This window comes from Camelus dromedarius, chromosome 5, assembly GCF_036321535.1.
Source record: "Camelus dromedarius isolate mCamDro1 chromosome 5, mCamDro1.pat, whole genome shotgun sequence".
In the NCBI taxonomy this organism is placed as follows: Eukaryota; Metazoa; Chordata; class Mammalia; order Artiodactyla; family Camelidae; genus Camelus; species Camelus dromedarius.
Window position 1 is genome coordinate 93595258 of NC_087440.1, and position 56665 is coordinate 93651922.

The 56665-nt window shown below is 59.0% G+C and overlaps 1 protein-coding gene across 2 annotated transcripts; it reads right to left on the minus strand.

Moving 5' to 3' along the window:
• Positions 1-29431: 29431 nt before the first annotated feature.
• JAG2 (jagged canonical Notch ligand 2) lies at positions 29432-53101 on the minus strand. 2 transcript variants are annotated; one of them, XM_064486342.1, is made up of 26 exons: positions 53030-53101; positions 52498-52848; positions 44810-44867; positions 42842-43093; positions 42528-42588; positions 39492-39622; positions 39277-39396; positions 38984-39097; positions 38631-38744; positions 38336-38449; positions 38206-38252; positions 37933-38103; positions 36887-37037; positions 36564-36713; positions 36373-36486; positions 35988-36101; positions 35785-35898; positions 35498-35614; positions 34993-35020; positions 34820-34905; positions 34226-34339; positions 34031-34146; positions 33300-33548; positions 32563-32694; positions 31073-31229; positions 29432-30778 (listed from the first exon to the last, which is right to left on the minus strand). In XM_064486342.1, the coding sequence occupies exons 1-26, from the start codon at positions 53093-53095 to the stop codon at positions 30300-30302; spliced, it is 3720 nt and encodes a 1239-aa protein (XP_064342412.1). In that variant the 5' UTR covers positions 53096-53101; the 3' UTR covers positions 29432-30299. The 2 variants fall into 2 exon arrangements, with proteins under 2 accessions (XP_064342412.1, XP_064342413.1); XM_064486343.1 differs by lacking the exon at positions 38336-38449.
• Positions 53102-56665: the final 3564 nt, after the last annotated feature.

A 56665-nucleotide genomic window follows, 5' to 3' on the forward strand; every position in this document is an offset into this window, starting at 1 on the left:
AGTTGGCGGTAGGACCTGCTGGCCCCAGGAGGATCCCTTGGGTTGGGGGATGGTCCGTAGCGGGGTGGGGTGCGCGGGGCCAGGTGGCAGCCGGCGGGGGCGGGAGCGGCTGAGCCCGGAGAGCCTGTCTCGGCGCTTCCCAGCCGGCGGGGCTCGGGCAGGATGCAAAGCGAGAGCGAAGAGGCGGAGGCGCGGGCAGCCTGTGTGGTCGGCGAAGCCGAGAGATTCGCGCAGGGAGTGTTAGGACTTGGGTGGGAGGTCTGAGCAGGAGCTGAGGCTGAGAAGGCCTGGGAAGCTTGAGGCAGCTGGTGTTGGGGCTGCACAGGTGTCCAGCCCTTCAGCCCTGCCTCCACGCCTCCATTTACTCAGTCAACACGCGCCTACTGCGTGCCGGCATCCTGCTGTGAGCTGGGCCAAAGCGTCCAACACAGCCAAGGAAGAGGCGCGCCCTCTCTGCCTTCAAGGGGCATGGAACCTCTCGAGGTCTGCAGGCGCCAGCGGGCGCAGGGCAAAGTGCGGCAGAGCATCCTAGGGTCCTGGTGGAAAGGGGGAGCCCACCATGGAGGGCTGGGCCCTGGGCATCAGCTGGAGGGCTGGCTGGGCTGCAAGGCTGCCTCCTCCCAGGGCTCAGGTCCCCCTCACTCCCGCGTGTCCACGCACCTACACTGACCACTCCCCCGCCCAGGCCCAGGTTGAGCACTGGGCACACCCACACCCCCTAGGGGGAAGGAGGTGTCGGGATGAGGGCAGGAGAATGGTAGGGACAGAGGAGAGAGAGGTCCCACTACTCAGAGTGCACAGGGAGTCCAGGTGAGGCTTGAGAGGTGCAGGCAAGGGCCCCAAGGACGGAAGGTGGACAGGTGAGAAGTCCTTTGTGTGCATCAGCTGGGAAGTGGGGGCTGATGGAGCAGCCTGGCTGCAGCTCCATCACGAGGCCAGTGGGGGCCATGGAAGTGTTTCAGTAGCAGAGTCACACGGTCAGATGCGAGTTTTGGAAAGATCACCCCAAGAGACACCGTGGAAGCATGATATACGGGGTTGTAGAGAAATCCATCCATCAGGTTGGACCAATACTTCCTTAATAAATCTAGTGCTGGACATTAAGATGGTGTACAGATTCCTGATAGGAGATAATTCTGCATTGAGCATCTCTGTCCTCTCATCACTGTTTGCATTTCGAGTCATCACAACATTTCTAGAAGCAAGTGAGGACTCTTGATGGTCATCACCTGCTGGCCAGTGAACTTCGGCTAGCTTAACGCCTCCCGCGGCAGCATGTTACTGGCACACGGGCTTCCCTGCCCCTCTGCCCACCGCGCCTCTGCCCTCCCCCCAGGCCTCTCTCTGTTGCTGACCTGACCATCCCCTTTCAGGTGACCTTGAGGCATCCCCAGCTCTGATCTCCTTTATGTGCCAGGGACCTTGCCCTCTGTCCCCAGCCCCAACTCCCTCTGAGCACTGATGGGGGTGCCAGCTGGCCTCTGGACCCCCCCAATCCACCCCACTCTCCTTCTTCAGAGGTCCCCCTCCCGTGGCTGCTCAGGCCAGAAGCTGGTGGAGGTCATTCCTTCCTTTCCCTGCACCATCGGTCCAACCTCCTAAACCCCCATCCATTCCAGCAGTCCCCCCTCACCTGCCTCCTCCCACTCTGTTCCAGCTCCCCACACTCACCTCTGTCCCAGCTGCCAACAGGTATCTCAAACATACATGTGACAGGAGACCTCCCCTGCTTTAAAGCCCACAGTGGCTCTCTAGTGCCCACAGGCACAAACTCATGCTCCCGCCCCACCTCTGCCCCCCCAACCCCTGCTCAGCTGTTTGAACCCCCCTCCCACATTCATCACCCATGCTGGGGGACACCAGGGCTGACCCACACCTGGGGATGGGATGGAAGATGCTGTGGGCCTTGGGGTGGAGTTGGGGAGGGACAGAGAGGCGAGGGCACTGGTGTGGTCACCTCTGCAGACCCTGCCCTGCAGGCTCTGCCCACAGCCCCACATCTCCCCTCTGGTCCCAGCCCAGGTTGTGCCTGAATCACTTCCGAGGCCCTGAAACATCTTCACCTCCCAACCCTGAGCCCAGGTCTGATTCTGTGTCCGCAGCTGTGGTAGGGAAAGCCCTTACCAAGTGTCCGCAGAATGAGACCCTCAGTCAAGCCCAGAGTCCCTGGCTGAGAATACCATCCCAGAGAGATTAAGTGACTGGCATGGTGTCATGTAGTCAGCCCAGGGTCTGGGGACTGGGCAGAAGGAAGCATCTCCTGGCCTTCCCCCTTCAAGTCCCCCTGGAAGCTCCAGGCTCAGGGAGGAGCTGACTGCAGATCTCCTGCAGTGTCCAGACCCCCACCACACACACACACACACACACACACACACACACACACACACACACACACACACACACACACACACACGAAGCAGGTCGGCTGAGCCAGGCAGCAGGCAGGCATGCTCCAGCACGCCTTGGCATTCCTTGCCCAATGGTGTGGGAAGAACCCAGGCAGGCCTAGTCACCACTCTGATGTCTCTCTCAGGAGCTCAGGCCATGGAGGCCTGAACAGAGAACACCAACACGGCCCACTGACCTGTGACCAACTGTGTGGGGCAGAGGGGCCAGGGCGTCCTGTCCTGGGAGCCACAAAGCCCAGCATGGGAGGGGCAGCCTTGGGGAAGGCCAGATCCCAGCACCACGCATTAGGAGATGAGCTCAGCCCATGGATACAGACGCGGGGGGCCAGGGCAGCTCCATCCAGCCATGGGTTAGCTGGGATCAAAGGGAGACCTAGATGGGCCACGGTGCCTGCAGAACAGAGGCCTGCCCTTCTGCTCAGAGCCTCTTACAGGCCTCCAAATCCACAGAAACGTGGCCACCAGAGCCGGCAAGTGTGGCCAAGGCAGCAGCGGGCCCGAGCACACCAGCAGTGCTCTCGCAGCCTGGCCCCAAACCATGCGACTGGCGGAAAGATGTCATCTACTGTCATCCGGTTTTCTGTTAAAGCTTGGGAAGATATTTCAGGGTTTTTTCCCCCATAAAGGACTTGTGAATTCCAAGATTAATGCCTGAATGTTTTATGTCTGTTCTTTTTTAAAATAGCATCTTTCTGTTATATATGTATCTTTTGGTGACTTAAATGAATACTATTGACTCTTGTATTGGGCAACCCTGTTGAACTCTGATTAGTATGAATAGTTAACCTGTTGATTATTTTAGCATTTCAGTGTAAGTTAACATGTTATTTGAAAAGACATGGTAACACAATTTTGCCTCCTTTTATCTAGTTCCTAAACTACTGATTTTTTTCCCTTGTCTTATTGCATTGGGCAGGACTTCCAGAATAGTGTTGAATAGCAGCTGTGAGAATGAGCATCCTTGTGTTGTTCACAACCTCAAAGGGGATGCAGTGAGAAAGTGTCTCTGTTACGCTTGCCCCCGATTTGAGGGCGACAGTTCTTTATTCTGCATCAGCGTAATAATTGGGTTTCTTTTCTTCTTTCACCTGGTGAATTACTGTGTTAAATTTTCTGACTTGAACTATCCTTATATTCCTGATAGAAACTTTATGTGACCTTAATAGACAGTTGGATTTTAGTTAGCTAATACTTTAAAGTTTTAAACACTCACACTCATAAATCAAACTGGTTTAGAATTTACTTACCATGTGCTTCTTTTTTTATTTCTATACTAGCTTCATAAAGTGAGTTGGACCACTTTCCTTCTATTTCTCTTTTTCTGAACACCTTATCATGTAGGTCATCTGCTCCCTGAGGACTTGGTAGCTCTACCCTGTGATACCTGCTGGGTTAGGGGCTTTGGGAAGTGTGTGTGTGTGTGTGTGTGTGCGCGCGCGCGCTGGGAGAGAGGCTTGGTTACTATTTTAATTCTTAAGTCATTATTAAAATCATAGTTTTCTCTTCCTTCTTGTTCAGATTTCAGTATTTCCCATTTTCCCTGCCTCTGCATTTTGCCTAGGTGTTCAGACTTACTGGTATATACTTCTAAAAACAACTGGGGGGTATTTAGGTTTATTTACTTTTAGAGGAGATACTGGGGATTGAACCCAGGACCTCGTGCATGCTAAGCATGCGCTCTACCACTTGAGCTATACCCTGCCCCCTTATTGGTGTATACTTTTTTAGAAAGTCTCCTATATTTAAAATAATGCTCTTATGGCTAGAGTTATTTCCCCCTCTTTGTGCTATATTTTATTTTTCCTTTTTCTCTTAATCACTCTTGAAGTAATCTATTTGGAGAGCCAGCTTTGATTTTGTCATTGCTATTTTTTGTTTTTGTTCCCTCTTAATTTATGGTTTTATTATTTCCTTCCTTCTACTTTATTTCTTTGGATTTATTCTTGGCTAGATTTTCAGATCCTTGACTTAGTCAATCTTTTTTTTCAGTCTCTCTTATTTTCAGGTCAGCATATTCAAAGCTATATAATTGTCTCTAATATTATTTTAAATGTGTTTCACAGAACTTTGTAGAGATTGTATTATTGTTAAGTTCTAAGTATATTGTAATTTACCTTATGAATTCCTCCTCAATCCAAACATTATTTTAAAACGTTTTTTTTAAAGTTTCACTAAGCATTTGGAAGTGTGGCCTTCACGCTTTGTCTGACCAAGTTGATACCAGTGTGGCTTCCAGTTCACAACCGATCGCTCCTCTCGCATTTTTCTTTCTCTGCGACATTGTATCTGCTTTAGGTAAACAAGAAGCAGAAAGGAAGGGCTACATCCCCTGTCACACCCTCCATCATTCACAGCTGTCAGAGCAAACGCCCATCTAGCCTCTCAGTACAGTGTGTGGAAAATCTCTTATTTGATGAACTTCAGAAGCAATTTAATGGATTAAGTTTTCCTGTTCTTCAACATCCAGAGCTTCAGGACGTCTTACTTATTCCTGCCATTGGACCTAGTTTTAAACCAGTTAGTTACGAGAACACTTCCCAGTGGACATCTCCCGCGGAGGTGCGCTCGGCGACTCTTCTTCCCGGCGGAAGCACGCCAAACCCGCCCGCCACACGCCACAGCTCAGAAAGGGGCCTAGAAGCCTCTATTCCAGCAGCAAGGAGGCAGACCTGGCCCCTGTCAGGGCTGTGAGAACCACAGAACAGAAAAGGAGGCCCCGCTGCACAACAATCAGGGCAGGCTCTGATCACAACACCAGCCACACCCCCAGTCAAAGAGATAACAGCCGACACACACGGAGAAAGACGAGGCAGCCGTCCCCACTAAGAGCAGCCCTTGCAGCAAACCTATTAGATGAACGGCCTACACAGGAAAGCTCCCACCTTAAATAAAAACAAACAAACAAAAAACAGCCCTTCAAGACCACAGCAGATAACTGATACTCCTAAATCATAGAGCCAGAGAGATAACTAAAATGAAGATGCAGAGCAGCTGCTCCCAATTAAAGGAACAAGAGCAATCCCCTGGAAGAACGAACAATGAGATACACCTTGACAATCTATTAGATCATGACTTCAAAAAAGAGGTAATAAGACCACTGAGGGAAATGACAGAGGCTGTAAATAGCAGCAGAGAATACTATAAAAAGGAAATGGAACCTGTAAAGAGGAGCCAATTAAAAATGGAGAACTCAATGGCTGAGGTGATAGCCGCACTAAGGGCAGCCAAAAGGAGACCAGATAGTGCAGAGGAACGACTAAGTGATTTAGAAGGCAGGGTAGCAGAAGTCGCCCCATCACAACAGCAGGCAGAAGAGCAAGGGAAAACCAACGAAAGCAACATGAGGGACCTATGGGGTAACGTAAAGCAGGCCAACCTCCGCATAACAGGGGTCCCGGAAGGAGAAGAAAGGGGAAAGGGAACTGAAAAGGTACTTGAAGAAATCAAGACTGAAACTTTCCAAACTTCAAGGAGGAAACAGATATCCAGGTACAGGAAGCAGAGAGGGCCCCAAACAAGATGAACCCAAACAGATCTACACCAAGACGTATGATCGTTAAATGGCCAAAGTTAAAGATGAAGAAAAGATTCTAAAGGCAGCAAGAGAAAAGCAAAGGGTGAGTTACCGGGGACCCCCCGTAAGGCTCTCAGCTGACTCCTCTGCACAAACACCGCAGGCCAGGAGGGAGGGGCAGCATTCGTGCACCGTCCTGAGTGAGAAGAAACTGCAGCCTAGGATACTCTACCCAGCAAGGCTACCCTTTAGGATAGGAGGAGAGATAAAGAACTTCACAGGCAAGCACAAACTAGAAGAGTTCAGCAACGCTAAACCCACGCTAAAGGAAATGGTGGAAGGTCTGCTGTAAATAGAGGAGAAGCAGGAAGCCATAGACATGAGAAAACCATAATTGGAAAGGTGGTAACTACAATGAGCTGCAAGAGAATAAACATGAAGATGTAAAAAAAAAAGGACATCAAAATCCTAAAAGGTGGGAAAGGGGAGCAAGAAAATATAGGGGTTTTTTCTCTCACTTTTTTTTTTCTTTTTTTTTCTTCATTCTTTTTAGGATGTGTTTGAGCCTGAATGGCCACCAGTCTAAAGCAAACAGCTATAGTAAGGGGTTAACATACTTGAAAAACAGGGAAACCACAAATCAAAAGCATACAAAAGAGTCACAAAAACCAAAAAGAAACCAAGCTAATACAAAAGAACATTATCAAACCAGTAAAACACCACACGATATCACTTCTATGTGGAATCTTTAAAAAAAAAAAAAAAAGATGAACTTATTTACAAAAGAGAAACAGACTCACAGAAAACAAACTTACGGTTACTGGGGGGAGGGGCGGGAACGGGGTGGGAAGGGATAAACTGGGAGTTTGAGATTTGTAGATACTGACTGCTACATATAAAATAGAGATGAACAACAAATTCATACTGTACAGCACAGGGAACTATATTCAATATCTTGTAGTAACTTGCTGTGAAAAAGAACATGAAGACAAATCTATATACGTTCATGTACGACCGAAGCATCTTGCTGTGCACCAGAAACTGACACAACATTGTAAACAGACTGTACTTCGATAAAAATAAAAATGATAAATAAGTTTCACCAGAAGGAGGCGCAGCTCAGTGGTGGGGTGCTTGCCCAGCATGTGCGAGGTCCTGGGTTCAGCCCCCTGCACCTTCGCTAAATAAATAAATAAATGGATAAATAAATAAACTTAATTACCTCCCGCCCCACCAAAAAGTTTCTGAACATGGTATTTTTAAAGGCGTACTTTCTTTTAAGCCGTACTTTTCCCATATTTTTAATTGAAGTAGAGTTGATACATATCATAGAAGTTACAAGTGTACAACACAGAGGTTCATAATTTTAAAGGGTATATTCCATTTGCAGTTATCATAAAACATTTGCTCTATTCCCTGTGTGCCTCCTAACCCCCCACGGCAATATTGCCCCCCTCTTCCCTCTCCCCACTGGTAACCACGGGTCTGTTCTCTGCAGGTCTGCTTCCTTCTGTGTGTTTGTATTTTTAAGATTCCACGTATAAGTGATATCGTACAGTATTAGTCTTTCTCTGTCTGACTTACTTCACTAAACTCAGCGCCCTCCAAGTCCATCTATCCAGGTTATTGCAAATGGCAAGCTTTTATTCTTTTTTATGTGAAGCCAGACTTGTGTTACTGGTTTCCATTATGAAGACTGTATTTCATTTACTTCTTGTGTAGGTAATGCATGCACGGAGTATTAAATTCACAGAATAGGACGCACACACTCCCCAGACACTTTGTTTTCCTTCCAGAGTCAGCTAGAGCCACCAATTTATTTTGTGTCCTTTTCTTGGGTGGGTGAGGGAGGTAATTAGGTTTATTTATTTATTTATTTATTTTGATGGAGGTACTGGGGCTTGAACCCAGGACCTTGTGCATGCTAGGCACACGTTCTGCCACTGAGCTACTCCCTCTCCCCATTTCTCGTCCTTTGAAGACATTCTCAGCATGGCCAACATAGTAAATGACTCAGGCCACCCCCATTCTCAGCCTTTTCTTCTTCTTTCTCTGCTACAGCGTCCTCACAGTCGGTTAAATACTTGATTTCCCCACCTCCCTTGCAGCCAGGAGCAGCCACGAACTCAATTCTGGTCCATGAGATACAAGCAATGCCTGCTGAGAGAAAACATTGGCTTTTCCAATAGAATGCGGGACCGAGGGCCGGAGCCAAGGCAGCCACCCTGCAACTAGAAGGCAAAGAGGCTGAGGGGAAAGGCCAACCTGCTACGAAGAGCAGAATGGAAAGAGGCTTGTGTTGGGCAGTGAGACAGGGCTGCGACCGCTTCCTCTGGGCCTTGTGAGAAAATAAATCCCTACTTGTTGACCTCATGCTGTTAGGTTTTCTTTTCCTTAGAGCCAAGCTGTTTCTAACGTACAAAACAACACACACACACACACACACACACACACACACGTACGTACGTATGTACGTTTCACGATGACCGAACATTATACTCTCAGCACCTTGATGTTTTCCTGCAGTCATCAGTCTTGAGACCATCTTCCCTCCATGCCTGGAGAGTGAGTGACGGCACCCACCGCACATGTGTCACAGCTATCTGACCAGCCCTCCGTGCCTTTGAAAAGCTTCCAGTCTGCTGCTGCCGCAGGCGACGCTATAATGCACGTCCCTGCACAGGCTGCTTCTCACACGCGTGAGATCACACTCGTAGGACAAATTCCTAGAAGCAGAGATTGGCGTCTTTACGACGCTGGATCTGCTGATCCTAGCACGTGGCCTGCTCTTCATTCATTCACGTCTGTGTGTGTGTCCCTCAGCGGAATTTCAGTTTCTCCCCTGGAGCTCACGAGCGTCTCAGTGAGCTTATTCCGGGGGATTTTAGCTTCTCCGTGCCATGGCTAATGGGCTCTTCTCTCATCGCCCCTCCTGCCAACAGGCTTCTGTGCAGATCAAGGCTCACGACTGTATTGTTTCTGTCCCACACACAGTACAGAAATACTGCTCGGAATAGAATTGAAATGGATCCCCTTGGATTTTCCAGGGATTTAATCACATCGTCTGCAAAGCTATTCATTCTGTTCCCTCCCTTGTTCTTTTTTATAGCTCATTTTTCTCATCTCCAGTTGCAAAAATATTGAGTAACAGTGACAATAGGAGAAAGCCTTCCTGAGTTTTTGCTTTAATGGGCGTGACCCTAGCAGCTCCCCATGTGACACGGGGACAGCTTGGGGACTTACACAGACATGTGGCATCATATCAAGAAAATCTGATCAGGCCTGAACATCGACTGCAGCTGTGGCACTATACCTGGCGTTGACCCTACCCTCCTGCCATAAACGGCTGTGGCACTGGGCAAACAGATGAGGCAGTTATTCATGGGCACTGAGCACCAGGTGGAATGGGACTGAGACCCTTGAGAGAAGGAAGATGGTATGAAGTGAGACCCATGTCTGCCTTGGGTTTCCCTTCCAAGGTCCAGAGAGCTGAAGCCAAAACAGAGGTCAACAGCCTTACTGGCTGAGGAGGCAGAGATGAGAGCTGGGAGCTGCTGGGGGGCTGGGAGGCTGCAGCTGGCTGAGCTGGACAGAGACAGGGCATGAAGGAGCTGTGTGCAGTGAGGGCACAGAATTTTGAGTCTGACACCCATTCTCACTGGGGGCTTCCCCACACCAGCTGGGTGTCCTACAATCCAACTCGATTCTGACACTGTGTACTTGGACACAGCATTAGATGCCTCAGGTTAAGGGCTCAGCCCCACAGACTGTCCCCACTTCAGACACCAGTGGCAAGTCCAGGTTGTCACCTGGGCTTCTGACTGCCTATAGATGGGAGGTTCTCAGGACCCCCTCTTTGAGTTTGTTTAATTTGCAAGAAGAGCTCACAGAACCCAAAAACCCAGTGTACTCACTAGATTACCAGTTTGTTACAAAGGATATTAGAGAATATGAACCAACAGCCAGACGAAGAGTTATGTAGGGCCAGGTCTGTACACAGTAGCTTTTGTCCCAGTGGCGTTTGGGGCAAGTATATGCATTCTGTTTCACCAACTGGGAACCTGTGTGAACCTGCCCACTGGGGTTTTGTGGAGGTTTCCTTACATAGGTGTGATTGATTAAACCATTGACCTTTGGTCACAGATTCGACCTCCAGCCTCTCTCCCCTCCATGGAGGTCAAGGTGGTAGGACTGAAAGTTCCAACCCTCTGATCACCTGGCTTCCCTGGCAGCCAGATGCCATCCTTAAGTGGTCCCAGAGTCATCCATTAACATAGCAGAAGTCACCTTTACTGCTGTCATCTCAGGGAATTCTCTAAGTTTTAGGAGCTCTATGGCAGGATCAGGGACAAAGACCAAATATAGATTTCTTACTATAAGCCACACAATCACAATAAACCTGCATGGGGGCTCCCCTCAGATCCTGGCGAAGGGCCAGGCTGTATATGAGCTGGGAAGTCTTCCATAAAGCCCAGCAGACGGGGCTGTTGTGAGGCTGAGATGGAGAAGCCAGCCATGGTGCCAAGCTGGTGACACAGTTCTTGCCCAGCCTGAGTGGAGAAAGCTCCCAGGGCACCTTGGGCACCGAGCAAAACCCCAGAAAGGCCAGGGTTTAGGAATAAGAATCACACGCTCGAATACAGGCCAAAACCTAAGACTAAGAGCAAACCTGAACCAGACTCACGCCCAGGGCATGTGACCGAGCCTCGCATGGCCACACCGGGATTTTAACTGGCATCCAGAATAAAACAACGTCTTTTAAAAGAAGACAACATGTTCTACACCCCTTTTAGTGAATGAGTGACAATGTCTAGCACATAACAAACAATTACTAGTTATCAGAGAAGCTTGAAAAAGAGATTCATAATTAAGAGAGGCAGGGAATTCCCTAAAAACAGATCCTCAGGTGACCATATTTTGCAGACCAGAACTTTAACAAGACAGCCACTGTAAGTATGTCCAAGAATTTAAAGGAGCAAATTTACACATGGGGTAACAAACAAGAAGTCTCAACAGAGAAATGGAAACCATAAAGCAAGACCGAATAGAATTTCTAACCATAAGAAAATATCTGAATTAAAAAAAAAAAATCTCTGGAGAGGCTGACAGGCAGGTTGGATGCTGCAGAAGAAAGGATCAGTGAGCATGAAGGAGAGAACGACTGAAGAACAGAAAGAAAAAAATACTGAAGGAAAGGCCATCAGCGACGAGGCGATCGCTGAGACAACAGCAAGAGGTCTGAAACCTGCGCCCTGAGGGGCTTCCTTGGGGAGGAGAGACAGATGAGGCAGAAAAATTTTCTGAAGGCATAACGGCTGAACAGTCCCCAAATTTGGTGCAAAACATAAACTTACAGCTACAACAAGGTCAGGGTACCCCAAAGCAAGGAGAACCACGTGTAGGCACTTTACAAAGTCATGGAAGCCAGAGGCAACTTAAACCACGATGAAACGCCACTCGTACGTCCACTTAATCAAAATGGACAAGAGCGCCAGCACCAAGTGCTGGTGAAACCACGGAGCAAACCCCTCCACTGCCGCCGCGGGTGCGGAGTGGTGCCGCCCTGCAGACCTCCTCTGCGGCTATGTACCTGCTCCGGGGCCCAGTAACTCCACTCGTAGTCGCTTTTCCAGGAGAAAGGAAGACACAAGCACACGCAGATTGCACGAGAAGGGTTACAGCAGCCCTGTTCCTCGCAGCCCAGACCTGGGGGGCGTCTACACGCTCCTCAGCAGGAGACCGAGAGGGGAGTTGCTGCTCGGTCGTCACAGAAACGAGAGTGAGTTGCTGATACATCCCCCAACGTGGGTGGATCTCACAGGCGTCAGACTGGAGGGAAAGAACCGCCAGACACAAGGTCACGTGTGCCCTGCGGTTCTGCTCCGAAAAGCAGGCAGAATGAGTCTGTGGTGGCGGAAGTCAGGAGAGCGGGTGCCCGAGGGCATAGGAACAATCTTCCGGGGGGCAAAGTAACCTTACAGGGGGCGGACACACCTTACACCCTGACTGGAGGGACTGGTGACTGGGTGTATACGTTTGTCGAATCTCACTGAATTGCACGGTTCAGATCTGTATGCTGAAATACTGCTCCCCACTCAAATCCTTGGAGATCCCTGGAGAGATGGCTGATCACTGGGGAAGTGTCACTGGGCCTGGAACACCTTCTTTGCCAGAGAACAGGGAAGTGCGCAAAGAAGGAAGCACTGGGGCTCAGGGTCAGATGGCAGGAACACATCAGCGTGAATTTCCTGGTTTTAGTGGTTGTATCCTAGGGGCGAGGGAACAGCTCAATGGCAGAGCACATGCTTAGCAGGCATGAGGTCCTGGGTTCAATTCCCAGTCCCTCCATTAAAAAAAAATTAAATAGATAAAAAAACAAATTTCTTCAGTACAGCACAAGGAACTATGTTCAGTATCTTACAATTACTTTTAATAAAAAAGAATATGAAAATGAATGTGAGTATGTATATGTACGACTGGGACATTGTGCTGTATACCAGAGAGTGACACATTATAACTGACTATATTTCAATTTAAAAAAAAAGATAAAAATAAATTTTAAAAATGTTTAAATAGTTGTGTTCTGGTTGTGTTTAAATAGAATGTCCTTTCTTGTGTTAAATACAGAGTAAAGCATTTGGGGGTGATGGGGCATCAGGTCAGCAGGCAAAAAGCTGAAACTCTTAAGATAAGGTTTAAGATTGTTTAAACATTTTGAAAGACCTGTCCATTTGACTGCATACAAATAATACCTCAACAAAAGAACACATATGATCAAGTCTACCGCACACCTCTCAATGCCTCCCCAAACATCTGAGGGAAACTCACATGACTTCTGTCTTCTAACATGAATTGTATTAAAATATTTTCTATTAAACTATCCTTGCCTTCCGTGAGGAAACCCCACTTAGTTTTAGAGGCTAAGCCCTTGAGTGTGCTTTTGACTCGTTTGCCAGTATCTTAGCACTGACATCAGTGAGCTTAGTCTGTGATTTGACATTATTGGGCTATGTTTTTGGAGTTTGGCTATGCAGATTATTCAAGAAACATTTTAAAATGGGGCATTTCCCTTAGTTTTCTATAATCTGGAACAATTGTATAGTAATGGAGTTGTCCCTTTCTTGAAATGTACAGCACTCTTATGAAATTGTCTTGGCCTGATGACTTCTGCAGGGGTGGCTTTGCAAATGGTCTGCATTCTAATGTAAACTATGGACTTTGGTTGATAATAATGTGTCCGTGTGTGCTCACCGATTGTACTAAATACGCCACACTGATGAGGGATGTTGAGGGTAGGGGAGGATATATGTGTGGGTGGGGAGGGCTGTGTGCAAACTCTCTGTATTTTCTGCTCACTTCTGCTGTGAACCTGAAACTACTCTAAAAAAATAAAGTCTATTAAAAACAAACAAACTAACACAAAAAATGGTCTGCATTCCTTGGTGTGCTTAGATTTTTAAATCTCTTCAGGGACCAGTTATAACACCATTGTCATTATTAATTGTAATACTTTCCTAGAAAAGCCATCTGTTTAGCCCGGCTTTATGCATTTGCTCAGTGCTCGCCAGAGCAGCCCTCACAGGTAGGTCCTTCCCACGGCTGTGATGAGTCCCCTCGTGTTTCTCCTGTTTGTTAACGTTCCCTCTCTTGAAGAGGTTTTCTAATTGTTTCTCTATTTTATTGTGACTTTGTCCCCAGAGAATTAGCTCTTGGAATTATTTATTAGTTCCGCCTTTTGGTTTTCAAATCCATTCATTGTTTTCTTTTATCTTTTCTATCTGACCCTTTAAAAAAATCTGCCCTCATCCTCACCGCAACCAGGGCACATGCATTGGTGTCAGTGTCCCAGAATCTCACTCCACCTGAAGGGGCAGCCCCAAGGGATCCCAGGACGCCAGCGCTTTCCTGCCCTGTGTGCTCAGGGCCTGGGCGGTAGGAGCGTCCTTGGGTCTTCCAGGGACCAGAATTGGGAGACGAGTGACTCCTCTTCCTGATTTTGCATTCCTCCCTCTCATCACACCACGGCTTTCTCAACCTCAACCAGTGGGCGATTACTGAGCCCCGGTTTCAATCAACCAACCAAGGAAAAAGTGAGGGACCCTTCCAGCCTCTTGAGCTGAAAATATTGAATTCCAAATCCCTTGTAACTGCACAGGTCTCGGAAGATTTAACCCAATCCACAAGTATGACTTTCCTCCTGGCCGAGGACACGCAGACACCGTCCCACACACCCCCAGTCTCCTGACGACATAAAGGACAAGTCTTGCAAGCCTTTTGATGTGTAAACCCTCTTTTCCCAAATTAGGTCTGTGCTTACCGGCCTCGGCGTGCTGGGATCTGACTCTAATTGCAGGCTTGGAGGCAGTGAGGGGCGGGGGAGGTGGAGCTGGGTGAAAATGCGCACCTGCTTGCAAAGTCACCGCATCAGGAGAGGTCACTGTGGGGTTCAGAGGAGGCAGGGCCAGGCCCATTGCGGCGAGGGGCTGTTCTGCTCGGCACGGTTATCGTGGCATTCGCACGGTCTGCATGGTCCTCCACGCCTCTGCCCCACTTCTGGGGTCTGATTCTGACCGTGCCCTAGCCTTCCCAGGGACCGGGGAGAGGAGGTCAGCTCAGTCCGTCCGGATAAGGCTCTGTGTCTGTCTGGAGCACATCCCTGCACAGCCGTAGGAGAGCAGAGACCCCTTTAGTGATGGCAGGACACGCTTGCTCTTTGGTCGAGCCTTGAGCTCAGGAGCCAAACACGCTGCATAGGTCGCTTTATTTCCTTAGACTCCGGAGCAGAGTAGGGCGCCAACCTTCCCTGCACGTGCACCTCATCCCAGCTGAGCACAGGCGGCTGTGCGGGTGACTGTCTCACCACTGGGTGCCACGGTCTCCCACAGTCCCGCCAGCCGGTGTACTGGGTCCTCACAGCCTCCAAGACTCCCCTTTGAAGGCCTGCTGGCTGCTGGTGCCAACACTGCAGGGGACAAGATTCAGTCTGTGGCCACTGCAGGCAGTAAGGGAGGGAATGGGGAGCCACAGGGGAGCCGGAGACCGGGAGCCCAGCTGAGCCTCAGAGGCCCCATCACACACCCACCCCCTGCTGCGGGAAGGGCCCCATGACCACAGGTCCTTTGAGGCTCCTCCAGGCAGGAGGGGAGTTGACTTCAGCTCTTCGGACAGAGACCAGCCTTGTGACCAGCTCTGACCAGAGAAGGCAGCCTCTGCCCTCGCTTTCCGGAACTGGCCCCACAGGGAGCAGCCCTGGCTGGTCTGAGAGCCTAGAGAGGACTTGGGCGCCGGCCGCCAGGCCTGTGCCATCAAGAGCCACCAGACCCCAGGGGACCCGCCAGCGACACTGAAGCCCCCCGGGGAACTGACCAGCAGAAGAGCTCAGCCAGGCCCGGCCACACAGTCAGTCCGCGGGGTGTGAGCCGTTCCTGCCACAGGTGAAGGGGTGTGGAAACCAGAAGACATGGCCCAGACACGCAGCTCCCAGACCTTGCCAGGGACGGCTGCCCCGTGACATGCATTCCCAGCTGAGACTCTGAGGCCCCGTTACTGCTGCTCAGAAGAGCTGGCCATCCTGGCCAGACATAGGAGCACAGACCTGCCTCAGTCTCCATCCCGGCCCTCACCCCAGGGGGTCGACCTCAGGACGAATCCAGGGAGCCCACTGGGGGGCCTCTTATCTGATCCACAGCCTCACTCCAGCACCTCAGTGTGTTACCTGCAGGTGAGAATGGTAACCGAACCCCCAGTGGCCCTCGTGGGCGCCGGGGTGGGGGTGATCCCGTGAGTACTTTGTAAAGTGTCTGGAAGGAGGCCTGGCGTGTGGAGAACACTGTGCGCTCCGAGTCAGACCTCACTCAAGGGCAGAGAGCTGAGGTTCCCCGACGGGGACCTATGAGGGGCCGAGTCAGGAGGCACCGCGCGGGATGATCACGCCAGCCCTGCGCCCCAGCCCACCATTCTCTCTCGGCCGCCCTGAGATGTGCTGGCACCCGACCTCGGCGGTGCAGGCCACTGGGCTCAGGCTTCTGCCGTCTCGCCACGCAGCCCCCAGGACCCTGCCAGCCGCAGGTGGCCCCTCGGGCGGGAAGTCTCCGCAGGGAAGCTGGCACTGACTGGCGTGACCGGACACGCGCACGCTCTCCCTGGCTGACCACGGACAGCCGTCCCCACAGCCCTGCACCCACATCAGCTTTAGGGACACTGCGGGGTCAGACTCTAGCTCTGGGCCTAGGGAAGGGGAGCCGGGGGCCGAGAGGAGACCTAGGACGGGTCACCAAGGGTGGCTGTGACGGTACAGTTGCGAGCCTGGCTCCCCAAGGCCGCCTCGGTCTGAGAACTCTCTGGGAGGATGCTCAGAACTCACAGAGTGCAGCCGCACGCTTCATCACCGGGAAGGACCCAGACTAACGTCCTGGGGTGGGGGAGGCTGGGGGGGCCCAGGAGGGCCGTGTGAGGGCCTCCGGGCTTCCTCTCCCTGGGGTTACGATATGTGACAGTCCCCACCAAGTTGTGGCCAACCACATGTCCGGGGTCTTCACTGGGACTCCACAGCCGACTGCCCCTCGGGAGGTCAAGCTGATCTGAGGCCCCACCCTAAGTCTCATTGAGAAAACAGGCCCCCAGACAAAGACCCTCTTACCAGGCAGGACATTCCAGGGGCCTAGAGATCACCTCTCAGGAGCTGAGGGCCCCGTGGGACCCTTAAGTACACGCCTGTGGAGCAAAGGGAGGCCAGTCTGTGCAGCTGGGGGTGGGGCCCTTCCGCTGACCGGGAGGCCGGAGGCGCTGGAGTGCAGGGTCTCAGATGCACTCAAGCCCACCTCACACTCCCATCTGCTCTTCCCAGCGATGATGACGTTCCCGTGAGCTGCCTGCTGAGGCTCTAAATGCAACCACCCTGGTACTTCTGCACCTGCGAGGTCAGGTTTGGGTCTGACTTTCAACCACGTCTGTGCTGAGGCTCCAAGAGACGTTTCTAAGGCCCTTGTAGAAGCTGACATTGTAAGAGAAAAAATAAAGCCCCAGGCTCTCGCTGATCTTCACTAAACCCCCTGCCAGGGCACACGCAGCGGCCAGTCCTGGGTCCCCATAGTCTCTGCTCCCACCTGCACTAAAGCCATCGCAGGAACAGCTGCCAGCCTTCAGCCCTGCCCACGCCCACACCCCTGACAGTGCAGTGTGCGAGTCCTCCCTGGCACAGGGCCGCCTATCCCCCACTCCCTGAATCCGGGGGTGGGCCTCAGGGCTCCCTGTGTCCACAAAATGGGCTGGAAAGGCCATGTACCAATTCCAGACCTGGGCCTCAAGACATCTTGGGAAAGATGCAAAGCCTGTACACCGAAACTGAAGAAAGACTGAAGATCTAAATGCAGGGAGAGCGTCTTCTGGGTTGGACAACTCAGTACTGTTAAGATGGCAATGCTCCTCGTCCTCATCTATAGACCACTGCAATCCCAACAAAATCCCAGCTGGCTTTTTATTTTTTGCAGAAATTGGTAAGCTGATCTTAAAATTCACATGGAAATGCGAAGTCCCCAGAGGAGCCAAAATAATCTCAAAAGAGAACAAAGCGGGAGGACTCGCCCTTCCTGATTTCGGAACTTCCTACGAAGCTCCTGTAATGAAGATAATGCGGTACTAGACGGAGGACAGGCGTCCAGATCAACGACTAGGACCGAGAGTCCGGAAATGTTCCTGACATTTAAATTCAGTTGACTTGCAACAAGCATGCCAACCCCCAGAACGGGAGGAGATATTCAAGACACGTATTTGACCGAGGACTTGTATCCAGAATGTGTGTGTCTTACAGCTCAATAGGAAGAAGACAAATAATCCAACTTAAAAAAAAAATGGCCAGAAGTTTAGATATTTCACCAAAGGACATATACAGATGGCCAATAAGCACTTGAAACGGGGCTCAGCAAAGTAGAGAAACGCAAAATAAAACCTCAGTGAGGCGCAGCGCACACACCAGGACGGCTGTCACAAAGCAAGGCAGCTACCAGCCAGGGAGAGGGGTTTGGAGAAACTGGAACCTCGTACGTTGCCAGTCAGAATGTGAAATGGTGCCATAGTTCAGAAGACAGCCCAGCTGTTTCTTAAAATGGTAAACAAAAATGTACCATATTGTCCAGCAATTTCACTCCTAGGTATCCACCCAAGAGAAATGAAAACATACGCCCACCCAAAAACTTGTGGCTGGAAATAACTCAAATGTCTATCAGCTGGTGAGTGGATACGCAAGGTGGGATATATCCCCACAACGGGATTTGACTTGGCAACAAAAAAGAACAAAGTTCTGATTCATGGTATAAGATGACATTATGCTAAGCAAAAGAGATGAGACCAAAAAAAAAAAACAATCACAGATGGTATGATTCTATTAATATGAAATGTCCAGAAAAGGCAAATCTATAGACACAGATCAGTGGCTTCCAGGAGTGGGATGGGGACAAGGAGTGGGCTCAAGGCCTCTTTCTAGGGTAATGGAGATGTTCTAAAATGAGCTTGTGGTGATCACTGCATAATTTAAAACTTATACAAAATAATTGAATTGTACGCATAAAACAAGTGAATTTTAGAGTTTATAAAATATACCTCAATAAAGCTGTTAAAAAAGAAAGAACCAAAAAGAAACCTTGAGTACTTTCTCTTGTCCTGCTCAGCTGCCAAGAGAACAGGCCCAGGTGGTCAGCTGGTGCCAAGATGCATGGCTCAGACACGCCACTGCCCCAGCCAGCAGGCCGCAGCTCCGAGGTATGTGACGAGACCATCCTAACTAGTCAACCTCAGGGGAACTGCCAGGTGACTACAGGCCGTGGTGAACTCAGCCTAGATTAGCAGAACCCCCCCACTGAGTCATAACCTCATGACCAAGAACACTTCATGTTTTACACTGAGCTGGGGAAGTTTGTTACACAGCACCAGCTGACTGTAGCACTTTATTCCAGATGACCATGGGGGAATCACTGGTCACTGCAAATACGGGCTCTCACATCCCACTTTCCACTGCAATGGGATCATTACCACATCCTATGCCAGTCAGGTGGGAGAACCAACCCCAGATTATGATAAGGAGTCTGACTGGGACTGTGGCTGCTGCAGAGAGAAATGGGGGACAGAGGAAAATGGGGTGGACCCAATCAGATAGGATCCTTTAAGGACGTGAGCTTTTTCCTCTGGCTAGGACTGAAAGCCATTGGAAACTGCACATTTTTATCCACCAACGCACAGATATTCTGTTCCTTAGGAGAACTCATGGTTCTTACAGCAGAAATGTGCAGGCAGAAAGCACTGAGGCCACTCTGCCTGAAACCTAGGGCTACCACCTTCCAGTTTACAACACAGCTGCGCTCTGTTCACATCCTCATGTGGGGAGCCTGGGAAGAAAGCAGAATTTTCTGCGTCCAGCAAGATCTGGTGAGCACTAGGCATCATCCTACGTTCTGCAGAGACGCGGGGCTAAGGGGGACGTCCGGCCTCGCCCGTGGCTCAGAGCCCACAGACCCAGCTGGACACACCCCGGTTCCATGCAGCGCCCCACTCCCCAGGCCTCATAGCTGCTCCCGGCCACTTCACCACCACACGGGGGCCTGGTCTAGCAATGAACACAGTTGTTTACCTCTTTCCAAAAGTTCACGCGAAAGATAGATCAAAAAGGACCTACTGTATAAAACAGGGAACTATATTCAGTTTCTTATAATAACCCACAATGGAAAAGAATCTGAAAAGGAAAAAATACATATCTGTATGTATATATCTATGTGTGTATAACTGAACCACTTTGCTGCAACCTGAAACTAACATTGTAAATCAACAACACTTCAACAAAAATACTTTTTTTAATCAATAAAAGAGAAAAACCTGAAAGACGGTGTTTCAATGCCTTTTGGGGGGCAGATTAGTTAAGGTCTTACACAAGTTTGTAACCAGAAACTGAAGGAGCAAACGCATTGGGAGTTTGAGGAAGGAAGCTGATGAGAATGTGGACGTCAGTGTTTCAGCTTCATCTTTGTATAAAACTTGCAGAGGTCAACTCACCATCTAACCTCAAAAGGGAAGCTATGCTGTGAGTGTTCAGGTGTAATGTACAGTTCACCCATTTGAAAGGCACACTTGGTTGGACTTCAGGATAGCCAGAGTAACTCCGCCTTTACCTGTTTAAGAAACAGCCAGACTGGTTTCCAAAGCGGCCGCGCTGCGTTACATTCCTACCAACCATGTATGCGGGTCCAATTTCTCCACTTCCTCACTGACATTTACTATTACCTGTCTTTTGAATTGTAGCCACCCTGGTGAGTGTGAAGTCCTGTCTCCTGGTGGTTTTGATTTGAGATGCCCTGGAGGGTCGCGATGTTGAGCGTCTTTCCCAGCGTGCGTCTCCTGTGGGGACATGTCTGTTCAGGTCCTTTGCCCGTTTTCCTGTTGCACTGTTTACCTTTTTATTACTGAATTGTGGATGTTCTTTATTCATTCTAGATCAAGTCCCTTACCAAACACATGATTTGCAAACATTTTCTCCCATTCTATGGTTTGTCTTCTTGCTTCCTTGGTGGTGTCCTTTGCAACACAGACGTTTTTAATATTGGTGAAGTCCCATTTACCTCTCCTTTTCTTCTGTTGTTTGTGCTTGTGATGTCATATTTATGAAACTGTTGTCTAATCCAAGAGCACAAAGATTTACTCCAGTGTTTTCTTCCAATGGTCTATAGTTTCTGCTCTTATATATATGTCTATGACCCATTTTGAGTTAATTTTTGTACATGGTGTGAGGTAAGGATCCAACTTCATTCTTTTGCAGTATGGACGTCCAACTGCCCCAGCACTATGTGTTGAAAAGACTATTTCCCACTCCCCGCCCAACAGCTAAATTGACCTGGCAACTATCTAGAAAATCAAGTGACTGTAAGTGTACAAGTTAATTTTGGATTCTTGGTTCTATTCCATTGATCTGTATGTCTATCCTTGCACCATTACCACGTTGTCTTGATCACTGTTGCTCTGTAGTAAGTTTTTTTGTTTTGTTTTGTTTTTTGCTTGGGGGGGGTAATTAGGTATTTATTTATTTTGATGGAGGTGCTGGGGATTGAACCCAGGACCTTGTGCATGCTGGGCATGCACTCCACCATTCAGCTATACCCTCCCCTGTAGTAAGTTTTGAAATGGGGAAGTGTAAGTCTTCCTATTTTATTCTTCTTTTTCAGGAGTGTTTTGACTAGCCAGGGTCCCAGGTAATTCCACATAAATTTTAGACTCAGCTTGTCAATTTCTGAAGGAAAAAAAAAAAGCCACCTGGGACTTTGCTAGAGATCATGTTGAGTCCATAGGTCAGTCTGGGGAGAATTATCTCCTTTATGTCATGAAGTCTTTCCCCTCCTGAACATGGGATGTCTACCACCTCCTTAGGTCTCCTTTAATGTCTTTCAAGGAACACCCATTACGCTTAAATTGTTACTGCTCTCCCACTTCTCCAAGTCACCTTTAAATATTACGTGTTTTCTTCCGACAGTCCTTCTGGCCCCAGTTTTGTGGTTCTGCAGTTGTAGACAATGCTTTGCTGCTGTGTGCTAAGCCCTAATTTTATTTGCTTTTCAGTGTCGCACCTGACTTCACACAAATACATGAACGTCATCGGACTGTGCGTGTTTGTTTTAAAGTTGCTCTCTCCCCCTTTTCTTTGTTGGTCCACCTTCCCTTCCAACCTCATCCTCCTTACCTCTCCCCTGACCCCAGCCGCACCTTCACCAGGTCACCCACCTGGTGTGTATGTACAATTTCTCTATTCTCTCTTCAAGCCTGTGAGGTCATATATGCACATAATACATGTAGATGTGTTTGTGTGTATGACACAGAAAGTCATGACTTTTTTAAAAGAACACAGATCATCACAGCATCACTAATCATTAAAGAAATGCAAATCATAAGCCACGATGGGATACCACATCATACCAATTAGGTTGGGTACTATAATTTTTTTAAAATATTGAGCATCAGCAAGGATGTGGAGCAAATGGAACCCTTGTTCGCTGTTGGTAGGAATGTAAAATGGTGCAGTTGCTATGGAAAACAGGATGGTGGTTCCTCCAAAAATCAAAAATAAAACTACCATATGATCCAGCAATCCCACTTCTGCGTATTTATCCAAAAGAATTGAAAGCAGGGTCTCAGAGCTCTTTGCGCTCCCATGTTCATAGCAGGACTAGTCACAATAGCCAAGAGGTGGGAGCAGTCTGAATGTCTACGGACAGATGACTGGACCAACAAGATGTGGTCCATCCATTCAATGGCCCGTCACTCAGCCTTACCAGGGAAGGACCTGCTGACGCTTGGCTACGACAGGCGTGGCCCTTGAGGACGGCATGCCAAGCGAAACAAACCAGTCACAAAAAGATCAGTACTGTATAATTCCACTTGTATGATCTATCTAAAATAGTTAGATTCGTAGAAACAAAGTGTAGGATGGTGGTTGCCAGGGCTGGGGGAGCTGTTGTTTAACAGGACAGAGTCTCAGATTTGCAAGATGAGAAATTCTGGAGATCTGTTTCACCACAACACAAACACGCTCAACACTACCGAACCACACACTTCAAAATGGTTAAGGCGGTAAATTATTTTATGTAGATTTTACCACGATTTTGAGAAATGGAATTAAAAGAAGATGCAGACGATCTCATCACCCCCTTTCCTGGATCTTTCCTTCCCAACTCCGGCATCCACCGGGGAACTGTCCCCAAGCCCGCTGGCAGCGCGTCCCCGCCGCTGACGGGGCTGGGTTCTGATGGGTTCAAGGGGTTATTTCACTGTTACCTTAACTGGCATTTCTCAGGCCGTTACGGAGTTGGAGTGGCTTTTTCTCTCTCTGCGAGTTTCCTATTGCTGACACATCACCACAAACTTAGTGGCTTTAAACAGCACAAATTTACTATGTCATGGTTCCCAAGGTCAGAATTCCAACTTGGGTCTCGCTGGGCTAAGATCCAGGCGTCGGCAGGGCTTTGATCCTTCCGGAGCGTTTAGGAAAGAATCCGTTTCCTCACTTTTTCCAGCTTCTCGTTTCCAGCCCGCGTTTTCCTGGCTCACGGCCACCCTCCTCCATCTTCAGTGTCTCCCAGTGTCGCATTTCTGGGACCTTTCCTCCAGAGCAGCGTCTCCCCAGCCAGGGCAGGCTTTCTAAGGGCTCGTGTGAAGACTTTGCCTGTCCAGGTGACCCAGGACCCTCTCCCCACCCCAGATTCCCACTTGGTCACATCTGCAAAGTCCTTTGACCGGGTACCGTCCCATCTTCCCAGGTTCCAGGGATTAGGAACGGAACCGCCCACCACACTTTCTTTTCCCTTCGTGCTGTTTGGATTGGCTTTTGTTAGAACTCTTTCTTCCTACTCGTTGCCCGATTTTCTGCTAGACATGTTTGCCTTCGTGTTAATTTGTAGAAGCTCTTTGAATGGCACAGGTGTCGACTCTCCCACGTTACACCTGGATTCCGATGAACTGCGCTGTAGAGAAGACGGAGCCTTGTGTGCCAACACCGTCTGGCCGATGCCGCCTTGTCACATGGGTCTCATGGACACTGGCATCCAGTTTTAGACTCTGTTCTATTCAGGGGTCAGTGTGTATGAGCCTGTGTAAGCGTGTGTGTGCACGCCTGTGTGCACGCCTGTGTGCGTGCCGAGTGGCACACAGCGTGGTTATTAACCCTGCTAACACCATCCTCTCCCCGGGGAGAGCGGTGGCACGAGCTGGGCCGTGGGGACCGAACGGCAGAACACACCCCGTCATCCTTCTCCTGGTCTGCGCGCGGCTAGGTCGTCCTGCTCTGAATCCGGCTGGTTTGAGGCAGCGCGTGCTGGTCACTCTTCATCTCCCTGTTCATCTGAAGGTCCGCCCTCGTCTTCCCGGGCCTCCCGTGTGTGGGGACTTGCTTGCTGTCCGTTGAGACACAAGGAGTCCCCGGCTGTGGCAGCCAGGCAGCCCAGCGCCCGGCCCACACCCCACCCCCTGTGGAGGAGGCCGTGGTGGGCCGCCCTCCCCGCCAGCCCCTCAGAGGATGAGAAGTGGACACGCTCACTGCCCTCTCCTTTCCTGGAGGCTTCCGGTCTTGGCTCAGTTTTCTTCCAATGATCTCTTCTGCCTCCACGCTCTCTTCCACCTCGTTTTCCACATTCTTCTTGCACCTGGGCTTGGTGGTGAGTTTGGGACCTTGTGCTGGTCTGTACCTTGTGAGGTACAGCAGCCAGCCCACCCTCCTCTGCCCGCTCCCTCGGGCCAGGGCCTCTGGGGAGGGCGAGGCCCCTGCTTGGTTCTCTGCCCTAAGCCGGCCACCGTCCCTGCATGATGACAGGGGGCACATTTTGAGTTCATTGGAGCCCCCACCCCAGGGACCACCCATGGGGGTTCTCCACTCTCCCAGTATGTCCCGCACAGTCCTCCCACGAGGTCCTCACCCTGTGGATTCCGGCTGCGCAGGCCACTCCTGCCTGACCCTTGTCCCCTCTCCAGCTGCCCCAGCTGCTCCCACCAGCGGCCCCACCTCCCAAGGCAGCACCCAGGCTGCAGGGTCCCCTGTGCACCCCACGGTCCCCTGTGCAAGCCTTTGCACCCCCCACCCCGGGGTCCACGCTTGGCATCGTGGATTTCTGCAGCCAGGGTGAGGGGTGGGCTCCCTCCTCTGGGCGCCCTCATCTGCCCGTGGCGCCCTGGCGCTCCCCTGGCAGGGCCCACGGGACCACCCCACCCCTCTCCCCCAGGATGGGGAGGAGAAGCCTCCTGTTCCCTCGGGCTCCCTGCAAGGAACCAGCGTGTCTCTGCAGCCCCTCCATCATGCCTCCAGTAAGTGGGCACTAGAATTACGTCTGAAAAAGCAAAGTACAGACCTTCACTCATAACTAGTGCTGTTGGGAAAATGCACTGAAAGCCTTGCTCGACACAGGGTTGCCACCAAACTTCCGTTTGTGAAAAACGCAGCCGTTTTGAGCGCAGTGTTGCGAGGTGTGTCTGCACTAGCGGGAGTCCCACCCCACGTGCTTACGTCAGGCTAGGGAAGATGCGCCGCAGGAACGAGCACCCCCCACGTCTCGGTGGTTTCACACACACAGGTGGACTCCCTGCCCCCACGGGAGCCCACTGGGTTGGGGCGGCTCTCCATGGGGGTCCCGGTGCCCCAGGCCTCATCTGGTGGCGGGTCCCTCTCACTCCGTGGCTCAGCAGGGCCAGAGGCTGGAGAACCACACGCCGCTCCCAAGGCTCCGCCCAGGGGGACAGGTTACCCAGCACAGTCACCTGCCGGGCACCGGCCTGGAGAGAAAGTACCAGAAGTGCGGGGGGGCATCCGGGACCTGCCATCCAGTCTGCTTCGCTCTCCTCCTTCACGGTTTTGGCTCATCTCTCTGCAAGTCTCCCACTCCTCCGAGAGTTCCAGAGCGTCTGCAGTCCCCATCCATGTGCCAGCTTCTCCTGCGCTCAGCCGGGACCCAGGGGCCCTTCTGTAGGCTGGCTGGGCCTGCATTTAGCTCAGAAATGTTTCTTTCACTTTAAGTCCCTGCTTCTCCCACCTGCTCCTCCTCTCCTTCTGGACAGAGCTCCTGTTACTCATGTTAGCATCCCTGAGTTCTCTACCCCAAGGATTTCATCTTTTCCCTTGTGATCTGCAGGGCCCTGGCTTGGGTCTCCACGCTGACCACCTGTTCCTTCCATTTCGCTGCTGACTTGCTTGCTGGGATGTCCTGTTCCAGCTCCAGAGCCGTTTCGGGCTGCCCTCTGGTCTCCTGTGACGCGTGCTCTCTCTCTCTCTCTGACAGTTGGCTCTGTGGCCCGTGTCTCCATCAGCCCTTGTCTCACGGGACAGGTGCTGGGGGTTCTGACTGGGCCTCTGTCTGGACACCGAGCCCCCTGAGGGTGATTTTTGGGTCTGCCTCGTTCTGGGGATCCTGGGGCTGGGGAGCTGTGGGAACGGAAGGCACAGCAGCCCTACCCAGGGATGGGGCTGAGGGGGCCGCAGCCCCCAGCCCTGCAGGAGCCCAGCGGAAGGGAGGCAGGGATCGCTGGGCTGGGGGTGTGGCTGTCCCTGGGCCTCGTGCTGTTTTTCTCCCATAAGCAGGTACAGAGGGTTGGGGGGCAGAGGGGGAAATTTAGGCGCCCGGGGGCCAGGGGCTCCCAGCACACCCCAACCCCGGCCCGAGGGGCGGGACATCCCCACACACCCACCCCTGCTCAGAGCCCCCTTCCAGCCCATCCTTGGCAGTGTTTGTGTTCAGGCACCCTCCAGCTGCCTCCTGGCCTCGAGGCTGGCCCTGGGCCTGGAGGAGTGTCATCTGGGCCCTGGCGAACCCTCCGTGGCTCTGTGGTGGGCTTCCAGAATCGGCCAGGGCCGGGGAGGGCACAGTCCGTAGCAGGCCAGACCCCTCCCTCATGGGCTTCGCTTTCCCTTCTGCAGGGTGGTCGCCCAGCCCCTGGCACCCTGATGCTCTCACTTGGAGACCCTCCCAGGTCCCCGCCAAAACAGCTTCCTGGGCCTGGGGGTCTGATGAGGGAGGGGCAAGCCAGGCTGTGTCCTTTTCCGGGATGGCTGGAGCCAGGCCACCATGCAGCCCACACGCCCCTCCACAGCTTGGCCTGCAGGGGTTAACAGCCCGGCCACCCTGGGGACACGTGTGGAATCTCCTCCCTGCTCCCCGGGGCACGGTTTCTTCGGAGACTCGGCAGTCGCCAAGCAGAGCCAGCTGGTGCAGTCCCGGGGGCCCAGCAGCGAGGGAGCAGCGGGTGGTGAGTGTGGATAGCATTGCTCCTGCCCGTCAGGACACTGGGCCAGGACACGCCCCTCGGTCCTGACTGGGCCGGGACCAGCCCCGCTCCTTGCTCTGGCCATGAAGGAATAAGAGGAGGTGGGGGGCCATCTGACCCCAGCCCGAAGCCTGGAGTCCCCCGCGGTGGAGAGAGTGCCCACTGCCCGGAGCTGCCCCTGTCTCCCTGCCCCCAGCACAGCCTGGCCAGGCGGCCGCCCAGGGCCTCAGATCTCCACCCAGTCTCACCTCGCCCCCGGCCGCGCCCTCAGGTCGCCATCTGCTGAGCCGCCTTGCCCCCCACCCGACTCTGTGCTGGACCCCCGCGTGCACCCCCCACTCCCTGCGCACCTGAAGCCCGCCTCCCTCTTGATGGCTGCTCTGATTCCAACACCGTCTCTCAACTGCCCAGCGCCAGGGTCATAGATGCAAATGAGGGGGACACGGAGCTCCTGCTGGGCCCACTCAGCACCCCCAGACCCCAGCTGGGAGCAAGTCCAAAGGCCCTGGCCCGACTGCCCTCTCAGGAACCCCAGCCCCCAAGCCCCACCGCGGAGTCTCGTGCCTCCCCCAGAGCCCACTGCCCACCAGGCTCCAGGGTGACTCAGGCACCCCAGGGACAGTGAAGGGGCACCCCCAGCCCCCTGCAGGCTGAGCCCCAGCCTCTCCCATCCGGCTCCCGCATGGCCTTCATCCGGGATACGGAAGAGCCGGGGGCAGCAGGAGAGGAGGCCCCCAGCTGTGCAGAGTGAGGTGGGCTTGTGGGAAGGAGGCTGCAGAGGGGACCAGGGAGCCTTCACAGTGCCTGGACTTCATGTCCACTCCCATCTGGCCACAGTGCAATGCTGCCTCGTCACGCAGGCAAACGGAAAAGCCTCGATTTAGGGTCACGGACAGTTCCCAGGGAGACTCGGGAACCCAGCACCAGCCTTGGGGTGACGGGGTAGCCACAGCAAGAGCACCTTGTGTCATCCTTTGTCTGAAACCCCTAACGGAGCAGCTGCCCCTCTGGGGGCTCACTGCCCACCCAGGAGAGGACAAGGTGCTGGTGGGGGACAGAGGGGCCTAACCCTTGCTGTGGGGGTTGGCCCTCAGGATGGGGAGACGAAGTGGAGCCAGGGGCCCATGGGACAAGTGGTGCTCTGGGGACAGAGGTGGCCCTGGGGGCCACGGGCACACGGTCCCAGCCACTCTTCATGGCCTCCCAGGAGCAGGGGGCAGCGCTGGAAGAAGGGGCCCCACCAGTCAGCAGTGATGCATGCGCTGGGCTGGAGCGCAGGACATGCCAGTCCCCGGAGAGGCACATGGACAGCCCTGTCCCCACCCCTGCCAGGCACCGGGTTACCCAGGCTGGGCCGGAGTCGGGGAAGGAAGGCCAGAAACTGAGTGGGCTCAGGACGCCGGGGGGCAGCCTTGGGGGGATGGCCAGGCTGCACGTGCATGTGCACAGGGGGTGTGGTGGGCATAGATGGCCTAGGGGTGCCACCCGCTCCCGCCTGTGACAGCAGGCCCTTCCCCGAGGAGACAAGGTACCATTAGCCCCCCAGACCCCAGCCGGGACCCGCCCCCTTGAGGTAACAGGGGGCTCGCCTAGAAGGTGGGGGACCCACTGGCATCACCCGCAGCACGAGTCCCGAGGACAGGACTCACGCAGCCCCACCTTCGCCTGCCCCGCCTCTGCCCACTCCACACCTGACGGCCCCTCGCCTGGGGATGGCTCGCTGGGCTGCGCCCCAACGAGCCGCACGGGCCGCTCACTCGGCCCGCCCTCTTGTCGCTGGGCTGCACCTGGTTCATTTTCTTCCAGCCTCTTCTTCACTAACTCCTTCTCCGGACGTGACTTGGAGTGGCTGTCTGGATTTTAGTTTGGGGGTGGCACTTTGTCATTTCTAGAAGTTCCACTTGCTTCTTTTTCAAGCCTGCTAGGTTATCTTCCGGCTCCCGTCCAGCCCGTTGGGACTGCCCACCCTGCTGGTTTGAGCATGGCCAGCAAGCACGCCTCGTCCTCTGGGTCCAGGTGTCCGACAGGCACACAAAGCCTGGCAAGTGTCGCTTGCTTCAGGTGCCGGCTTCCCCGTGCGCCAGGGTCTGGACTGTGGTCTGCTCACTGACGTTGGAAAACCACTTACAGAGCACAGAAAGCTCACGGACAAAGGCCATTGGGGTTTGTTTCTCACGGGCACCTAGAGGCCCAAGTCAGGTCAACACGGCTTGAAAGGAAGATTAAAGCTTTGGACTGGTCTGGCTGGCTACCCAGGGGTGGCAGCGTGAGGCTGGGCCAAACAGCACTGAGCGACCATCTGCCCCTCTGGGTGACCTGTGCCCAAATGGACAGACGTCAGAGCCAGCCTTCAATGGCTGCCCCCAACAGCCAAGCTGAGCCCAGTTTGCCCAACCAGCCAGATGCAAGAGACACTCTTGGCCTAGGGTTTCCGTTCTCTCGAGTTGTGACCTGCTGATTCCTTCAAACCTGGACAGCTCCCCACAGCTAAGCAACTTGACTTTTGGAAGCTCTCTGAAGTTGTTTTCACTGGGGTGGGTGGAAAGCCCCTCCCCTCGCCTCATTTCCAGGAAAGCTTCTGTCACAGACACCAACGTGTTCGTGGCCCAAGGGGGGCCCCAGGTCGCAGGACCATCCCACCGCACACATGCAATCCACCCTCCAGCCTCCCTGCGCCTGGCCCAGCTCTAAGTAACAAAGCGACAGCACCCAAAGGACAAGGGAGGCCAAAACGTTTAAGTTATTAAATCCAATATACAGAGTGATTCATTTAATATGTACATATTTACAAAAATGCACTTTCACGAGGAGGGGTGGCCGGGGCTGGCAGGTGGGCAGTGGCCTGGTGCCCACGGCAAACGTTGACAGTTGCGAGGGGAGAGTCTGTGTGAAGGCACTTGTCGCGAGCTTCAATACTGCCACCGTCCCAGGGAGAACAGAGCAGTCGGGAAGGGCACTTCTGAAAGCACAGTTGAGAGATCTCTGGAGCGAGTGTTCCGGGCAGGAGCAAGCGAGGACGGCAGACTGGAGGGGACGGACCAGGGAGCCAGCGAGGGTCTGCCCACGGGCCTCAGGCCACGCCGACCACCACGGGCCCCACCGATGACCTCAAGCCCCACTGCAACCACAGGTGCCACTGACAGCCACAGGCCACGCCAAACATCCTAGGTCCCACCGAGAGCCATGGGTCCACTGACAGCCTCGGCCACACTGTCAGCCACGGGTGGTCCCACCGATGGCCACGGGTCCCACGGGCTCTTTGGCCTGGAGCCACTGAGAACCCCAAGTGAGGAATAAAGGAAGATTCTGTAAACAGCACACCACCTCTGGTAACAAACGCTATACGCTTTGCTGAGGACACAGACACCCTTGCTCTCTCTGGCCACACAGCAGGTGCGACACACAGCAACGTTACAAAAATAGCAACTATCCAAGAGTACTCCGCTGTCTTCCGCCTGACAGTTGTCGAATAATTTATACAAGGGTAAAGAAACATAGAAAATAAACATTTGTTTTTTGTTTTTGGTGAGTTTTTTTTACACAAAATAAAGAAACTATGCACACAGCCTCGGCCTCCTGTGGTCCAGCGGGCGGCCGCGCTCCTACTCCTTGCCCGCCCGCTGCGCGGCGCCGGCGCTCCTGACGGCGCGGTTGTCCACTTTGGGGCCCGAAGCCCAGCAGGCCGGCCTCCCGGGCGAGCAACTGGGATCTTTGGTGAATTTGTGCGAGAGGAACTTCTCGGCCTCCAGGGAGTCGTCCTCGCCGCGGCCGGGCTCCTCGTCCTCCTCGTCCTCCCCGCCGCCCGCCGGCCCGGGCAGCGCCTCGCCCACCCTGCGCGGCGGTGGCGTGAAGTTCTTGCACTGGTACAGCACGTCCTTGGGGCCGCCGCCCGCACCGCCCGGCCGCTCGATGGGGTTGCGGATGGGGTTCAGCGGGGCCCACTGGTTGTTGGTGCTCTCCTCCCGTGGCAGCCGGCTCCTCTCCCGCTCTTTCCTGCGCTTGCGGGTCCACCACACGCAGATGACCACACACGCCAGACACAGCACGCTGAACACGCCGCACAGCACGGACACCAGCAGACCTGGGGCAGGGGTGCCATGAGGGGAGGCCCCGGCCCTGGGATGCCCAGCCCTCTGGCTCCTGGTTGTGGGGAGGGTCCCAGGATCGGGGCTGGGGAGGGGTGCTCGGGAGGCTGGGGGCCCTCGACTGGCAGGCGCAGAGGGGTTTCAGGGTTTCATGGGTGGGATGGCCACCTGGCAGGGCTTGTGGACTTCAAGCCGAGGTGTGGCCTAGTCCCACCCCTCTGAGCACCAGGCATCTGAAAGATTCCCACTGGCCCAGGAGGCCAAGGTGCAGCCCCCACCGGCCTGCTGACCTGTGGAGGAGCTGCCCATGACGACCGTCTCCACCTTGACCTCGGTGACAGCCAGCAGCAGCGAGCTGTTCCCCCGCCGGGTGATGGCCGTCACGATGGCGTGAGCCGCACTCTGGATCAGGCTGCTGTCGGGCAGGTCCTGCGCCGGGCTGAAGGACTGCACAGAAGACGGCGCTGAGAAGCCACCCGCCCATGGCCGGGGCCTGTGACCCCACCCCCACCAGCAAGAGCCTGGACAGCAGGCCTGGCCCTGAGCACAGTTCCAGGGTACGCCCAGGCGCCCACCCAGGCCAGCAGCCCCCACTCAGCTACAAAGAGGGACACAGGCAGCTGAACATGAGCAGGGCAGCGCTGGAGCAGGGCCCAGGGCTCGGGATCCTGGGGGTCCCCAGGGCTTCTCAGGGGAAGGCTCCCTGAAGAAGAGATCTGCGGTGGAGACACAGTTCACAGGGAGGTGGCTGTGGCCTGGCCCACACTTTCCACAGACACCCCCTTCACCCAGGCAGGGACGACTGTCCCTTCCAGGTAGGCTGCTAGGCCGAGCGTTCACATCTGAAGTCCTGAGGGCACTGCAAACCCAGCACTGCTCCCAGCGCTGGGGTTCCCCCCAGACTCTGCCTCCGCCTTGTGGCCCCTTCCGCCCCAACGCCAGCACCCAGCCAGCACCCTGAGAAACTGCCCTGCCCTTTCCCCTCCTCTCTCCCTGCACAGCCCAGAGCCACAGCCTCCCTGATCCCCGCGATCCCTTGTTTACATCTGATATCCACCTGGGGCCCAGAGCAGGGCCCACTCAGCCGAGGGCCCAGGCAGGTGCCCGGGGCCCGGACCATACATCCCAGGGCAGCCTGAGCCCATGGAAACCCTTCCTGCATGGACACCAGGAGCAAGACACAGGCAGCTGGGGGTCCAGGTGTGGATAAGCCTGCAGGGGAAGGAGACTTCGCACCTACTAACCTGCCCACGTCGTCTGCATAGGCATCCAGACCACAACTTGGCCCGTGGATTCAGCTTGCCCCACGGCCTTCCTTACTCCCCCAGCCCTGCCCTCGAGGGGTCCTCTGATTGTATCCCACCACTGTCCACCCTGGGCCCTGGCCGCTCTCCTCCCCACTCTTGGTGCTGCCTCTGCACCCCAACTCCTACTGTCACTAGGGCCCCTCACAGCTCCAGGAACCCCTGCCCAGAGTCCCAGTTGCATGCACCAGACCCACGCACCTTCTCCTCCCACCCTTGCCACGCCAGCACCTTCTCTCCTCCAGGTCTGACACAGCTCCACTGGCCTCCAGCAAGGGCATGGGAATTGCCACAACCCTACCCTTCACAACTGTACCAGAGTGGGTTCCTGGTCTGTGGTTGCCCCATGTCCCCATATATCTGGGGACCAGCCTGGCCAGGCTCTCTGCCCCAGCACCTCTTAGGAGCATGTACAGAGTGGGACCCAGGAGAGGATGGTCTGAACAAGGGTGGCCACCCCATCTGCCAGTACTTACCACGGCCACCTCCACTGCACTGGCCCCCGAGGATGGCCGGTCACAAAGCAGCACCAGCAGGCGGTCCCGGGCCACTGCCCTTGTGGCTGGTAGAGCACGGATGCCTGAGCAGATGGCGCCCACGGTGGTGCCCTGGGCAGAGACAGGCTGCACGTGAGTGGCCCAGGGGCTGAGGGGCTGCGAGCATTCAGTCCTCAGCTGGCACCTGGGGCATGCAGTGGGACACGCCTTCAAGCCCACCTCCAGGGACAGAGCAGGGAGGCAGGGGCCTGGGGGCGAGTGGCTTCCCACAGCAGTCCCATGTCCTCCCACCAAGGACGCAGACTGCCAGTCAGGGCTGGGTGGGGCCTGGGGGGCCAGGCCCCCACACACGGGAGCAGCTGCACCTGGGGACTGAGGGCGCAGGGGGGCCTGACCCAGGTCAGAGGCCCTCCCTCCTAGGTTCCAAGTACTCAGGCCACAGGGCCCAGAGGACAGCCCACGGTCACCTTCAACTCAGGGCCCTGGGACGACTGGCCCGGGGCCTGCCACTCCCGGCTGCCCCTGGGCTCAACGTTCCATCTCATCTGATCGCATGAGGCCAGGCTCCCCTAGTGGCCACACAGCCAGCCCCGTCTCCCTGACCCCCTGGGGCCGAGCTGCAGCCAGGCAGCTGGGCAGCCAGGAGGGGTCTTGGGCTATCCGAGTGGCCACTTGAGAAAGGACAGGGGCATCTTGGGGCACTCAGCACCGCTCACCTGGGGCACCTGGTCGCGGTTGAAGCGCAGGGTGAGCCGAGCGCAGTTGTTGTCCAGGTGGCCGGAGCGGGGCTGGCAAGGGGTGCTGGGCAGCAGGGGCTCCTCGGTGCCACACTCCCCCCAGGCTGCGCAGGGTGGCTGCAGGCACTGGCCTGGGGACTTCTCCTGGCAGCGCTGCCCCGGCGGGCACTGGGCGCTCAGGGCGTCGGGCCGGCCAGCCAGCAGGCAAGGCTTCCGCCCACACCACACCTAGGCCGGGCACGCGCACAGAGGGCAGCACCGCACATGAGACACACGGCACCACGTGGGGGAGAGAGACACGGTCAGGGTCAGCGAGTCCCAGGGCTCCCAGGACGAACTCAGCACCAGGAAGGACCCCCCACCCAGAGCAGAGGTGGCCCCAAGGAAGGGTGGGGCCAAGTGGGGTCTAGCTTGGGAGTTTCTGGAGCCTGAGCAAGGTCGAGCCTCAATTTCCCCAAGTACCCCAATGGAGAGGCCTGGCGTGACCAAGGGCCCTCCTCCCAGGATGCCTGGCAGAGGTGGCGGACTCAGCTCACCCGTCCTCCACCCCAAGTGCCCTCCCAGAGTGAGTGACATGGTTATGGACGAATGGCAGGACACCCTAGGCCAGAGGCACTGGGACACCAGACCCGGGCAGGGGAGTCGGGGGAAGATAAGGCTTGGCTGGGCAGGACCGGTTGGAGAGCCTCTTGGGCAGGAGCCCTCTGCACCTTGCTGCAGTCCCGGCGGCCATCCAGGCAGCGGCAGCTATTGCAGTCCTCCACCCAGGAGCCCCCATGAGGGAAGGGCACACCCTGCGACCAGCAGGGCCTCCCCAACACGACCACTGTGCGGACAAGAGGAGGGGTCAGTGTGGGGGCCAGGCCCCGAAAGCTATGCCTGGCCCCTGGTGCGCCCCCACCTACCCTCCTGGCACCGTGGGCCAGCCCGGCCGGGCGGACAGCTGCAGCGGTAGCCGTTGATCTCGTCCACGCACGTGGCCCCATAGGCACAGGGGGAGGACTGGCACTCGTCAATGTCTGCAGGGAAAGCGGCCGGCTCAGCAGGCAGAGGGAGGCCAGCGCCCACACGTGGGGCCCAGGAGGCGGCTTGCGGTAGCAGGGGAGGCCCACGCCAGTGGGAGGAGCAGCCCCCGGCCAGCTCGGGCCGCGGCTCACCCCACAGGGCCTCTGCAGTTGGCCTGGCACTGTCACTGTCACCAGGCCGAGGCTTCAACGAGCACCCCTCACCCTCCACCCTCTGTGCGCCTCTCCGAACAGGATGGGCAGGGGCTTCTGGGAACAAACGTCCTAGCCCAAACTCAGCTCTGCCCCCTTACAGGGTGGCCCCCAGCTGCAGGAGCACTGCTGGCAAGGGACAGACTGGAAACTGTGGCTTAGAGTGAGGCAGGAAGTGTCCGTGGCCACGCCACCCGTCCTCAAGGTGTGTGGACATCAGCGACCTCCGGCTCTGGGCCCCCAGGCGCACAGCCCCGCCCGCCCGGCGCCACAAGCCCTCACTGATGCGGCAGTCGGGGCCCGCAAAGCCCGGCGCACACTCGCAGCGGAACCAGTTGATGCCGTCCACGCAGACGCCGCCGTTGTAGCTGTGGAGGAGAGGACGGGAGTCAGCGGGCCCCACAGCAGGCAGGCCGCGCCCCCCGGGTCAGCCCGCCTCCGGGACTGCCGCTCACCAAGGCAGCGGATTGCAGTCGTTGGTATCTGCGTCGGAGGAGAGAGAGAAGGTGGGCACGGCGTCCACCCGCCCTGGGCCTCTCTGTGCCAGGTCTGGGTGCCCCAGACGTGCGGGGCGGGCGGACATTGCACCGTCCACGCCAGCCCACCCTGACTAGGCTGAGGGGGCAGGGGCAGCTCTTGGGCGAGGTGGCCCTGGGCAGGGTCACAGAGCACCCATCCCAGAGAAGGCCTGTAGTAGGAGGGTGGGGTGCATGAGCAGGAACCCAGGCTGCAGAGCAAGTGGTTGCAGGAGACCGATGGGGAGGTAGGGGGACAAGGCTGCAGAATTTGGGGGAAGTCAGACGTGTCTTGGGGTTCAGCAGGGCTTTGGTGGATGAGTGCAAGGGCAGAAGCAAGAGGGGCAGGACTGGGGAGCTGGTGGAGAGAAATGGGCCCCCAGCCCACCCCCTACGGCCTCCCATCCTCACAGAGACCCCCCAGGCGCCCACCCCAGAGGCTCACTGTGCGTGCAGGTGCGGCCCTCCCAGCCATCACGGCAGATGCAGGAGAAGGAGTCCCCACTGCCTACGCAGGTGCCCCCGTTCACGCAGGGGTTGGGCAGGCAGCTGCTGTTCTTGGCTGCAAGGGAGGAGAAGGAAGCAGAGGAAGAGGGCCTCTTCACCTGGCCCTGGGAGACCCAGGGTCCCCGCACCACACCCCAACCCAGATGGGGGCGGACAGAGCCAGGAGCGGGGGTCAGGCCCGGCCACAGGCCGAGGGCGCGGGCCCCGGACCCGCAGGCTCCTCACCGATGTTGCAGGTGCTGCCCTTCCAGCCCAGCGGGCAGGCGCAGCGGAAGGTGTCCCCGCTGTCATAGCAGGTGCCGCCGTTGCTGCAGGTGTAGGCGTCACACTGGAACTCACCTGCAGGCACACGGCCGCTCAGTGGGCTGCCTGGGAGCAGTGGCCGCGGCCTGGCGGCAGCCCCGCAACAGGACCCAGCAGGCACTCACGCGAGTGGCAGGTCTTGCCCTTCCAGCCGTCATCACACGCGCAGTAGAAGTCATTGACCAGGTCGTAGCAGCGGCCGCGGCTGTGGCAGGGATCAGGAAGGCAGTCGTTGGGATCTGGGGGCGAGGACGCCGGTCAGCGGGGGGTCACCGGCGCTCAGGGAGGGTTTCCCAGGGGAAGAGGCACCAGAGCTGGGCCAGGGGAGCCAGAGGGGGGCGGGGAGGGGGAGCCAGGCCGCAGGCACTGGAGGGGTCTCCACTTCCGGTCACCTACTGGCCAGGAGGAGCCATGACTATCTGGGGCCGCTGAGGGGTGAGGGGGGCAGTGGCTCAGCTCAGGGAGGCACAGGCCACATGGGGCCCGGAGGGAGCAAGGCAGCCCACTCACTGGTGTCACAGAGCTCGCCCTCCCAGCCACTGGGGCAGAAGCAGCGGAAGGCGTCCACCTCGTCGATGCATGTGCCCCCGTTGCGGCATGGCTGGCCCAGGCAGTCATCGATGTCTGCAGAAGGCAGGGGTGAGCGGGGGTCCCTAGGCCAGCCCGGCCCCTCTCCACCATCCACGCCCATGCCCACTCACTCTCATGGCAGTAGGTGCCCGTGAAGCCACTGTCGCAGACACAGGAGAAGTTGCCCCCGGGCTGGCTGACACAGTGTCCATGGGGGCCACACACGCCGGGGGCAGTGCCGGCCATCCTGGTCCCAGCCTCGAACCCGCAGCCATCCACCACTGCCACAGATAGACAAGGAAGGGTCAGCCCCCTCAGCCAGACTCTGTCTGTCCCACTCACCCCTCCCCCGCCCACCCCTGCAGCCCGCCCACACATCACCCCACCCACTCCCACAGGCCCCCACCCCATGTTCCCACCCCTGCAGGCCATGCCCACAAATTGCCCCACCCACCCCTGCAGGCCCCCCCAGGGCACGGATCTCTGGGCTCTGAGCAGTTCTTGCCATCCACGTGGTCAGGACATGCACAGTAATAGTCGCCCTCCAGGTTGTAGCAGTGGGCCCCGTTCCGGCAGGGGCTCGGCTCACAGAAGTCAATGTCCACCTACCAGGCAGAGGGGCATCTGTGAGGGCCCAGACCCCCATCATTGGTACTGGACAAGGAGCCAGGCCTTGTGTCCATACGAGGAACCCGGAGGTTCAGGCCCCAGCCAGCCTGGACATTCAGGCCTCTGTAGCCAGAGACTGAAAGACTGCCCACCCAAGACTGTCCAGGCTCATCAGCTGGAAGGAAACACCTGCAGTGGTCAGGCCCCTCCCGCCACCCCTGCCTCCAGGGCAGCCCTCTTCCTCTGCCTCCCCAGGCAGCATCCGGCCTTCACTCCGCCTGCCTCTGCTGGTGGGAAGGCCAGCTCCTGGACCCCCTCCCCAGCCACCAGGGCTGCCCTGAGCCCGGTCTGTGGGTCCTTCCCAGAAGCACCATCGTGTGGCTCCACCGCCCTCCACAGGACCTCTACCCTGGACCCCAGAAAGCCAGCTGGCCAGGAGACACACCCCTCGTACCCCTGCAGGCCCACCGCTGCCCCCTGCAAAGGCCAGGGCAGGTCAGAGGGAGGTGAGGGCGTGAGCTCTGCCCCCCAACTCAGTGCCCCTTTCAGGCTGCCCAAGTGCCTCTCCCCACCCAGGCCACTTACCCTCTAGCCTCTGTGGGGATGAGACAGGCAGGGCATGGGGGCAGCCAGCTGACTCATTCCACAAGGAAGGCCTTGTCATGATAAGCAGTGACCCTGCAGGCCTCCCCCTGCCCCTGCCTGGCCAGGCAGCCGGGACTCTGGGGCCGAGGTCTCGGCCTCGCATTGAGCCCAGGACAGTCTGCAGGACCAGCCTCCACTGTGGCCCCTCCTGGCCACACGGGTGGCCTGGGGATGACAGGCTGCCCCTGTGGCTTTGGGGCGTTGGCTAAGGCCAAGAAGGGCGAGCAGCATGCCCACAGGCCTCACCTCACAGAGCGGCCCAGAGAAGCCCTTGGGGCAGTGGCAGCGGAAACCATCCACCAGGTCCTCACAGAGGCCGCCGTGGCAGGGGCTGCTGGCACACTCATCCAGCTCGAGCTCACAGTGCCGGCCCCCAAAGCCCCGTGGGCACACACACTGGTAGCCATTCACCAGGTCCTAGGGTGGATGCAAGGGGGGTGGTGAGCGCCCTGAAGCCACCCTCAGCCCCAAAACTCCCCCTACACGGGTGCAAGTGCCCAGTGGCCGGCCACACCTCACCTTGCAGGTGCCACCGTGCTGACACTGCCCCCGACAGTCGTCGATGTCTGTGGGACAGAGGGATGGGGTCACAGTGGGGTCCTCGACCTCCCCCAGCCCCGCCCATGGCTGCCCACCCACCCATACTGACTGATGTGGCAGTCGGCGCCCTTCCAGCCTGGCAGGCAATCACAGTAATAGCCACCAATCAGGTTTTTGCAAGAAAAAGCATTAAGACACGGCTTCCCTTCACACTCATTGGCGTCTGTGAATGAGACAAGGGGAGCGGTGGGGCCCGGGCCCACCTGCCCCACCTGCCCCGGCGCCAGCGGCCCCAGTGGCCCCAGCAGCACCGGCAGCACCAGCAGCACCAGCAGCACCAGCGGCACCAGCAGCCGTAGCCGCATGCACAGTCCATGCACACACGTACCCCAGGGGGCCCTTACCCAGCTGGCAGGTGGCCCCCACCCACTGCTCGGGACAGATGCACTCGAAGCCATCCACCTGGTCCACGCAGGTGCCTCCCGCTGCGCACGGGTTGGAAGCGCACTCGTCGATGTCTGCAAGGGACAGGAGGGCGAAGGGAGGGGAGGGGGTTGCACGAGGAGGGGGAGGGGAGTCCCGGGGGCAAGGGGCACATGAGGAAGAGAGACTGCAGGAGGGGCACATGACTGGGTCTTCCTGTCACTCCTCCCCTGACCACTAGGACCACAGCCACGTGTGTGGGCTCGGCCACTCCATGCCCAGTCCTCAGAGCGCTGTCCCACCCCCAACCCTCTGGACTCCCTCAAACACTCACCAAGTGCACAGGTGGGCCCGCTCCAGCCCGACGGGCAGTGGCACTCAAAGCCTGAGGGCACCTCGTGGCACGAGCCCCCATTGGCACACGGGTTGGAGGTGCAGGCATGCTCAGCTGCGTTGGGAACAAGAGGGGGGTGGGCGTGGTGGCCCAGACACCCCTCCTTCCACGAGGGCTCCTCCCCAAGGCCCCAAGGTGGTGGTAACTGGGTGCCTGCAGCACAAAGGCCAGAGAGGTGGCCCTAGCCAGCCCCTGGGAACCCACATCCTGCCAGGCGCTGTGCCCCGACATACCCCGCTCACAGTTCTTGCCCGAGTAGCCGTCGGGGCAGACACAGTGGTACTGGTCAGGCTCCGCGTTGATGCAGGTGCCCCCATTGGTACAAGGGTGGTGGCTACCGCAGTAGTTCAGGTCTGGGGACAGGGGTGGGGTGCTCAGAGGGGCAGGCCACACACCTCACTCCCTGCCTTCCCCCAGCCAGCACCCACCCACCTGCCGCCCGCCACACCTTTGTTGCAGAGCAGGCCGCCCCAGTTGGTCTGACAGTTGCATTGCCAGGGCTCCACGCAGCTGCCGTGCACACAGCCGGGGTACGGGACACACTCGTCACAGAACCGCCCCTGCCAGCCATAGCTGCACCTAGGGAAAGCCGATGGGCGTAAGAGCCAGCACGTGAGCGCGTACCCCAGGACCTGGGGCCACTCCCGGGGGTGCTCAGGGACATCAGCGCAGTGTCACGTGGGCCACCCCCAGGATGGTCCGCCTCGGCCTTTGAACTGGAGCAGGCCCCGCGCCAGGGTGGGGGGGTTATGGCCCTGCTGGCTGGTCCACGCGGTCACGGGCCGCTGGCCTCGCATGGTTGGCCACAGCTGTCCAGTCACTCCTCCTGGAGCTATTTTGGGATTCACCCCCAGCCGGGCCCCAAAGCAGGCGCCAGGGAAGGAAGGCCCTGCCGGGACCCCAGGAACATGCACCATTCCAATGCGCCAGGTGCTGCCAGGGCTGGGCAGGCCTTGGAGAGGACTGCTGGCCTGGCCCTGGCTGGTAACCTTGGGCACTGCGTGCGAGCTCACCTGTAGCTCAAGGGCAGTAACACTTCTCTCCTCAAGGCTCCATCAAGGGCATGTCTCACCAGGGGACACGGAGGCCCCCAGACTGCACCAGGCCAGCCCCATGAGAGGCCAGATTCAGGGCCATTCCTGAGCTGGGAGGAGTCACCCGCTCCCTGGCAAACGGCCTCAAGAGGCCCTCGGCTCCAAGGCCATGACCCCGAGGCCTAGCCCTGCCTGAGCCGTGAGCCAACATGCTCTCTGGAAAGTCCTTCAGGAGGAGGGGCAGAAAGACACCCAGGCCAGCAGTGCAGGCCCAGCCCAGGCGTGGCCACCCCTCTGAGGGCCCTGAGCTCAGCCTGACTCACTGCCCTGAGGGAAGAGAAAGACCAGCATCCTGCACGGATGCCTTGGGGCCAGCAGGCTGCCCCCCAGGCCCTGGACAGGACCTCCAGGGGACCCTTTTAGAAGTCCCTTGAGACAGAGTGATGTCCAGGCCACGTTGCTTCCATACTGACACCGGCCACATCAGTTTATTTTTGTAAGAGAAAAGAGCCACGGCCCTTCCTGGGCCACCCCCGAGTCCCACGGCACCCAGAAGGGACATTGGCTGGCTCAGCCAGTTCAGGACAGGGAAACTGAGGCTCATGAAAAGGGGTTCCACCGACCAGCCCTGGACATGCAGGGAAGGTGGGCATCCTTGTGGGTGGCACATTCCCGCCTGGAACCCTCTGTCCAGGTGATTTCAGAGCCCCAGTCTGGGGGCGGGGCCGTGACATGCCTCAGGCCCGCCTACGTGGGACCCAGTAACCCAAGGGTCCCAGGGCGTGCCCTCAGCCTTGGGTGGGGCTGCCCTCTCCAGGCCCCCACCTCCCCAGCTTTCCTGGACTTCAGCTCCAGAAGTCCAGGGAGGAGGCGGCAGGAAGGCACGGCCATCTCCGCGGCATCCGGTGGGGGGGTGTCCTGCACTGAAACCTGAGCCCTGCGCCGTCACCGGCAGCAGCTGGCCTCACCCACAGCGCCAGCGAGGAGGGCGGGTGGGGCTCACCTATGGCCTCTGTCCCAGGGGGGCCTGCCCCTGTCTTCCTGAAGAGCCCACACCGGCAGCAGAGGACAGCCCTCTCCCACCCACCTCCCACCCCAACTGCTCAGTCACTAGCCACCCAGGGCCATGGTCACAGCACCTAAACTGTGCACCGCACACGGAGCTGGGCAGGGTGTGTGCCCCTGCCGTGCTCACCACCCATGGACTGTCTGCCCAGAGTCCCCAGGCTCACACTCAGCACACAGGCTAGAGGGCAGGGCTGCAGGGGAAGGCACCCTCCTCTCCTACTCGGGTACCGCTCCCAGAGGTGCGTGCCCCCCAAGACACGGACACCCCGTGGTCCTGGCCCCCAGGGGCCCCCTCACCCATGCTGTGCTCCCCACACCGCCTTAAGTCAGGCTCTTCTTGTCTGAGACCTGGCAGCGTGAGTGGCTGGGTGGGTGATGAGCTAGCCCCCCGCCTGCCCCAGGACTGGCGGGTCCACTCCACATGCCACCTCCCCGGAAGGGTCCAGGGCCACCACCCCCCACTGACTCCTGAGCCAGCAGCTCCCAAACCTTGCCCTCAGTGTCTCTGTGCTCAATGTCCTCATCTGAAAAATGTGCCCCGAAGCAAACCCACCCCCCCGGAAGGGGTCCTGGGATAAGTGACCCCAAAGCTGGGGCAGAAGAGTCACGGTACCTGCCCGTTTCCTGCCAACATGTAGGATGCCGTGGGGCCCCACGTGTGTCTCGAGCCAGGCCTCTCCCCACAAACCCAGGGCAAACATCACCTCCAACATGACCTGCCTCTCTACCCGGCCCGCTGTGCCTGAGGCCATCCCTGCCTCAGTCCTGGCAGCTCCACTGTTCAGTAGCACGGGCTAGAATGCTTGAGGTCCTCCCTAACTCTCCACTCTTCCTCTCACCGCTACATCAAATCCATTCCCGGGCAACCGCAGAACTGGCCCACCTCTCTCCCTCCAGCCAGATCTCACCAACACGTACCCCTCCCTGTATTCCTGTGTTCCTGCAGTGGCCTCGGCCTGGCTCCTCCCAGACAGCAGCTGCCCTGGTCCTGGGCACCCAGCCTGGCTCAGATCTAAAACCCTCCAGCAGACCACTCACTGGCCTCTCCCTGTCCCCTACCCATGGGCATGAGCCACTGTGCCCCCTGCAACTCCTGTGCAGCAGACACCTGCCCACTTCGGGCAAGGCTGTCCCAGTCGTGTTCTGTGAAATGACCCTGGCCACCCTCCCCTGCCCCTTGCCACACCATCCTCACAGGGCTGTTGCCGATGGGCACAGCCCAAGCTGCAAGGATGCGAGTGTCCCCACACTGATGACAAGCTGCACAGGGGCAGGGCCTGTGTCCCCAGTCGGTGTGTCCCCAACACGCAGCACAGTGCCTGGGGCCTGGCAGAGGGAGCGAGCGTGCGCAGGGTGAAGACGGGGCAGGCGGCGGCACTCACTTGCACTCCCCAGGCACAGAGCATCCCCCGTGGAGCAGGTTACACCCTTGTTTACACACAGCTGCGAACAGAGAGCAGAGGCCCGCGCTGCAGTGCCTGGAGAGGTGTGGGGTGGCGGCCCCCCCGCCCCGCCCCACCCCTCGCCCCGTGTGCCCCCCTGCCCTGCCCTTTGCCCCCTGTGTGGCCCCACCCCTGCCCCATGTATCACCCCCCAGCCCTGCCCCTCACCCCCTGCATGCCACCCTACCTGCCCCCTGTCCCCAGCGTGCCCCCCCGCCCTGCCCCCGCCCCGCGTGGGCCCGCCCCCCGCGCACCTTCTTTGCACTCCTTGCCCATCCAGCCATCCATGCAGGCCTTGTTGCCGAACTGGTCACAGGTGTAGTGGCCAAAGAAGTCATTGCGTGGCCGGCAGAACTTGTTGCAGGTGGCGCTGTAGTAGTTCTCGTCGCAGCGCACACGGATCTGCAGCTCCAGGTGCGCCACGTGGCCACTGAAGTGCAGGCTCTTCCAGCGGTCCTCGGGGTTGATCATGCCCGCGTGCGACACCCGCTCAATCAGCAGCTCCTCTTGGGGAGGTGGCAGAGTCAGCCCACGAAACCGACCGCCGGCAGCCTCCGGGAGGCGGTGCCGGGACAGCAGGGCCACGGGCCCAGCCACCGCAGAAAGCCCAGGGCTGAGAGGCGACTCCTGCTCCCAGCCCCAGATGTAGCCGGGACTGGGAGGGGGCTGCTCTGGGGCGCTGCGTCCCTGCCAGTGCCTGCAGATGGTGACCTCGTGCCTCCCAGCTTCCCCACCAGGCACCGCGTCCCCCTCACCGCACAGGACACGGTTGGGCCGTCCTCCCGTCTCCTGCTCCGGGACGTCCCTCTCTCTGAGCACTGCTCACTACTGCCCTGTCTTAAAACAAGCCTCTCTAGGCCCAGGGAACATGTCGAACCAGTGATCCGACAGCTGGGCCTCCCTTCAAGCCACTCTGCTGCGCGGAGAGGGCACCCCGAGCTGACAGCCAGGGGTACACAGGGTCTGTAGTTTCCCCATGCATTTGTACCAGTTTGGGGTTCTCCACAATGAAAGGCTAAGGAACTCCGCGCACCCGTGCTCCCTCCGGCTACACTAGCAAAGGCCTGGCCCCTCCTCACAGGGCCTACGCCTCACACTGTCCCATCGCCAGTCTCCTCCCAGGAACACTCCTGCCTGGGGAGGGGCGGGCAGCCTGTCCCCGTGCCCACCCAGCCCGGCCCCTCTGTGTCTCCACAGCACTGACACCTGTGGACCTGGGCTTGGCCAGACTCAGCATCCAACTGCCCGCCTGACATCCACTTCCAAACTGCATCTGGCCCATCCCCACGACGGCCTCTCCACCCCGCAGCTGCCCAGGCCCCCTGCCCAGGGCCAGGCCCCTGCCTGTTCTCTCCTCGTCCTAACACCGGCTAGCCCCGTGCCTCTACCTTCAGGGTGGCCAGAGCCCCTCTCAGCCCAAAGGCTGCTCCTGTCCAAGCACCCCCAACTGCCTCTTGGATTCACACAACAGCCTCCTCACTGGTCTCCATCCTGGCCCTGTAATCTGCCCTCATGTGGCAGCCCAAGCAATCCTGCTACCAGAGAAAAGCCAGCATCCTCCCAGTGGCCCCTGAAGCCTCCGTGACCTGATCCAGCCTCACTGACCTAATCACGACCCTCCGCTCCCTGCCACAAAGGCCCCAAGCTGTCCCCTAACCACCCAGGCTCACTCCTGCCCCAGGGCCTTTGCACATCCTGCTCCTGCTGCACATGCAAATACTCGTCCCCATTTGTCCATGGAAAACCCCTCTGCCCAACCAGCACAGGGCCCCGCAGACCCCCTCATGCAGCCCAGGCAGCCCACAGGTGAGCCTTGGGGAGAGGGCCACCAAGCCCTGCATCCCAAGACAGATGGGAAGAGAGACAACCACACAGCCAGAGATCTCTGCAGTGACCTGATGAAGTATGCCACTGACACAGTCCCCCAAAAACACGTCCATCAGAACAACACAGACAAAGCTGAGACTGGGGAGGAAGCGCACGCACAGCTCTGCAGATCACAAAGGGTCAGAGTTTCCTGGCAGCCAGAGCAAAAAGGGAGCCAGCACACGAGATCCTCAGGGTCAGGACAGGTTTCCTGTCATAGGGGACCCAGGCCCCTGCAGGCACAGGACCAGAACCTGGCACATGCATCTCGCCCACTGACGGGGTCAGCCTCTCCAAGCCCTGCAGGAGGCCCTGCAGGCAGCGCACCCAGGCCCACCCAGCCGGGGCCAACTCACCATCTGGGGTAGTGTCGTTGTCCCAGTCCCAGGCCTCCACGATGAGGGTGAAGGAGCGCTGTGGACACGGGGAGGAGGCTGGTCAGGGACCCGAGACCTGCCGCCAGACAGCCCTCCTCCTCCTGGGCCCTGGCTGCACCCTCCCTCCCCTACCTCACCCCTCAGCTATGAGAAGCAGCTTCAGGCCACGTCTCTTCAGCAGACCCCCACAGGACCCCTTGGAGGAGGGAGGCTGCCCCTCAAGGTCACGGAGGCTCAAGAGGCCTGGACTCCCAGCTCCCGCAGCCCTGTGGTCCACAGGCCATGGAGAAAGGGGAGAGCGACCCAGACAGAGCAGCGGACAGAGGGCAGGAGCAGCTGGCATGGCCACAGATCGGGACCCGGGGTGGCCTGGGGCCAGAGCGGATCCAGGGGGAGCTGGAGCCTGACCCACTGTGGGAAACAGGAGGTCCTGCCACAAGCCTGCCCAGGAGGGATGAAGCCCTGCCCCGCTGCCACCCCGTGCCCTCTGCCAGGCACACGGGGACTGCAGGGCCAAGGCACACACACCACAAGGCCCCTGACAGGCCCAAGCACTGTGCCGCCGCCCGGGACACAGCAAGTGCCCAGCAAACAGTGCACGGCCCACGTGCCTGCCTCCTGTGACAACAGAAGCAGCAGCAAACGGGGCCCTCGTTGCCCAGGTGGGGAAACTGAGGCCCAGGGGCCGCCTGATGCAGCTTCAGCCCGTGGTCACTCCCCTCCCTTCCCCCAAGACCATCCGTCCCTCATGCCCCAGGGGATGTGACGACAGGGTGACATCACTGAGCAACCCCAAGACACATCCCTCTGCAAGGGTGCCCTGACACAGGCACAAGCTCACCCCGCCCCTCGCCACCCCCTACCTGGGGCCCTCTGTGCCCTCCCAACCTGCCGCTCGGCCCCTCTTCGGACCAGCCATGGACGTGCTGATCACCTCCCACCCAGCCCAAGCTCCACCCCAGGCTGGGGGCCCACAGGAGAGGGCCACCTCTGGGGCCGCCAGCTGGTGGCTTCCTGCCTGAGGGGTCTGGGAAACCCATGCTTCCTCGCCGAGGGCCCACACCTAGGCCATCCCTGCCATCCCACAGCCTCCTGCTGCAGCCCACACCCCAGCCTGCCGGCCCTCCCCCCTGCCTGCACACCCCCGCACCCCTACCCTGGCCCAGCACAGGCTCTGCCTTCCCCCACAGCCCCACTCACAGAGGGCTGCACTCCCCATCCCGGGCCCCCGCCCCACCCGTGGGCTGTCGGCCACATCTCATCACGTCCACAGCCTCTGGGCACCGGAGCAGGGCCTTCCCTTGGGGACCCTCTCCCTGTCCTCCCCATGCCTCCAACCGTCCCTCCAACAACCTGGCATCAGGGCCCAGGACACCATGCCCACCCTCAGCTTCATTCAACCTCCCCTATGGCGCTGCCCCTGCCCCCAGCACCCCTAGCACCTGCCCCCTGGAACCCCCCGGGCAACTCCTAGAACCTCTGCCAGCTGCCACCCTAGGACACACATCTGCTCAACAGCATGGCAGGAATCAGGAATCGATTCCTGCTCCCGCAGCGCTGTCCCCAGGCTCTCAAACCTACCTCTTGTGTCTCCCAGAAACCCCCTGCCCCACACCTGCCACCACCCTCTGCCAGGCCAGCAGGTCCAGCGCACAGGCCGCCCATCTCCTCCAAGAGCTCCCTGTAGTCACTGGGGTCTCCGTACCCCTGTCCACAAGGGTCCCAGAGACCCTCAGGGCCCTGTCCACATGCCCCTCACTGCCCAGAGCCCTCTTGGGGCTGCCCATGACTCCTGCCCTCCTCACAGCCACCCCGCATGCCCACCTGGACCCTGGGCCTTTGCACACACAGTTCCCTCTCTCTGCCTGGAATGCCACCCTCAGGCCAGCTTTCCCCGGCCAGTCTCGCTCCCGGTGCCAGACCACTGGAGTGCCCAGCCCCCACCCCGTGCAGCACTCACTCACTCATTCATTCGTTCATCTGTCCGTCCATCCATCGAGCGTGCACCAGTCACAGCTCTGCCCCCAGGGACCAAAACCACTGCCTGGCAGATGGATGAGTCAATTGGGCTCCAGGGGATGGGAATGGAGCCGCTGTTCTCAAAGGGAGTCAGGGCAGGCCTCAGAGAGGGTGCCCCTGGGGTTGAGGCTGCACAGAGCAAGGGAGGAAGTATCCCAAACACAAGGGGCTATATGGCAGGGCCCCAGGGCGGGAAGAGCAGGGATGGGGGAACAGAGGTCTCAGAGCTAAGCTGTGTGCGCAGCAGGCTCCCCACCAACTCGGCTGCTAACACTGAGCAGCATGCCAGGTGGGTCCGAGTGAGGCCGGAAACCAACATGGCCACCGGGCAGAACAGGCCACAAGGGAAGACTTGGGAGGGAGCAGGGAGATGACTATGGGCTGCACCCGAGAGGCCAGGGCCAGGGTGGTCAAGCCCACCAATGAGGCAGGCCCCGGGCCGCTCGCTCCATGAGGCTGCTCACCCCACAGGGCTGTCGGGGCCCACTGCCCGGCACCTGGACTTCGGGGAGCCAGGAGCTCCTCCGGGCTCCCAGGAAACCCCACGCCAGCGGCTCAGGTAGGATTACCACCACCTTCGCCCAAGCCCAGGCTCCAATTACCTGCTCCCGCAGGAACAGGTACCCGCCCACCCACCCGCAAGGGCCCCACCGCCCGCCAGCTGGGTTACCTACACCTGGACAGCAGGAAGTCACCCAGAGAGAACCCAAGCCGGTGGGCGGGGCAGCACCAGTGTGGCATCCCCTGCCCCCACCCCTGCCCCATCTCCTCCACCCCGCTGGCCTCCAGGGCTCAGTTTCCCTCTGCAAACGGCAACCTTGCATCCTTTCATTCCAGCGCCGTTGCCTCACAGGCCACGTGCTGGGACCCGGTCTGTCAACCCTAAATCCCTACAAAACAGGAGCGGCAGTAGGCCTGGACTGCAGGCTTCGGGGGGCGTCCCGCCACTCCAGATGCCTGGGGAGGGGCGACGGCGGCCGGCGGTGGGTCCCTAGCAAGACGCAGAGAACCTCCCCGGCCAGACCCAGCTGGGCTGCCAGCCTGCTCAGCGCTGGGAGACCCACCCAGCGGCCTTCGTCCCCGAAGGCCCAGCCACACTGCTTCTCCCAAAGCCCACCCTGACCCACCTGCACCAGAATCCCAGCCCGACCATGGTCTCCTCCCTGGCCTGTGCCCAAGGCCAGATCCAAATCCTTCATCTGACCCCTAGAAAGCAGTAACAGGACAGCAACTCAAAGACATGGAAATGACACAAGGCAGACATGGGACCAGATGTGCCACACCCCATAGCACCCCATGGCCCAGCATAGACCCTGGGCCCACTCCCCAGACCCACGGGCTCCAACCTGGCTTCTCCCCCGCAGCATCCCCACCTGGCCCCCTCACAGAGCAGAGCCAGGAGCACCAAGCACAGATACATTTCCTGAAACCCGAGCTCTGGAGAGGCCCAGGCCTCTGCCTCCATTGTCTCCCAAGGGGGGAGGGGGAGGGGCTGCCTCCCCTCAAGGCGCTGGGCCCCAGGGCCACGGCAGGAGGAGTGGGCCACACGTCTCCCTACAAGGCAACCCAGACACCCACACTCTGCTCCAGAGACCAGCCAGGGCCTTGCCTGGGCACGCCCAACCTGCTCCCCTGTGGGCAGCAGCCCAGGGTCTCCCAGCACCTCATCACGTGCACCCTGTGGGACTGTGGTCTCAAAGCCCACGATCAGGTCGACCCTGGGGCCTGGGGACCTCAGCTCACCTGCGGTCTCAAAGATGAGGACCCTAGTTCACCCTGGGCCTGAGGCTTGGACCCTGGCTCACCTGGGGTCCAGGGGTAGGGACCCCAAGCCTGAGGATTAGAGATATTTGTCTTCAAGAAGCCCCTCATCGGCCCAGCCTGATGCCCTCAAGAGAGTCCCTAAAAGCCACACTCCCTGAAGAAGCCCCTGCCACAAACTCTCCAGCATCCTCTTCCCTGCTCTGCTGCAGCCCTGCTCCCCACCCCACCCGCCAAGGCCCAGGGACAAAGTCCCAGCCCGTTTCCAAGCCCCCCCCCAGGCCAGTGCAGCCTTCCAAGGGCCCCGACTTTGCCCAGGCACTGCAAGCCCCGCCCTGCTGCCCAGTACCGAAGCCCAGATACAAGACCTCTGATGTACGGGGTGGGTGATTGGCTGCAGATAGGGTGCAGACTGCCCAGCCCTGCCTGAGCAGGACCCCAGGCCCCAGCTGGGAAGGGACGGGAAGGAAAGGGGCAGTGGGCCCCAGTGCACACAGAGGCGGCCCCAGTGGGTGGGGCGGGGCCAGGTACCATGTCTGCCCTGACCCCAGTCCCCGGCTCCTTGGGGGGACAGGGAGCACAGGCAGAAGGGTGCTTCCCACCACCAAGGGCAGCTTAGATGCCCCCAGGTGCAGACCCTGGACTGCCCCACCTTAGGCTGGGGCTCAGGCAGCTGCCAAGGCCTTGGCAGTTGGCTGTGGTGGGGCTGGGCCCCGTGTTCACATCCCACCAGACGCCCTCCTTGGGTATGTGTGCCCCTGACCAGACCCCCCCCCCAACACCAGTGAGCAAGCACAGCCCCCTAAGGACCCCGGCCTTCTGCTGGGTAGCCAGTAGGGGGGGAGGGGGGAGACTGGGCCAACCGGAGGCCAGGCTAGGGGCTTTCACAGCTCTGAGTCCTGCAGCCCTGTCCCATCCCCCTTCACAAGATCACACAGTCACACCAGTTCACAGGTGGGAAAGCCTGGCCCCAGGATCTGCCGTGGCCCCAGGTCTCAGTTGACTACACTGTCAGAAAGGAGATTAGCCCTGGGCCCATCATGGTGGCCCTTGCCACGACTCCAGTTTTGTCCTCCACAAGTGATCACACCCCATCTGTGCCACCACACACAGCCACCCCCTCCAATTCACAGTGCACAGGCCGGGGCGGGGCCCTGGACCTGCGGGCCGAGTCCTGGGGTCCTTGGTACCAGAACATGGACCAGGTAGGCAGGTGTCTTCAGCTGGGCAGCATGCCCTTTCACTTGGGGCAGGGCCCCTGCTAACACAGTGCACTCCACCAGGTCCCCCTAAAAGCCCTACTGGCCACCCGCCACACCCAGGGAGAGCACATGCACACACACCTACACACACCTACACACACACACACACACACACGCTCAGCTACAGGCCAGATTCCGGGCTGACAGGGTATCACCTCCTGGGGAGCCAACAGGACGCGTGGGGGCATCTGCGAGGCAGGACCAGGAGAGAAAGGACCACCTCCGTATCCAGCCTGCCTTCACCTCCCCACATCCAAGGCCCCAGACCCACCTGCAGAAAGCTGTGCCTGACACCCACCTGGAACCACAGGCGACAGACGGCAGAAAACTGACCCATGCGACCAGGTCAGGGTGCAGAAGACCCCCCAACCAGGCCTGGGGTACTAGCAGAGGCAGGGGGAGGGGAATGGGAGGGTTCAGGACTGGCTGAGCATCACTGGAGGGTGTGGAGCCCAGACCAGCTCCCAGTCCTCTGGTCTGCAAGAGCCTGGGCCAGGTAAAGGAGGGGGCTCCCCACACCTTTGCACCCCAGCCACCTTCAAGGCCCTCTTCACACCCCCGACTCCAGAGAGCCTGAGAGTCTGAGCCCGTCCTGGACTGGAGCACACCCACTCCCACCTGCAGCCCCTGAGGCAGGCCCAGAACCCTCCTCTGTTCCCTGGAGCCAAGCAGTCCCTGCTCTCCCCGGTCAGAGCCAAGTGCCCCCCCGGGCATGCTGGGCTCCAAACTCACCCCGGCTCATGGGACAGAGCTGGACATGCAGCAAGCAGAGGCAGTGTGGCCACCAGGCTGCTGCCGACCAAGCGGAAATACCAGGGTGCTGGCATCACCGCACCGACTACACAGCCGGCAGCCAGGCCGCACTGCTGTCAGGGAGGCGGAGACAGGAGAGACCCCCGAACCACATGGCTACCTCATGGCCCTGCTCCTCCACCTGGGGGGGGCCACCTGCCCACTCCGGGGGAGAACCAGCTGGGAGCAGGAGGAAGGGAGGTGAGCTGGCTCAAGACCTGGTACCCAGACTACAGGGCTCCCACCAGGGGAGGCAGGGCCTGTCCTGTCCCGTTCCACCCCCGGCCGGCTAGCAGGGCCGAGAGCCATGAGGGACACGCGTTGGCCCGCCACATTCCTCCTAGCCTCCCTGCCCCCACGCCCACTGCTGCCAACTCGAGCAGAAAACACATCCTCAGGTAGCGATTTCGAACTGTGCTGGCTCCGGCCCAAGTGCAGATGACAGGCTGCCGGCCCTGCTCAGACCTGCCTGCTGCGCCGCTGCGGGGGCGAGGGGGCTGGGCTCATCCTAACGCCCGGGGCCTCCCAGGCCTGCCCCTGCCTTTTCCATCTCGGAGGCACATTCCCCACCTGCGGCCCCAGGGTCAAGGCAGACCCCAGCGCTCAGTCGGGCACGCGGGGGCAGGTCTGTGACCAGAGGGGACTGTGGCCCAAAATCAGAAAGAGGGGAATGGGAGAGGGGGCCAGGCCCCCTGGCCCCAGCATAGGAGAGGGTGTCAGCACAGGGCTGAGCCGGGGGTGGGGCTGGCTCCAAAAACAGTAGGCCCTACCAGCCCAACGGCAGCCAGCCTGGCCCCAACTTCCAGTCTCTTTCAGGACCACGGTACCAGTGGTCTCCTACTGGCTGGTCTTGCCAGAGATCCTTGGTCGGAAGGACGGCCCCTCAGGCACAGTCTGGCACGCTGCTCCTGCCACTGCCCACGCCAGCTGTCAGGACCTGTTCCAGCCCACTGAGGTCCCACTTTACAAGGTTCTCTCCCCAACCCAGTCCCATGTGTGTAACAGAGACCTACCACTTCAGGCCACATCAGGAGGCAGGAGGCTTTGGTCCGCTCACCCTAGCCCTTGCCTACCATGGCCCAGGGAAGCCCGCAGGGAAGCACCACATCCCTACCAGTATTCCCAGGCCCACAGCTCCAGCCTGATGGCCACCTCCGAGGCCCCTCCCAAAAAAGAACAAAGCCAAAAACCCAAGAATGGAAGGTGCGACAGAGGATCACAGCCCCGGGGCCCACTGAGCCTTCCTCCGGGGTCTGGCCGGTGGCAGAGGCTGCCACCAACACACACACACACACACACACACACACACTAGGTCCTCCAGGACCCAGGTCCCCAGGCGCCTGCCACCCCCACCCTCGGGCATCCAGGAAACGGCAGGGCGGGCGCAGGCTGGCCGCGGGCCCGGGCGGCTCCGCCAGGGCCTGCCCCAGACCAGCCCCAGCACGCGCAGCGCACATGCCTCCGCGGCCTGCCCGGGCCCGAGGCGCCTCGCCGCGCCTCCCCACCCAGACAGACACGCGCGGCGCGACGCAGGCACACGCTGCGGGCCGCCGCGCACGCAGGCCGAGGCCACCCCCACTAAGTCCCCGCCGCGACCCCCGCGCGCCCACGTGGCCGGGCGCGGACCCGGCCCCACAGAGCAGGCGCCCGGGATCCACCCGCCGCGGGGCGCCCCCTGCCGGCCCAGCCCCGCCCCGTCCGGGTGCGTGCGGCTCGCACGCGGGGCCCGGGCCGCAGGTGCGGGGAGGCCGAGGGGCCGAGGGGCGATGGGCAGGGCGGGGCCGGCCGCCGAGGGAGGGGGGGACTGCGGGGCGGGGATGGGGACGCACGTACCGGCCAGGCGAACTGGAAGGGGATGACGACGAGGCCCGGGTTCTGGTCGCCGCCTGCCCGGGCCCGCGCCCGCGCCCGGTCCCCCGCGGCGCCAGCCGGCGGCAGGTAGAAGGAGTTGCCGCCCAGCACGGGCGTGGCGCCGTGGCCGTAGCTGCAGGGCCCCGTGGGCGTCACCTTGGCCTGGTACTCTTTGAGGCACACGCGCACGTACGTGTCGCACTCGTCGTGGCCGCAGCCCCCCGCGCGCGTCGTCCGGCCGTCGCTGTCACAGCAGGCGCCGCTCAGCAGCTCCCCGTTCACGTTCCGCAGCGCGCTCAGCTGCAGCTCGAAATAGCCCATGGGCCGTGCCGCCTAAAAATAAGGCAGAGAGAAAGCGCAGGGAGGCGCGGGCCGGGGTCGCGAGCCGGGGCGCCCCGCCCCCACACCGCCGCGGTGCGCGCAGCCTCGAGGGCTTCCGAACGGCGGCGCCCGCAGGCGGTGCCGTCGGCCCCGAGGGGCGGCCCGGTGCGCCCCGTCCGCGCCCCCCGCTCACCTGCACGCAGAGCGCCAGCAGCAGCAGCAGCCGCCGGGGCAGGCGCCCCCGGCCCCGCGCCGGCATCGCCGCCTCGACCCCGCCCGCCGACCCGCCGCCGCCGCCGCCCCTGCGCGCCTGGCCCCGGCCTCCCAGCGCCCGCCTGCCCGCCCTCCGAGCGCCGGCGGCAGCGACAGCGGCAGAGGCGGCGGCGGCGGCGGCGGGCGGGGTCGAGGCGGCGCCGCGCGGGCCCTGGCGGCGGGCGCGCGGGGGCGGCGGGCGCGCAGGGGCGGCGGCGCTCGGCCTCGCAGGCAGCCGCCCTCCGGCCCGACCCGGCTCCTTCCCGGCGGCGGCGGTGGCGGCGGCGGCGGCAGCGGCGGCGGCGGTGGCTGGTCCCGGCCTTGGCTCTGCGCGCCCGCGCTCCCGGCGCCCGCAGCCAACAAGTTCGGGACTAGACTGACAGCTCGCTCGCCCATTCGTCACCCGCTTACCTGCATATGCATGAGGGGGCGGGGCCGCGCCGCGGGGTGGGGCTGGGGGGCCGGGGGCGCCGGGGATTTAAAGGCGGCGGAGGGCGCCTCCTGCCAGCGCCCCGGCCCGGCGCGCGCTTCACCGGGTTACTGAGTGGCGGGGCCGCAGGGGCTCCGCTAACGCCTCCGAGGAGCCAGGAGAGCGGGGCCTGGCGCTGCAAAGCGGCCTCCCCTCGCCCGAGCCCCGCCGGGTGTCAGGAGCCAGGGGGTGGGGCGCCCCCTGAGGTCACCGCCGTGGTCCCCTCCCATTAGTGCGCCGCCGCCGCCGCGCTCCTTACGATCCCAGAGGCTATGCGGTCTCTCGCACGAATCAAGGCTCGTCCCTGTGCGGGTCGGGCGCGGCCTGGGACCCGAGCCCGCCCAGCCTTACTGCGCTCCCATTTCCCCCGGGAATGACCCCCTTCGCGCTGTTCCTACCGCCTCCACTCCGGCCGCAGAGGGCGCTGCTCCCCTCCGAAGCCCCTGCCCTCACCGCCTCAAGACCCGTGGGTCGCGAAGCCAGGGAACAAATGCTCTTCCGCGCAGGCTGTGTGCCCAGCTCTGCGCTGGTGCGGAGATCGCCAGGCCATACTTTCCAGGAACGTCTAGGAGGAGGGTCGGGGCCTGGGCGGGGGCAAGGCTGGGGATGTGAATAAAGAACGGTGGTGTACGCCCATAAAGACAAAGTGAGGGCCACCCAAGAGGCTCCTGCCGCTGTCCTGGTCCCCATCCCTACCCGTGTCCCACCCTCTGTCATCACCTTGTTGCCCTCTGCTGGACTGACCACTTCGCCTCGCCACCAAGGAGTCAATAATACCAAGGCTCCTTGTCTCCAAACATCACCTCCCCTGCGCCAATCAGGATTCCTTCCAAGGCTGGGGTCACCTTGGCAGTGAGAGATTCAGATATGGTCCAAAGGGGTCTTCCAGCCCAACCCCCACAGCAACTGGCTGTCTTCATTCCCCCCCCCCCCCCCCCGGGCTCCAGAGGCAAATCTGCCTGCGGCCCTGGACTGGATATGGGGAGTACAGTCCCCAGCCCCCAGTTAGTCACTGCTAGAATTGGGTTGGGGGTGGTGTGTGGATGGAAGACTTCCTCGAAGAAGAGAGCTTTGAAGAAGGCCAGGTTCAGGGGCTGGGGGCATGGCAGAAGGAACTCAGGAGCACAGGCAGTGCCCTTTCTCTCAGATGTGTACATGCAGCAGCCTGGGGGCCCAATGTCCTGGCTTCACTGCTCCACCCCAGGGTCCAGGCCTCAGGAGCAATTGCGGGACCCCTAAAGGGATGGGCCTGGCTCTGCCTACTCCAAGCGCCTATCCCTACCTGAGCCCCTCCCTAGGCTGGGAGAGGGGCAGGACACAAGCCAGGCACCACCACACAGTGACCCCACCACCACCAAATAAGGAAACACGAGCTGTGTTCAGAGCCTCCCAGTTGCATTCTTTCTGTGGGTGGGCAGCAGGTACTGCCTGTGGAGGCAGGGGGCTTCACTGAGGGTAGGCCTCCTCCTCTTTGCTCCGGACCAGGGAGTACAGGAGGCCCCAAGAAGGAAGAGGAGTCCCCCGCACCGTTCCAGGGGTCCAGGGCTCCATCCCTACCCATGCCCACTGCTCCACTATCCAAGGAGGCCCTGGGCACCTCTCCCACACTCAGTCAAGCGGTAAGCAAGGCAGACACACCCTCAGGGGTTCCCGGTCCAGAGTGGGCAGGAAACCTAGACAAGTAAGGCAGAATGACAAACTGTAAGAGTGAGTGAGGCGTGCGGGGGCAAACCCGGGAGGAGGCCTGCTAAGACCCAGGGGGCAGGCCAGAGTCAGCCAGGTGGTGAGCTGGGAACAGCACATGCAAAGGCCCTGGGGCTGAGGGAGCCTGACCCCAGCGAGGGCCTGTGGGAAGGACAGGTGGCCAAGGCAGAGAGGGTGAGGGGCTTAGGTGAGGCTGGAGGTGGTGGCCAGCGCTGCTGCACTGGGCCTGCCTGACTAAAGTCTTCCTACTAAGACTGCCGGGAAGTTACAGAAAGCAGCTGAGCTGGGTTGGGCTGCGTGTTGGTGACTTCCATTGTCACAAAGATCACTGGCTGCAGGGGGAGGGGCAGCAGGGGAGAGGTCGGGACAGGGTGGCCATAGGCAGCCACCGCCATCATATGAATGAGAGGGGCCGGTGGCCGGGCCAGGGCCTGGCCATGGTGAAGGCTGAGGAGGGGGGAATTCCAGCACAAGTAAGAGGCAGCTTCCGGTTAACAGGCCCCCATGTGCCCCTCCCTTGTCCACCCCCGAGGCTTCCTGCTCGTGGCCAGCTGTGGGAGGGAAGGACGGCCTGGACTAGCTCGCAGGCAGCGTGGCAGATGCTGGGCTTGCTGTGCCGCCGGCTCTAGAAGCTACTGCATTTCAGCCAAGGCTCTTTCCCTGCTCAGAGCTGTCTCGGCATGAAGGCACCAGGGAGAGACGGTCACCCCACCTCAAGATGCCAGCTCAACCTGCTGGAGGATGCAGCCTGGGGCCCTTCCCGCTAGGCAGCCCTGCGCTTGGCCCCTTCTGCCTCCAATCAAGCCCTTCGGGGAGGAGGACAGGCTCCCTGCATCCCCACCTGGGTGCCGCCCTGCAGTGCACAGGTTCCCCCTCCTGTTCATGGTCCCCTTACCCCTCCCACCTCTTAGGAGCCACAGCTGGGACCGAATGGACCCAGAAGAGGGTCAAGTCAGGAAGCTGGCCGCTTGAGGGAAGGGGCAGGAGCTGGGGCTGCTGGGAGAGGGGGGTCCTCCCTCCTGGGGTCCCCTCCTGCAGAGATTTCTGTAGCCCTTGGGCCAGAGGGCTGGAGATCCGGTGGCAGCCAGGGCCCTTGCCTCCGCCCTTGCTGGACCAGGCTGCCTCTTCCAGAAGGACCATCATCATTGTTCTGGGGCCCACTGGGCCACACTGCCCCTCAGTCTCCCGGCTTCGCCCGCCCCCAGCCTGAGGGCTCCCTCTCCCAGCCCCCCAGCAGCGGGGGCTCTCCCGGCACGCTCTGGGGCAGGTGCTGAACTCAGGCTGGACAAGGCACAGGCAAGGTGGGGCTGCTTAGCCCCGCCAGGGGCTTCGGGACCAGGCTGGGGTGCAGGCGGCCCGGTGTTTGGACAGAGCCAGCTGGGCTCAGGAGTGAGCTGCGCTTCC

Coding starts and splice junctions, on each gene's coding strand:
- JAG2 (XM_064486342.1), bottom strand. CDS start 53,095: ATGCCGGCGCGGGGCCGGGGGCGCCTGCCCCGGCGGCTGCTGCTGCTG. Junction 39,397..39,491: donor CGGCCTGCTCTGCAACAAAG/GTGTGGCGGGCG, acceptor CCCTGTCCCCAG/ACCTGAACTACTGCGGTAGC. Junction 35,021..35,497: donor GGGCCGCACCTGCACGCACA/GTGAGCCTCTGG, acceptor CCTCCGACGCAG/ATACCAACGACTGCAATCCG.